The 60,948-nt window shown below is 43.0% G+C and overlaps 1 protein-coding gene across 4 annotated transcripts; it reads left to right on the forward strand.

Moving 5' to 3' along the window:
• Positions 1-13,722: 13,722 nt before the first annotated feature.
• Positions 13,723-58,572, forward strand: LOC123745419 (hydroxylysine kinase). Of its 4 annotated transcripts, none has more exons than XM_045725977.2 (7): positions 13,723-13,851; positions 22,852-23,016; positions 23,234-23,471; positions 28,379-28,518; positions 30,182-30,356; positions 39,710-39,966; positions 58,095-58,572. In XM_045725977.2, the coding sequence occupies exons 2-7, from the start codon at positions 22,858-22,860 to the stop codon at positions 58,287-58,289; spliced, it is 1,164 nt and encodes a 387-aa protein (XP_045581933.1). In that variant the 5' UTR covers positions 13,723-13,851; positions 22,852-22,857; the 3' UTR covers positions 58,290-58,572. The 4 variants fall into 4 exon arrangements, with proteins under 4 accessions (XP_045581933.1, XP_069156953.1, XP_045581930.1 ...); XM_045725974.2 differs by lacking the exon at positions 13,723-13,851 and adding an exon at positions 18,235-18,287; XM_045725975.2 differs by lacking the exon at positions 13,723-13,851 and adding an exon at positions 18,715-19,023.
• Positions 58,573-60,948: the final 2,376 nt, after the last annotated feature.

The following is a 60,948-nucleotide window of genomic DNA, read 5'->3' on the forward strand; positions in this document are numbered from 1 at the left end:
CTTGCTGGTGCAAAATGGGAGAATCTTTTATGAACAGTATCTATTTTACAACACTGTCCTTTTTTAGATGGACTTCCTTTTCTCAATAAACTTAATTGAACTTGAACTTGGTGTAGAGTTATGGTAATCTTCTCGGATCTTAGTCCGACTTCAATCATGTCGGCATCGTTTTTCGTTTACTAAACAGTGTATGAGCTCCTGAGAGATACGAGGTTGTCTATAAATATAATAACATTAGGTTGCGAATTTCCGGAGCTCATAAACGGCTTTTTTAATATAAACTAAACCGCCGTGGATGAGGAAGGATGTGACCGCCGTGGATGAGGAAGGATGTGAAGCTTTCGAAAGTGGACACCCAAGAGTTTGATGGATTCTGGACTGTGTTATTTATTTATTTATTTATTTATTTATTTATTTATTTATTTATTTATTTATTTATTTATTTATTTATTTATTTATTTATTGATATATTGATTTATTTATATACAAGAAGGTACATTGGGTTTGTGAGAATACATAGTATAGTATTTATAATCTTGTAAAGCCACTAGTACGCGCAGCGTTTCGGGCAGGTCCTTAATCTAACAGATAATTTTAAGTAGGTAAATTCTAACAGAATTAATAAAATGATAACAAATACATTGTAAGAAAAAAATGAAATGAGAGAGATTAATAAGTATATTAAAGCACATTGGTATATTAAAGCTTTGATTGATGAAGAATTAGAACTCGGTAAGCGTAAGTGGGGTACAGAATATGTGCCACACATATAAAAGTATACTACGACACTCTTAAGATCACTACTAATATCACTCAACACCTCATCTGCAACGGTCCAGAGCAGGGGAGGAGGGAGTTGGTGGTGGGATGATCACTTACATGCGGGACTTCCTTATTGACCAACCCGTTCTCGCAAATTTAATAAGTCAATATTGACTTATTAAATATGTGCATAGGTGACATACTTAACATAATAGATACCCTTAAAAAGATTCATAGAAAACACCGACCTTACCTAACCTACTTAGAATGTTAAGATAAGCATCTTATTGCTTCGTAATTACAATTATTACCTAACCTATAATAGGTATAGGTTAAGTAATAATTGTAATTACGAAGCAATAAGATGCTTATCTTAAGATACTAACAAGGTTAGGTAAGGTCGGTGTTTTCTATGAATCTTGTTAAGGGTATCTATTATGTTTAGTATATCACCTATGCACGTAGTTAATAAGTCAATATTGACTTTACGAATTTGCGAGAACGGGTTGTATTGACACACCAACCCAGCTGTCTAGACGCTGCCAGGGTTCAAAGCCCTGCTTAATATAACTATATTATATAGTCGTACTATTTAGCCTATAGTTAGTTTTATAGTTTAGTTCATTTATTATGCACCCTATACCCATCTTGTGGGCGGTAGTGGAAAGGGTTACAGAGGCACATAATGGGCTCAGGGACTGAACCCCACAATTCATTTAGCTAAGCAAGTTACAATCTTGATGAGCTAGTTACGAAATTCAATATAAGTCGTCACATCAACAATGGGTTCGAGATCGACCTCAAGTACAGTTTCTAAATTAAGCAACTGACATATGTGGAGAGCTAGTGTCAAAATTTATATGTTTGTCCTGCACACCGCCCCCCATCCAGTGGGCAGCGGTGGATAGGTTACAGTCACTTAGTTAATACCTACAGTTTGCAAACTGGTGATATTTGGCTAAAATTTCTGGCAGCAGATCATTTTGAATGAAATATTTACACATCGTTGGAACATTGGTTATAGAATTGTCTCTAAATTCACGTATCTTTTTTGCACTTCATCACATAGTGACGGAGGGTGTGCGAATAATTTTGTTGACACAGTTTACATTTGGTCAGATCTACATCGGCAGATAATGAGAATTCCCAGAGATACTTGTAACCGAGTCTAAACCGAGCAGTAGTAACATCCAGAAGTCTGCTGATTTTATTGGATGAACCATAGATGTGTGGCTCCTCTTGCATGATAGTATGATGATAGATGGAATTACTTGTGTCAATTTCACTTTGCCTCAGATCTACAAGATATATATATATATATATATATATATATATATATATATATATATATATACATATATATATATATATATATATATATATATATATATATATATATATATATATATATATATATTATTAAATATGACCGAAAAAGTAAGATTAATAATTCTAACACGAATTTTCTCAATCTTTCGTACATTTCTTTTCACTGTTGGAGGTAAATCAAAAATCAATTCTCCAAAATTCATTTTTATTTCTAGTCTGACGCGACACGAGCGCGTTTCGTAAAACTTATTACATTTTCAAAGACTTTAGTTTACAAATACACAACTGAATAGAACTTACGCATCTCCGATTTTATATCTACATTTGAGTGAGGTGGATGGGGTGAGGTGGCATTAATAGGGTATTAATTTCATCAACACAAGACAGAACAAGAGGTGGTATTAATAGGGTATTAATTTCATCAACACAAGACAGAACACGAAACAATGGGTATTGAATCGAAGTGTTTGTAGAAAGCCTATTGGTCCATATTTCTTGATGCTTCTATATTGGAGCGGAGTCTTGAGGTGGGTAGAATATAGTTGTGCATTAATTGGCTGTTGATTGCTGGTGTTGACTTCTTGATGTGTAGTGCCTCGCAAACGTCAAGCCGCCTGCTATCGCTGTATCTATCGATGATTTCTGTGTTGTTTACTAGGATTTCTCTGGCGATGGTTTGGTTGTGGGAAGAGATTATATGTTCCTTAATGGAGCCCTGTTGCTTATGCATCGTTAAACGCCTAGAAAGAGATGTTGTTGTCTTGCCTATATACTGGGTTTTTTGGAGCTTACAGTCCCCAAGAGGGCATTTGAAGGCATAGACGACGTTAGTCTCTTTTAAAGCGTTCTGTTTTGTGTCTGGAGAGTTCCTCATGAGTAGGCTGGCCGTTTTTCTGGTTTTATAGTAAATCGTCAGTTGTATCCTCTGATTTTTGTCTGTAGGGATAACGTTTCTATTAACAATATCTTTCAGGACCCTTTCCTCCGTTTTATGAGCTGTGGAAAAGAAGTTCCTGTAAAATAGTCTAATAGGGGGTATAGGTGTTGTGTTAGTTGTCTCTTCAGAGGTTGCATGGCGTTTCACTTTCCTTCTTATGATGTCTTCGACGAAACCATTGGAGAAGCCGTTGTTGACTAGGACCTGCCTTACCCTACAGAGTTCTTCGTCGACTTGCTGTGAGCTGTGGCTGAGAGCAAATTCGGAGATGCGTAAGTTCTATTCAGTTGTGTATTTGTAAACTAAAGTCTTTGAAAATGTAATAAGTTTTACGAAACGCGCTCGTGTCGCGTCAGACTAGAAATAAAAATGAATTTTGGAGAATTGATTTTTGATTTACCTCCAACAGTGAAAAGAAATGTACGAAAGATTGAGAAAATTCATGTTAGAATTATTAATCTTACTTTTTCGGTCATATTTAATAATATATGTCTACAGGAAAGACTGCTACCAAAATATACTAATATATATATATATATATATATATATATATATATATATATATATATATATATATATATATATATATATATATATATATATATATATATATATATATATTATTAAATATGACCGAAAAAGTAAGATTAATAATTCTAACACGAATTTTCTCAATCTTTCGTACATTACGCTTCACTGTTGGAGGTAAATCAAAAATCACTTCTCCAAAATTCATTTTTATTTCTAGTCTGACGCGACACGGGCGCGTTTCGTAAAACTTATTACATTTTCAAAGACTTCACAAATACACAACTGATTAGAACTTGCGTTTCCCTGATTTTATATCTACATTTGAGTGAGGTGGGAAGGGTGATGTGGCATTACATTTGAGTGAGGTGGGAAGGGTGATGTGGCATTAACACAAGACAGAACACTAGGGGATATTAATAGGGTATTAAAAGTATCAACACAAGACAGAACAGAAACAATGGGTATTGAATAGAAGTGTTTGTAGAAAGCCTATTGGTCCATATTTCTTGATGCTTCTATATTGGAGCGGAGTCTTGAGGTGGGTAGAATATAGTTGTGCAATAATTGGCTGTTGATTGCTGGTGTTGACTTCTTGATGTGTAGTGCCTCGCAAACGTCAAGCCACCTGCTATCGCTGTATCTATCGATGATTTCTGTGTTGTTTACTAGGATTTCTCTGGCGATGGTTTGGTTATGGGAAGAGATTATATGTTCCTTAATGGAGCCCTGTTGTTTATGCATCGTTAAACGCCTAGAAAGAGATGTTGTTGTCTTGCCTATATACTGGGTTTTTTGGAGCTTACAGTCCCCAAGTGGGCATTTGAAGGCATAGACGACGTTAGTCTCTTTTAAAGCGTTCTGTTTTGTGTCTGGAGAGTTTCTCATGAGTAGGCTGGCCGTTTTTCTGGTTTTATAGTAAATCGTCAGTTGTATCCTCTGATTTTTGTCTGTAGGGATAACGTTTCTATTAACAATATCTTTCAGGACCCTTTCCTCTGTTTTATGAGCTGTGGAAAAGAAGTTCCTGTAAAATAGTCTAATAGGGGGTATAGGTGTTGTGTTAGTTGTCTCTTCGGAGGTTGCATGGCTTTTCACTTTCCTTCTTATGATGTCTAGAAGACATCATAACATTTACTATAAAACCAGAAAAACGGCCAGCCTACTCATGAGAAACTCTCCAGACACAAAACAGAACGCTTTAAAAGAGACTAACGTCGTCTATGCCTTCAAATGCCCACTTGGGGACTGTAAGCTCCAAAAAACCCAGTATATAGGCAAGACAACAACATCTCTTTCTAGGCGTTTAACGATGCATAAACAACAGGGCTCCATTAAGGAACATATAATCTCTTCCCATAACCAAACCATCGCCAGAGAAATCCTAGTAAACAACACAGAAATCATCGATAGATACAGCGATAGCAGGCGGCTTGACGTTTGCGAGGCACTACACATCAAGAAGTCAACACCAGCAATCAACAGCCAATTATTGCACAACTATATTCTACCCACCTCAAGACTCCGCTCCAATATAGAAGCATCAAGAAATATGGACCAATAGGCTTTCTACAAACACTTCTATTCAATACCCATTGTTTCTGTTCTGTCTTGTGTTGATACTTTTAATACCCTATTAATATCCCCTAGTGTTCTTGTTACACCTGATATGAGTGGGACTCTATGGGGTACTGGTACTATTAAGGGGTATAGGTAGTTAGAAGACAGGAGTATCAAATATGGGAGAGCTAAAAGGCCCGGCCCCCAAAATAAACTATCCACAGTAGTAATAACTTGCTACAAGACCAAATATGTTAGTCTAAGGGTTGATCACTGCGCTCCCACCTTGGAAGAAGAGATACTCTGTAATTCATGTACTTATTTATTAACCCGTTAACAACCCCCCATATACACTCACACCAATAACAATAATAATAATAACTTTACCACACTATCTTACGTTAAAAGCCTTGGTCCACGTAGGCAGGATACAAGGTTTACACTAATAACAAGCTAGGGTAAAGTACTACTGGATAAGCACTGAAGCTGGATGCAGCTTAGGGTAGTGAAACCACGTGGGACCCTAATACAAAACACAACACTTAGGGGTACCCAAACACTGGCAAAATACTATCCCCAGGTCTCCCCAATCGTTACTACCAGAGTAGGCACACTCACTAATGCCCCGTACTTAGCTTAAGGATACAGGAACTTCAGGTAAGGGAAATAAGTAAGAGGAGAAGGAAGGAGAGTAGGGATACAGCCACAGAGTAGGTCTTAACCTCACGCCACCAGCCAAGAGAAGACCGAGCTAGCCACCAGCTGCCTCCCTCATCTCTTGGTGCCGGGAGGAGCCTAATTGATCGTGCAGCTAAGCACATTAAAGATCTTCCCCTATGCAACGTATTGTTACTTTATGAATGATTAGAAAGTATTAGTAAGCAAAGTTGGTGCCTATGTTATTATTTAATAATCAACCCCCAGCTCAGTCTTTAAATGCTCTTTGAGAAACAATAATAGTCTTACGTCTGGCAGGGAAGATACAAACAATTGACATTCTAGATGCCCAACTGTGCTACCAGGAAGTTTAATAGCTCAATTTTGACCTCTGGTTTCCACTGGAGAACCCAGGGTCGTAACACTCCTCCCCCCTTCAGAGAAAAAAAAATGTGACTACTAGAATAGTAGTCATATTTTTTTGTAAGAGTATACAGAGAACAAAAAGAAAAACATATGACAAAAACAAAAAATAAATCAAAAGCAATTTCTCTGCAAAAAAAAAAATACAAAGGAGTTCTCTGAAAGAAAAAAAAAAAAAAAACATACACAAAAAAAATAAAAGAACAGGGAAGTAAATAAATTGGACACGGAATATTTAATGTCACAGGAGAACCTAAAAAAAATTAACTAAAGCATGACAGTTGGTAAATGGCTTTCTGTGGCTCAGATGAATGTTATTCAGGCAACCGGGACAGAGCGTCGGCTATCACGTTGAGTCTGCCCGGTAGGCGGGTAATGGAAAGATTGAAGTCCTGTAGGTACAATGCCCACCTGAGGATGCGTTTATTCTTACCCTTCATCTGAGTCAGGAAGACTAGTGGGTTATGGTCCGTGTACACTTCCACTATATTACCTGTGAGGTAAACTTCGAACTTTTTACATGTTAACACTAGCGCCAACGCCTCTTTTTCTACCACTGAATAATTGCGTTGCGCCTTGTCGAATTTCATAGAGTAATAATATACTGGGTGTTCCACCTGATCATCCCCAGTTTGCAACAACACTGCACCAGCACCCGAGTCAGACGCGTCAACATGAATTTTAAACGGTCGGTCGAACCTTGGACTAGCAAGCACTGGGGCGGAAGCTAAGATCAATTTCAAATTTTTAAATGCCTCTGCACAGTCTGATGACCACTTAAATTTAACGGCTTTCCGCAACAAGTCTGTGAGAGGAGTGGCAACACTGGAAAAGTTCTGACAAAAACGTCGATAGTACGCACACATACCGATAAATCTTTGAACGTCCTTTTTAGACTTTAGTACTGATACTCCAGAATGACATTGATTTTATCTTGCCAAGGTAACACTTTTCCTTGGCCCACTTCATAACCGAGGTACGTCACTGTGCCTTGGCCAAAATGACACTTTTTAGCATTTAAGGTAAGATTTGCCCTTTTCAAGATGGCAAACAACTGGCGTAACCTAGCTATGTGGTCAGCCCAATTACTGTCAAACAGCACGATATCATCTAAATACGCCCGACAATTTGGCACCTTAGCGAGTAGAGAGTTCATGAGTCTCTGGAATGTGGCCGGAGCATTACGCAAGCCGAACGGTAACACTTGATACTCAAAAACACCCTCGGGTGTCACGAACGCAGTGAGCTGTTTAGCACGTTCAGTGAGTGGGATTTGATAATACCCCCTCGAGAGGTCGAATTTCGAAACGTACTTGGCATTTCCCAACTCGTCGATGCAGTCCTCGAGGAGGGGCAGCGGATAGGCATCCACAATGGTCACCTTGTTGAGCTGCCGATAGTCGGTGCATAATCGCCAGGAGCCGTCTGGTTTGGGGACCAAAAGGCAGGGCGAGCACCAAGAGCCCTGGCTCGGCCGGATGAGGCCGTGCTGGAGCAAGAAGTCGACCTCCTTCCGTACGATGGCCTTCTTTTCTGGACTCATCCGATAGGGTTGAAGGCGAATGGGAGTGTAGTCCGTCAATTCGACATCATGGCAAATGGCATCAGTCTGGGTCGGGACATCCCCGAACAGACTGGAGAATTCAGCAACCAACGACTGCACCTCTTCACGTTGGGCCATCTGCAAATGGGACAGTTCCTCCACAGCATTCACAGAACTAGAATTATTGAAAATGAGATTAGTTGGGTCCCCAGAACAATCATCCCCTCTCTCACTGGAAATGGAAACATTGGTTAGTGCAATGGGCCTGGGGCCCTGGAACTTCTTCAGTCGATTTACATGTATGAGCATTACCTGGTTACGTTTGTCAGAGTGCCTCACTTTGTACGTGAGGTCCCCAGTCTTTTCTGTCACAATGTAGGGGCCTTCGTACTTGTGGGACATAGTGTTCCCTAGTCGAGGCTTTAATACCAGGACAGGGTCGCCAGGCTGAAATACCCGTAACTTAGATTTAGCATCGTTACGTTCTTTCATCTTTTCTTGGGCCTTGCCAAGATACTTTAATGCAGCCGCCTTGCAGTCCTTGAGTCTCTGGTGGTGTTGCGCAAAGAAAGCCGAACCTTCGGATAACGTTACGTTCCCTAATAGATTCTCCTGTAACATTTGCAAGGGTCCACGAACTTTATGGCCAAAGACTAACTCAAAAGGAGAACAGCCCAGTGAACTTTGTAATCCCTCTCTAGCCGCAAACAAAACATACGGTAAATTCTCATCCCAGAAGGTGTGGGAACTCTCGCACGATGTCTTCAACATCTGCTTCAGAGTTAGATGGAAACGTTCAATTACCCCCTGACTCTGTGGATGGTATGGGCTGGAAACCTTATGAGTTATTCCATGTTCCTTACAAAATTGCTCGAAAACATCAGACTTAAAATTAGTACCATTGTCAGTTTGCACGACCCGAGGCAGTCCAAAAGTGGAAAAAAATTGCAACATACGAGCAACAACAGTTTTTGCTCGGATGTTCCTTACAGCAAAAGCCTCTGGGTAACGAGTAGTGATACACATCATCGTGATTAGGTAAATATTACCAGACTTAGTTCTAGGTAATGGTCCAACACAGTCCATTACCACATGAGAAAATGGTTCCTCTGGCACGACAATAGGCCTTAGAGGAGCTTTAGGTGGAGTCTGGTTTGGTTTCCCAACCAGTTGACAAACAATACACGCATTACAAAATTTTGCCACGTCGCTTTTCAGCTTGGGCCAGAAAAAATACTTTAAAATTTTGTGATACGTAATATTAATACCTTGATGTCCCCCCATAGGATCATCATGAGCAGCTGCCAAAACTCTTTCTCTATAGCAGGTCGGCAACATAACCTGGTGGACTACCTCCCACTCATTTGACAAGGGAGCACTCTGTGGTCTCCATTTTCTCATCAAAATCCGATCATTGTAGTAGTACCCAGTTGCTGCTTCTACAATTTCCTCCATAGAGACGGCTGTTTCATGACAATCTGCAAGAGTGGGGTCAGCTTTCTGTAACTCACTCAAGGAGCCATCTAGGCCTTGGTCAGATGCCATTGGCCGAGGCTCAACAGTGTTCTCCACCTCCCCACTACTCTCGGTAGATGGCGGTGGCAGGCTCTCCACAATGTCCTCGGCCACGTCATCGAGTCGGGCCATGAATGTGTCCGCGAGGTCCACTTGGTTTTCACCACTCGGAAAGCTCCTCGTGACCTCGGGATTTACCACCTTGGCAAGCACAGGGCTGCCCTTACATTTAAGTCCCATAGACCTGGTCACCGCGCACGCAGGGTACACAACATTATCCTCTGCGGCGGGTGGATCCAGGCAAACCTTAGGGGTAGACAACATAATAGGCAGTCTGGAGTCCCCTACCTTATCCCCTGCTAAATCATTACCAACTATTACATCAACATTAGGGAAAGGTAGGTATGAAGTGACTCCGACTGTACAAACACCCTTGTGGAAATCAGATTCCAGGGTAACCTTATGGAGGGGTACTGCCCGAGTATCACTAGTGACCCCCTCGACCAGCACCACCTCTCCAGTGTCGAGAGTGTTGGCACCTTGCAATGCACTCTCTAAAATTAAAGTCTGGATGGCACCGGTGTCTCGGAAGATCACCACGTCCTTCCAGGAAGAACCCTCAGACAAAAGTAGTCTCCCTTTCGATAAGAATGGGGTAAGCAAGTCCAACCACTGTGGGTTGGAGGTCTTACTCCCTAACCCTTCTGAAAGCCTCAAGCCCTGTGTCACAACTAGAGCATTGGGTCTTTTTTCAGGGTGCAGTTGCCAACAACGGCTAATAGTGTGGTTTGGACGATTACAGTGACCACAAAAACGTCGGGGAGAAGAGACATTACTAACAGAATTACCCTTCGGTTCACCTTTAGGTGCCGTTGGGCTAGACACTTTAACAGGGTTAGTTATGTCTGAAACAGAAGGTGCATTAGGTAAAGGGTTAGAATGAGCTGGTCTGGACTGGCTGTGGGTATAAGGTTTGCTACTCTGTGGGGTATAATTATTTTTATTGGGCCTTTTGCCCGCCAATTGGTAGTTTTCTGCCAACTTGGCCAAATCCCCTATTTTAGAATTTAACTCTATCCTTCCTCTAATATACTGTGAAACATTCTCTGGCATCATATTTATAAAATGCTCCATTAAAATTAAGTTCCTGAGAGCCTCGTATGTTTCGGCTTTCGCCGAGCGAATCCATCTATCAAATAATCGAATTTGATCATTCACAAATTCAGTGAGCGGTTGGTTGTGAGTAGGCCTAAGGTTACGATAAACTTGGCGGTGAGCTTCAGGAGTAATTTCATATGCCCGCAAAATACATTCCTTGACTTTATCATATTCGAAACACTCGTCGTCAGGCATGTTTATAAAAATATCTTGTGCTTTACCCCTAAGTCTTCCCTGTAGGATTTTCACCCACTCTTCCTTTGGCCAGTTCATGGACGTGGCCACTCTCTGAAAATGGTTGAAAAACCTTTCAGGGTCAGACTCGGAAAATTCAGGCAAATTATGCTTTTTCTCATAATGCCTGGGGTTTGAATCCCCGGCAGGTGGAGGTCCAGTGGCATTCGCTCTAATTCTAGCCTCCTCGGTTTTGAGTTTTTGCTCCTCTAATTTTATTTTTGCTAACTCTAAAGCTAATTCACTTTCCCTATGAGTTGCACTTTCTGCTTGGCTAGGCTGGCATAAAGGTGTATCACTTGCCAATAGTTGTTCATCAATACAATGTTGTAATATTTCATTCACCAAATTCCACTTTTTATCTGCAACATTTAATTCTAGGCCAAATTCCTGGCCTAACAATACTAAATTAGACTTTTTAAGTTTCTTTATCTCTACCACTGAAGGCTCCCTTGCCAGTTTCTGCATTTCAGAAGACATCACTAATAATTTTAGCTCCCAGCCAAAGAAAAAATTAAAAAATAAAAATTGGAAAAAAAACAAAAATTTGCACGGCCCCTAACACAAGGCCACACTAACCTTAATCGTGAAGGGATCCAGCTAGGTGTCCAGTCAGTGCAAGAATGTCCTTTGCTAGATGAGCTGGACCCTAGGCTAGCACACAACCGTTCTGCGGAAATAAAAAATTTTAATTTTGGCACTCAAGAATCTAATTTTTTACACTTATAATGTTCATCCCGGACAGGCCCCCACTTGTTATAAACTGATATGAGTGGGACTCTATGGGGTACTGGTACTATTAAGGGGTATAGGTAGTTAGAAGACAGGAGTATCAAATATGGGAGAGCTAAAAGGCCCGGCCCCCAAAATAAACTATCCACAGTAGTAATAACTTGCTACAAGACCAAATATGTTAGTCTAAGGGTTGATCACTGCGCTCCCACCTTGGAAGAAGAGATACTCTGTAATTCATGTACTTATTTATTAACCCGTTAACAACCCCCCATATACACTCACACCAATAACAATAATAATAATAACTTTACCACACTATCTTACGTTAAAAGCCTTGGTCCACGTAGGCAGGATACAAGGTTTACACTAATAACAAGCTAGGGTAAAGTACTACTGGATAAGCACTGAAGCTGGATGCAGCTTAGGGTAGTGAAACCACGTGGGACCCTAATACAAAACACAACACTTAGGGGTACCCAAACACTGGCAAAATACTATCCCCAGGTCTCCCCAATCGTTACTACCAGAGTAGGCACACTCACTAATGCCCCGTACTTAGCTTAAGGATACAGGAACTTCAGGTAAGGGAAATAAGTAAGAGGAGAAGGAAGGAGAGTAGGGATACAGCCACAGAGTAGGTCTTAACCTCACGCCACCAGCCAAGAGAAGACCGAGCTAGCCACCAGCTGCCTCCCTCATCTCTTGGTGCCGGGAGGAGCCTAATTGATCGTGCAGCTAAGCACATTAAAGATCTTCCCCTATGCAACGTATTGTTACTTTATGAATGATTAGAAAGTATTAGTAAGCAAAGTTGGTGCCTATGTTATTATTTAATAATCAACCCCCAGCTCAGTCTTTAAATGCTCTTTGAGAAACAATAATAGTCTTACGTCTGGCAGGGAAGATACAAACAATTGACATTCTAGATGCCCAACTGTGCTACCAGGAAGTTTAATAGCTCAATTTTGACCTCTGGTTTCCACTGGAGAACCCAGGGTCGTAACAGTTCTGTCTTGTGTTAATGCCACATCACCCTTCCCACCTCACTCAAATGTAATGCCACATCACCCTTCCCACCTCACTCAAATGTAGATATAAAATCAGGGAAACGCAAGTTCTAATCAGTTGTGTATTTGTGAAGTCTTTGAAAATGTAATAAGTTTTACGAAACGCGCCCGTGTCGCGTCAGACTAGAAATAAAAATGAATTTTGGAGAAGTGATTTTTGATTTACCTCCAACAGTGAAGCGTAATGTACGAAAGATTGAGAAAATTCGTGTTAGAATTATTAATCTTACTTTTTCGGTCATATTTAATAATATATGTCTACAGGAAAGACTGCTACCAAAATATACTAATATATATATATATATATATATATATATATATATATATATATATATATATATATATATATATATATATATATATATATATATATATATATAACCATGCTAACTTAACGCCTTCTCCCAAATGATAGATGAATTCAGAGACAATTCTATAGCAAATGTTCAAGAATGTCTAAATATTTAATTTAAAATGATCTTCTCCCAGAAGTCTTGGCCAAATATCCGCAGTTTGCTAACTGTAGGTAGTAACTAAGTGATTGTAACCGATCCACAGCTACCCACTGGATGGGGGGGCGGTGTGCAGGACAAACATTTCAATTGTAACACTAGTTCTCATGTCAGTTGCTTAATTTAGAAAATACTTGTGGTCGATCTCGAGCCCATTGTTGATGTGACGATGTGCATCGAATTTTGTAACTATCTCATCAAGACTGTAACTTGCTTAGCTAAATGAATTGTGGAGTTCAGTCCCTGAGCCCATTATGTGTCTCTGAAACCCTTTCAACTACCGCCTACAAGATGGGTATGGGGTGCATAATAAAAGAAGTAAACTAAACAACCGATAATCACCATACATTCATGTTTAATATTTAGGTTTGATACACTGCCTATTAAACCATGGGTTGCCCTCGTGCCCTGGTTTCGTATCACTGTGTTGGGGGCAGTTTCAACTATCTGCCTCTTAATATTTTTTTTCTCTTGTATTCCATCACATTATGAACTGATCTTTCTGAATTGACTCCCTTTAAGTAGGCTCTCCACTTTTCTCTTAATCCCTCCTTCGATAAATCACCTAGAATTATGTAATACAAAATGACACTATTTATTATATAAATTGAACATAAGTGTAGAATGCTGGCAAGTGGCCTTGAGAAAATATTCTTATCAGATTCGTAAGATTAGGCTATGAAATAGTTGTTAAAAAATATGTTTACAATTAGACTACTACCTCGACTACAAACACACATACTAAAAACCTATTCATCTCAACAGATATATTAATATTACTTGACTGTGCTTATGAGTTGGTCCAAGGACAGTGTGTACGTCCGCCAGCGCAGCAGCCTACACTGGTGAAGTGTTATCTTCCCAGTCTCTCTCTCACTCGGCAAGGATAAGGTTGGTATCGCGCCTTGTACTACACATAATACATTATATTTATGTAATATATATATATAAGATATTTGTGTATATGTTAATCACAATCTGCGAAGTTTCATAATGACAACACTGGCCTTTTGTGAAAAATTAGACAAGCCTTTTGATTAGTGCTCAATATGTATATAAATAAATAAATAAATATGGTTTTGAAAAACAGAGCTATAAATATTAATATTTCTGAGGTCGAGCGAAACACAACATGAAGAAAAAATAAATAGTTAACATTAAGAAAGTAGCAGTTATAAAGAAATAAGCAAGATGTGAGTTAGTTTAGTTCATTTATTATGCACCCCATACCCATCTTGTGGGCGGTAGTGGAAAGGGTTACAGAGGCACATAATGGGCTCAGGGACTGAACCCCACAATTCATTTAGCTAAGCAAGTTACAATCTTGATGAGCTAGTTACAAAATTCAGTATCGTCACATTAACTTAGATATACACAGCAATGTGCTGCCACCCTATCTATATGAAAGATTACACAGTGTAGATAAAAAACTAGCTATAAGTTCATCTGATATTCTCATCTCACAGGATGGTTAGTCATACATGGAATTATGGGAGAAAATACCTGCCTCGATACAAAAACAAATCAACTCTAACATTGTACAGTATATTATTTAATCAACAATTTATAGTAATTCCAATTTAATTTCCATCACTTTCAATATATTAATAAATTAAATTTTAAATAAAAAATCCCTATCACGGGGTTTCGCTCACACCTCCGAACCCCAGTTATATAGTACTTAAGAGGTAAAATTTACTTGCGTTATGATCAACAGACAAATTACTCAAGATGATCTCAAGCACTTCTGTCATTTGTTTCACTCCATTACATATCACCCTTAATATGTGATTTCTTTTACATATTTACTAACCTTCTAAAAGAACTGCCAGAAACGCTTTGCGTAATAGTGGCTTTAGACATTGTATGTACCAGCTCTATCTATAAATTCATCAATATTTGTATCACACCCTGTATGTATGTACTTTACCTGAATAAACATTTGAATTTGAACTAACAGGATCTCTCCTTTCATTATACTACGCGCTAATCTATCTCTATCTGTGCATGGGGTTCAACCACTGCAAATTACCTCAAGCCCATCATCACTCAGCAAATATCTGCTATCAGAACTATGATAAACTCTGTCTTCAGACAGCACACACACAGCCCCTCTGTTTAAGTCCCTTAACATGCTAAACATACACTCACTCCACACATTCTCGTGTGCCATCTACATGTACAAATTCCAAAATGCTAATCTTGATCTGAAACTTTTCATTGACAGGTGTAATAGAACCCATGAGCACAACACCAGAAATAAACATATCTTTGATATCCCTAGCGTCAAACTAAATCTGTGTAAACACTCCATGCAAATAAAAGGACCCAATCTTTGGATCTTGCTCAATGATGAATTAAAAAATTGTCCAGCCCATGCCCTATTGAAAAGTAAAACCAAAAGGTACCTAATTTCATCCTCATAGTTTCCTACCTTGTGCTTCAAACTTCCACCGTAACTTGTACTACCTACTTCCCCAAGACATATTTTTACCAGTGTAAGCGCCTCTGGCAATTTATTTTGTAGTTATTTGTTGATATAAAACCTGTACCTTTTCCCGATACGTTTCGGGACTTACCTGAAACGCTATATACGTGTTAGTGGCTTTGCAAGAATGTAAAAATATCACTCTAACGTAACCTCACCAACCAATTGTACCTTCTCGTAAATAAAATATTTAGGTCTCTTAATTCAATTTCTTTCTTTATTATGCACCCCATACCCATCCCGTGGGCGGTAGTGTAAAGGATTACAGAGGCACATAACAGTTCAGAAACTGAGCCCTCTAGTTCGTTTAGCTAAGCAAATAACAATCTTTTGACGCTAGTTACAAAATTATTAATGTTATATATACATGTACACATACTCATGCATACATGTACATATACATACGTATACATATATACATACGTATACATATATACATACGTATACATATATACATACGTATACATATATACATACACATATATATTTAATCACCCACACAAATACACACATCAATTATCTTTTGTGTCACAAGTGATTCAACAAGAGGCTCACAACAGTCACTATACAAGGCACTTTACATCTATAGTGAGTCACACAGTTACTAGTCTTGCTGCACACCCACCCAACTGGGCGGCAAAAGCGAAATTCAGTAAGCAAATTTTGGATACTTCGCTAAGATTTCGGGCAGCACATCATTATGAATGAGGTACTTACACATTTCTTGGACACTATTGATGGTGTTATCTCTAAATTCCGCGATTTTTTTCACATTCCATTATATAATGACGCAAAGTATGCGAATAGTTCTGCTGACAGAGTTTACATTTAGTCAAATCTACATCAGCAGATGTTACAAATTCCCAGAGGTACTTGTAGCCGAGCCTAAGCCCAGCAGTGGTAACATCTAGAAGTCTGCTAACATTATTGAATGACCCATAGACGTGAGGTATTTCTTGCACAATAGAATGATGATAGATGGAGTAACTGGTGTGAATTTCGCTTTGCCTCAAGTCTCCGAAATTTAGTTTATGTTTCCGGAATATTACTACCCTCAAGCTGCTCAAAGGCAGTCCAAGTTGGTAATCAATTCCCTCTTTACGAGCAAAACTCTTGGCCACCTCATCAGTTCTATCATACATTCGGAGACCAATATGGTAAGGAATTCACAGGAGACAGACTCTGACTCCATCATTTATTTTTTCATTATATATGTGCCTAGCTTCAGAGATAAGCACGTCACAGTTATGCCTTCGGGAGCTGAGAGCAGTCAAGGATGACAAGGAGTCACAATTAGCGTGTCAACTTTGAATTCATATACGCGCTCGAGTGCAAGGATTATGGCAACCAATTCTGTTTGAGGAGTGGAGGCCCAGTTACTTAGACGCGCTCCACACTCATGGGAGAAGGAACCATTTCTCCCTGTCACAACAACTGCACTTCCAGCTGCACCATAGGACTGATGCAAGGATCCATCAGTGTAAATAATCTGGGAATCAGGTCTTTTAAGCCGAGTCGTGTGTGGGCAGACCTCCATACATCTTCCCTCGACTGTATTGTGAAAGTCAGTTCTTGGAGCACTAGAAAATCTAACTTGCAAAATAAATAGTAGGAATATCATAATATCAACAGTAAATAATATACTGATGTACAGAACAAGTGTTTCAGACTCTTCTGAGTAGAAGAGTGTTGTTGTTGTTGTTGAACATTATTATATTGTATTATATTATGATGGGCGACGACACCCGAGGGATCGGGTGCGTCCTGGCTGCCAGATACTGGGAAATAGCGAAGAGTGATGGAGTTCCTATTTCTTCAGGCCACTGACGTGTCCAATAAAGTGAAAAGTATGGCGATGAAACTCAGAGGATAATGTTTTTTTTATATTTATTTGGTATAGTCGGTTATAGCAATCGGTTTCTTGGAGATGTAATGACGTGTTGTGATAAGGCTTAGAGCAGGGCAGAGAGCTGAATGAGGCTGGTGGTAAAGAGCTGTGAATGCGGGACGAGAGCATGGAAGCTCTATCCGGGCGGAGTCGAGGAGCTGGAGTGCGGGACGACAGCTAGTGTGTAAGCTCGGTGCGGCCGGAGTCTGGCTGTTTGCTCTGTGTCGAGGCTGAAGCGTCTTGTGAGGGAAGGAACTGACACGTCGAGTGTTAAATTGTTGTTGGTGAAAGTTGAAGATGTGTGGTATCTCAATTGTCTGTAATGAACCACCACTCTTTGGAGTTAGACTCGTGATAATTCTGTTGTTGTTGTTGCTGTAGATTCAGCTACTCAGAATAAAAAGTTCCAAGTAGTATGGGCTATGGTGAGCCCTTGGGTGGAGGCTCTATGGAGCCATTATCTGTATAAATAGCTGATACTGGAGAAAACTTTAACAGTTATGGAGCTGGTGGGTTAGTGTTGACCTCTAGGTTTTCAGTTTTTTCTTTGGCTGAGCTGTGCTGTCGTTGGAATTTGGTGAGGTGGCCTCTATGAGGTCTTGTACCGAATAGTTTCTTAGTTTAGTTGATTTATTATGCACCCCATACCCATCTTGTGGGCGGTAGTGGAAAGGGTTACAGAGGTACATAATGGGCTCAGGGACTGAACCCCACAATTCATTTAGCTGTACCGAATAGGTGTCGTATTTGTGCTGCGGCGGTGGAGCTCCTACTAAGATTTCCTCGTCTGAGGAGTCCGCAACATCCGAAGTTGTTGATTTTGTTTGTCTTTCGTCTCGCTGCTTGAGGTAGGCTCAGGTTTCGTGGATTAGTGGTAGAAACTACAGTATTTCAAGAGCGTTGGTGGTGCTGTTAGCATTTGTTGACAGCATGTCTGCTGAGATGGTGATGGTAGGAGTGTTGGGAGCTGCAGAGGGAAATACCTCTGTTTGTGCCGCCCGAATCTTGGGTGATTCTGGAGTCTGTGTTGAGATCGACCTCGTGGTTGTCCTGGTGGTAGTCTTCGGAGTGGTAGTGGAGGCAGTGAGACTTGCGCCTGGGGCGAAGATGTAGTCTAGCAAGCCGTTGGCTAGGAACAGCTCGAAACGTAAGGCGAGCAAGATTGTGAAACAGTTCCCGGGCAGGCAAGAATGATCAGGGGAGAGTTTCTTCGCCTGCCAGAATGAGAAGTGTTTAATGTTTATGTATAACAGTCTCCTTGGTGTAGTGGTAAGACACTCGCCTGGCGTTCCGCGAGCGCTATGTCATGGGTTCGTATCCTGGCCGGGGAGGATTTACTGGGCGCTGTAACAACTCTTGTATATATCTCAAAAAAAAAAAAAAAAAAGTGAACAAAGAAAGCAGTCGCCGAGTAGCAGTGTCCCCACCTACTCCTGTGGGAGGGTCTGTGAGGGCACACACAGACACCCACTCACTCCCGTGGGAGGTCTGTGAGGCCAGACACCACTGGAATGGGAGGAGGTGCCACGTGCGTTTGTTTATTTACATCCAGCAGGCACGTAGTGGGGTGTCAGTCACTCATGCCTCGATGGGTGCATCCAATCCTGGGATCGTCGTCGCCCCTCAACCACCACCACCACCACTCGTGCCTCAGGAATGCCCCTAACAATGGGGCAAGATATGTGCAGTAAGTTTCATTACTTCCATTTTTCTCACCTATTATGGTTATTGGGCAGGCAATTGCTTTTATGAAATATTTTAATTTTGATGTTTACCTGAATTAACTTAAGGGGCCACTAACACTCTAGTGGCCTCAACGAGGACAGGAAGTCAGTGGTTTGTCAAAGGCATCCCCATTTGTCTTGATTTAAAGTTCAGCATTAAAGCCACTATGTGTTTATCAGCTTATATGTGTGTAGTGGCTTAAATGCATTGTATTTTGCTGTAAAGTATATCCCTACCACCACTACCCAAATTATGAGTAACTTATGGGGAACATAATATATACATAAAGTTTAATCAAGGAATATGTTTACAAATCACTTTTTTAATAAAGTGTCATTGAAAGATTTGTTGTACTATTTTTGAAGCAGGCCCTATTGAAAAAATGCAGTAAGTTAAGCAAAATTTAAGAAGTGTCAGAATTCTGAACCCTGACATAACATTAGGATTGTGGATTTTTAAGATAAAAGCCTAAGAGGTGCAATTTACATGAATACTGGCCCAAAGAGTGCAGTGGGACTTGCATAAAGATACGAAACTGTTATTGATGCCTTGCTTGTACATTTCCAGTTATGATATTTCAATTTATATGGTATCTAAAAGTACAACACCTCTTGGGCCTGTATTCAACAAACTCGCTATCCTTATGCAGACGAAGAGTCACAATAACGTGGCTGAAATATGTTCACCAAACCACAAACTAGAAAGTGAAGGGACAACGACGTTTCGGTCCGTCCTGGACCATTCTCAAGTCGATTGTGTGACATACAATCGACTTGAGAATGGTCCAGGACGGACCGAAACGTTGTCATCCCTACACTTTCTAGTGTGTGGTTTGGTCAACTCACAATCCTTAGGCTAGGTCCAAGATAAATATTTACATTATTCTCCAGTTCTCAAATAGTGGTGTTTTGAGTTTTCAAATTTGCATGCTTTTCAAATATTCGTTTTCAAAACGGAATGGAACATATCAACTGGAAAAACTCAAATGGTACCACCTTCATATTACCCAAAAGCACCTAAAGAAAATTATCCAAATTAATGTAAACTTGGTGAACAATGTACAGTATAATGATTGTGAATACATTGGATAATAAGGCACAGCACTATGTCCATATCCAGGCCATAGGGCGTGATTCAAATTGTATAAAAGCTCTTTTTTTTTCTCTCTGCTCTTTCTTTCCTCTGGAGTTCTTAAATTTTGTTTCTTTAGCCTATTCTTGTATCAAAATCTTCTTATTTTAGGTATTAATTTTGTTGCAAACCTCAGTTCAAGTTAGTATTTGAGCTTCAAGAGGTGCAGAACTCAAATCCCATGCGAGTGCTGCGTCTTCTAGTCCTGGTCTGATGTAGACTAAATTTTCTACTGTACCTAAGCACAGAAATTTCACCTTCAGAAAAGCATCACACTGTGTGTGTGTAAGTATCCACTAGGAAAATAAAACAAAAATTCTGAACATTTTCATGTTTCAACACATCATCCTGTATTCCTTGATAATGTTTTGAAACAGTAAACCTTGGAATTTTTGTTTAATTTTCCTAGTGGGTACTTGTCATAACCAAATCACATTTTTTTTTTTTTTTGTGATTATTCTTATAGTACTGTATTTGCTTTTGAAAAAGTTCAATGCAGAGTAACTAAAATCATTCCATAAATAAATCATTCCAGAACTAATAAAAGGAAATATTAAGGGGCTTTAGACTGTCAACACTACAAATTATACATGATATTGAGACCTTTAAAATACTGAACAAATTGGAAGATAATAATTGAGACTTCTGTAACTCTCACAAGGGGCAACAGTTTCAAGCTCTACAAGTCACAATTCATGACAGATAAGAGGAAATGCTTTTTCACACAATGAATCATTTTCCTGCGATAGCTGTTTTGGTGAACGCCAAGACAGCACTACAGTTCAATATTCATTTGCGATTTATATTCAATATTCCTGCGATTTACCTGCGATAGCTGTAAACGCCAAGACAGCACTACAGTTCAATATTCAGCCGGAAAAATCCTCATGAATAATGAGGCGACCATTAACAAACCTGAGGCCACTAAAGATGGTGGCCCTCAGGCAAATTCATAAACTGTATGTAAATGCCATTCTTATGTTTGCCAGCCTTCCATATGCTGTAGATGTTATCTGGGTTATATGTGCTTTCTGTAGTTGGGCTTAGTGCTGGAGTTATTTACACTCTCAAGTAATTTTCTCTATGATTCCTTAAGTTACCTGCCCCATATATAAGGTAGTTTTCTTCTGGTTCCCCTTTTACATTTTCCAATCATTACCTTTGACTTGGTGGTACTGTTCTTTGACAGGAACAGATGACTGCTAATGCTTGTTAGCAGGCTGAGAGCTTTTCCTTCCCATAGCTCATGGGAAAGGGAAGCCTTACTCACTAGTTTCCCTAGAATATGACCCACCAATTGTTTAACAACCAGGTACACAATCACTGCTGAGTAAACAGAAGCATACAGTTGTGGATCACCACCTAGTCAATCCTCCCAGGCCAGAATATAAACCTAGGCCAAATCACTCAGGAAGTGCAGGGCGAGTGTGTTACCACTGCACCACTAAGGACTGAACAATAACAGCTATAAATGTCATATTCAGTTATTCTTCTTATTTATTTATATATATACAAGAAGGTACATTGGGATTGTGAGGATACATAGCATAGTACAGTATTTACATTCTTTTAAAGCCACTAGTACGCGCAACGTTTCGGGCAGGTCCTTATTCTAAGAAAATTTTAAGTAGGTAAATACTTGTAAAAATGATAAGTTACATAGCATGAAAAAAAATAAAAGATGAGAGAAAATTGTAGGTATATTATATTAAAGCACATAGGTAGCTCAGATTGATTGCAATGACCGCTTGAATGGTAGTTTAATAAAAATTAGTAGGCACAATGCAGCATGTGGCTAGCACATAAAAGAAGACAGCAATGAACACAATGATAAAGTCGTTTGAATTAAGTACATAAAGATTGGGAGATTGGGTAACACTAGATACAGAGCAAATTTAAAGCTCAGTGTAGGAAACTACGAAGATGAAATTAGGTAATTTTTGTTTTTGTTTTTAAATGAGGCAAAAGTTTGACAGCTTTTCAATTCACTAGGGAGTGAGTTCCATAGATTAGGTCCCTTAATTTGCATAGTGTTTTTACACAGATTAAGTTTGACCCTGGGGATATCAAAGAGGTATTTATTTCTGGTTAACCAACTGGCTGTTACTCAAATGAGGGAGGCAAGCCTAGAGGAAAGGAGATAATTTAGGGTTTCGGTGTAATAACTTAGGAAAAGTTCCAGTTTAGTAAATGATAGTTAAGGTGGATTACCATGTTAAATTAAGACTAAATTTTGATATGTTATGATTATAAACTTACATAGGACAGCCAAGATGAAAAGGCAATTCAATGATTTATGAATTTATATATTTTAGTTTCAAGCTTTCTTTTCAATTTAGTTTTTGTTTAACATTTCACACTTGTTTAGTATAAAAGTTCAGTACAGGGGGTGTATATGTAGGGTCCAGTACCACAGTGGTCAGCACAGTGGGCTCACAACCAAAAGGTTCAATTCCCACAATCAGACAGAAATGTATGGGCACATGTTTATTCACCTTATGCCTTTACTCACCTAGCAGTAAATAGTTACCTGGGAATTAAGCCGCTGTTGTGGGCTGCATCCTGGAAATGGTCAGTAGTTGACCTTGTGAGACCTGAATAAACCTAACAGGTTTCCTGCCCCTGATGTTAGAAAACCATTACATGATATTTTTCCCAGGTCAAGATGTCTGCTTCGTACAAAGGAATGTTACAACCCGGTCAAATAATTCGGCCATTAGTGAAACAGAGTGACATTCCACAATTAGTAAACAGGATCTTCGGCCTTACCACTGTATCTGTCAAGGAACTCAACAGCTATGATGACAAAAACTTTCATATAAAGGTATAGTAAGTAGGTATTGTGCCTTTGGTATCTTAGGTTGTTGTATAAGATTAATACAGATACAGTACTGTACTGTATTTTATAAATCTTGTTAAAAATTAAACTTGCACAGTAACAGGTTTATGATACTAATTATTTTAATTTGTTAATTTATCATTTACTAACTAAATTTACAAAATCATAAACTTAATTATTTATTCTAATGTATACTGGACAGGTTGAGTCAACAATAAACAATCCACATATTAAGGAGATATTTCCAAATGGATATGTGTTGAAGATTCTTAACTCTATGGACAGTATGAATGAAAAGCTTGTCGATGCTCAGAATGAAGCAATGTTGTTCCTTCACTCCCGTGGCTTCAATGTTCCAGAACCTCAAAAGAACATTCATGGAACTTTCAAGACATTAGAGAGGTTCAGTATGTCTTCTGACGAGTTAGTTAAAAATAATGGTAAGTATCGTAGTGCATATTTCTTAATTTAATAATAATATTTGTTTGTACTGATGATGCATTACAGTACACTACATTTCATTTTTAAACTTGGAAAGTTCTTGATATCTCATTTAAGAAATTTTTTATTGATATACAATGGTAGTGTATTTAGTAGTAATGATTTGTAAATAACTGTGTCACATATATTCTAGTAAGAAATTTTGTTTACCTGAATTTACTTAAGAGCCACCATCTTTCGAGTGTCCTTGATGAGGACAGGAAGCGGGTGACTTGCCAATGATCCCCCCTCCCCATTTGTCCTAATGATTTTATCCAGCTGGATTTTGAATTGCAGAAATGATAGGCAATTGCATAGGTTTATAGTGTATGGGCAAAAAAGCATTGTTTTCTGTTCTACATTGTGGTTTGACTAACTTGAAGCTGTTTCTGCTTGTATGTGTTGCATCTGACCTTGCAGGCTCGATCAGTATCCTTCAAATTAATGGAGTTCTTAAGTAATCATCAATCCTTAAGCAGATTCATGAAGAAAAGTACCTTGGAGTCGAAATCCACCACTCACTGAAAGTTGCACAACAGGTAGGAGCAGCAGTCAAAAATGCTAACCAAACACTTGGAAAAATAAAGTGTACCTATGACTTTAAGGAAAGGAAGCATTGTTTTCTGTTCTACATTATGGTTTGACTAACTTGAAGTCGGTGATTCAATTGTTGTGAAGTCGGTGAAGGAAGGTAGTGATTCAATTGTATAAATCTCTGTTGTGACCCCCATTTGGATTGCTGTTTACAAGCTTCGAGATTCCATCTTCAGGAGGACATAGCTGCTCTGGAAAAAGTGCAACAAAAAATAATTCCAAAGCCAAGCCATCTCTTGTATCAGGAATGGTTGAAGGCCACAGGGCTAACTACACTGCAAACCTGGCATGACAGTGCAAATCCCATTTAAACTTTTAAAATATTAAACAATTTTGGTGGCTGTTGATCCAGAAAATTTCTTCAAAAGGTCAAATATAACACAAACTGCAAGCAACAGCCTAGTGGACCAAACTCTCACAAGTCAAGCCTGGCCTCAGGCCAGGCTTGGGGAGTAGAAGAACTCCCAGAACCCCATCAACCAGGTATCAACCATATTCTCGAGGTTTAGCTAGCCATGCGGTTCATGTCCGGGGTGTGTCCTGTGTCCTGGCGGACAGCTTGTCTCTGTTCATTCCTCTGTTCGCAGATTGGCCGGTCGTCGCCGACTTGTTTTGTTGGCTCTGCCGGACATATGGGCTCCTGGTCATGGACATCTTTGCGTCGACATGGTCTCGGCGTCTCCCATTCTATATGGCGCCCTTACCCGCCTGCGAGGTGTTCACGGTGGATGCCTTTCGGCAGGACTGGTCGAGGTGGGGGTACCTGTTCCTCTTCTCCCGGTCCAGCTCTTGCTTTGGGTTCTGGCTCGGTTGGAGTCTATTTCCTAGGAGAGTAGTCCTCGTGGTCCCTTGGTGGCCGGCCCAGCATTATTTTCAGACGCTGCTTGATAAGTGTCCGAACCCAGGGCATTTTCCACGGCTCCTACTCTTTCGACAGGTCGGACCGGTCCTGTACGGGACTGGTTTGGCCTTCTCCTTGGCTCTTCGCGTCTGGTATTTTGACGTGGGTGTATCACTATCTCTATGGTAATCAGATAGCCTTGTTGTTGCTGTCCCACCTGCGAGCTTCGTGTCGGTGACAGTATGACGTTCTTGGTGTTTCTATTCGCTATTTTCTTGCTCTTAGTAGGTTGTCTTCTCTTCGCATCGGGTTGTCTTGTCCTTTCTTGCGTTTTCAGGACTGCTCTTTGATGACTTACATTTGGCATTCGATACAAGGCAACTTACTGTTGCCTTGTATCGTGCGGAGCTGGCGGAGCCGCTCCAGCTTGCGTTCGGGGTGGACGTCACATCCACCCCGTTCTGTACGCTTTCTTGTGATTTTTCACCTCCGGCCTGCTCATGTGTCGCCTGAGCCGTCCTGGTTCTTGATCAGGGTGCCCTCTTATCGTTCTTCTCCTCAGTTTGTGGTATCCCCTTCAGTTCAAGATTATTTTTCATAGGCCATATTTTGTTGGCATGGGCCTCTGCGGGTTGGGTCGGGGAGCTTCTGGCTCTCTTCCAGTGCAGGGGTTTCTGCTCTTTTGGTACTGATGGTAGGTTTATACGTTCACAGCCTTTCTTCGTCCTTCTGGTGACGATTGAGACGGCTGCTTTCCGGAGGGGTCCTTGGGTTATTGATGCTTGGTTGGTTCGGCCGGGGGTGCGTCATGTGTTGTCCTGTTGCGACTCTGCCATTACCTGCGTACCGTGACTGGGGATGCACTTTGGGTTGATCCAGTTCCCCTCGTTCCCTGTTTCAGGGCTGTTGTCTCTCATGCTGTCCGCAGAGTTTTTAAATGTACCAGCATGCAGTTTATCCTAGAGCCCGTGCCGTTCGGATGTTTGCAGCTTTCGCTGCCGTGTTGGTGACGTCTAGGGGCTCATTTCAGGCACAAGGATTTGGGGGTCGCACAGGTTCCTGGCCGCTCGTTCTTTGTGCGCGTGTCTGCTCCTGTGTGTTCTTGTGTTGCCTTGGGTCACAGGTTGCAGCCTGTTGTCTCGGCTTTGTGTTGCGGAATTTGTGGCGGCCGCCTCTCGGGTCAACCCTTTCTTTCCCTTCTCTTTGGGTATGAAGCTCCAGGGAGCCGTAGGGGCTCCCCACAGAAAACCCAGCGTTGAATGTAATGAAATGCCATTTTCTGGGTGAGCCCCGGAGGCTCCCTGACAACCCTCCCTCCCACCGGTCGACGTTTTTTTCGCATTGGTTGAAGCTTAGCTTCTAAACTGATGCTAAGCAGCCATCGTGGTGTGGTCCAGGCTCCCCCTTCCCCTCACGGGGCAGGGAGGGCATTACGAACGATCAGCGCGGCAGTAAATTGTGATGTTTGCTTGTTTCCTTGGGATTGTAGGGAGTTTCTACCTCTCTGTTCAGTTTTTGTTTTAGTTTTCTGGGGGGAGCCCCTACGGCTCCCTGGAGCTTATCGAGCTAATGTATGTTATATTAGACCGGGACATTAGCTAAGGAGTTCAGACGTACCAGGGACCAGCGCCAGAACCTGGCCCCTTCAGAGAGGCTTCAGGGAGCAATGGGACTGGAAAACCCTCTTGTGGTTGGGCTTTTCCTTATTTGCCATCGACCGGGGTTAGGCACCCAGAAAGGTAGGCATGACAAAACAAACCCCACATGGTAAAAAACTAAAACAAAAAAGCGAACAGAGGTAGAAACTCCCTACACTCCCAAGGAAACAAGCAAACATCACACTTTACTGCCGCGCTAATCGTCCGCGCAGCCCTCCCCGCCCCGAGAGGGGGAGGGGGGAGCTCCGGACCTACCGCGCCGGCTGCCAAGCTTCAGTTCGTAATCTAATGTCAACTGGGATAGACGCGTCTCTGGCCTCAGTTTCCTAGGCGGTGTTTGCCTTGTGTGGCGTTCACTGCCGTGTGTTGTGTTGTGCGGTGGCCAGGAGTACCTCATCAGTGCCGGGGCTGCATGCGCTTAGTGGCTGACTTCCTTAAGCGCCCTGTGAGTACTGCCCTTGCGTAACAGGGTTATCTTCCCTGGGGCATTCGGGAACCATTCCCGTAGAGGTTCTTGCTGCTCGGCATTTGCCTCGCCCTTGGGTCCAGCTGGGGCTTGGGGCCCTTGTATGGCCCTGGGTAGGGACTGGTATTGTGCTGGTTAGGGCGTAAATTTGTTGCACAGCCTGCTACGAAAGCGGCAACCGGTTCCTTTTGCCTCTGGAGACAGCGTACTTTTGCGGGGTTTTTCTTTTGTTTTTATTTTCAATTGCCTGGTGGGGGTCTGCCCAGTGTGCTATAGTTCCACTGGTAGTGTTTGGCGGCCCTCTGCTAGGCCCCCGTGATTGTACACGTCACAGGGGTTTTCAGTGCTATCCCCAACCGGTTTAGCAACACCTTGCCCGGGCTTCCCGTAGCAGTCAGCCTACGGGCCCTGGAAACCCCTGTCTGGGCTTGGGGGACCATTGAATGTGTCTTCCAGGTTCCAACCTGTCTTGTATGGGATCGTTGGTTGCTGTGCCCTTGTCTCCGGGTGACAGTCGCCACTTTTACCTCCATCATGCTGCCTCTTGGGTCACTTGACACCTTGACCCGGAGTCTTGCGAGAGATTTTCTCTGCTTGTTCTCCAGTACTCTCCTGATGTTATTACTGTTCAAAGTACAGGCGGCATCCATGTTGCAAGCTAGGTTAGGTTGCTGCAACATGCTAGGTTGGTTTCCCACTCGGATGCCCCGAGACCGCCCCGTTTTGGTTAGGTGCTGTTCGCCCCTTTCCCTCCCTGTTCCCGGCTCCGGATCGTCTGCGGGTTTCAGGGTCGGGGCAGGGTTTAGTTGGGGCAGAGACTCTGGCGTTGTTCATTTTCTGACAAATGAACAAACAAAGCATTAGACAATTGGCCATGTCTTACAGAGTATTTATGTTGCGATATTCTACATTTTAAATCTTTAGATGTTTGCCCGACATAGAACTTATTACATTCCTTACAAGGTATTTTATAAATGACGCAATTATAACTACAATATCAGATGGGCCATCTATCTGTATCAGATGGGCCATTGGGCTACATCGGATGGGCCAATTGGGTGCATCTGATGGGCCAATGGGCCGTCTGCGTTGTCCAAGTATTGTACCTCACCTCACTTCACCACTCTCTCCTGCCTATTTATACCCATCACTCGATCTGTAAAATCATTCCTTCTGAAGATGTATTTAATATACGAAAGTACCTAAGGAAATTTCCTGTTTCATTTTCCTCCGCGGTCTGACATTGTCATATATATATATATATATATATATATATATATATATATATATAAAACTTACTCTTTCCAGTTAATGAGCAGCTATGTGGTCTTCACATTGTAAGGTTATTGACATTCATTGAAGGGAAGATCCTACACCAAGTTCCATACACTGCAGAACTGTCCTTTGAGTGTGGAGCATACATTGCAAAATTAGATAATGAGCTCAAGGTATGTGTAACTGTTTAGGCTGTTACTTTCTTATCTGCAAAACTTTTGTATTTGCTTATAATTCTTACTAAGTTTAAAATTAATATCGTTCATATGAAGAATATAAAACGGTTACATCTAGATCACTAATCATACCTCTGCTCATTTCCTTTTATAGTTCCTACATATTATTTATGTTCTGCTCTCACTGCCTTTAATTTTGTTTTGAATTGTTTTGATAAGGATATATAGGCCAAGGCCTAAACATTGTCAGCTTTGGCTGACCGATTAGGTGAAATTTTCAGTTCTTCTCACTCCCGTTAAATGAGACCCCCCCATTTTCAGATTATTTATTTTCACTATAAATCTTAAATAACTGGAAAATTATTCTTGACTTATATTACCTTGCACTATATACCTTGCACATCTTAAAGCCACAGCATTTCTAGCAAGGATAAAAAGAACAATTAGAGCTAACACAATGTACATGATGTATGGTAACCATAATACAACAGATGCAATGACAAGATATTTGGGACAGTATCAGAATTTTGTCCAGTTATGAACCATTATTGTATTGAGAGAACATAACAGAAGATCAAAGGTACACATGTACTGCATCAGGCATGAGCATGGGAAAATAGGCAAATAGATTCCTGAAAATAGGAAATGTCAACATTGGGGAGAAAGGTGAAGAGCAGGGGTGCCATAGGCACAATTAGAGAGAACTGTATAAACATCAGAGGTCCACTGTTGTTCAACATACTACCAGCGAGCATAAGAAATATTGCTGGAACAACAGTGGACATCTTCAAGAGGAAACTAGATAGTTTCCTCCAAGGAGTGCTGGACCAACCGGGCTGCGGTGGGTATGTGGGCCTGCGGGCCGCTGCACGCAACAGCCTAGTGGACCAAACTCACACAAGTCATGCCTGGCTTCGGGCCGGGCTTGAGGAGTAGAAGAACTCCCAGAACCCCATCAACCAGGTATCAACCAGGTAAAAGCCTGACAGACGACTTAAACTTTATCAATGTACAGTTATAAATCATATCAGATTACCATCATGATTTAACAAACCATAAGTTGTAAAACATCACACGTAATCTCATTGAAGCTAACATAAGACTTAAATGGTAATCATAAATGCTCATCAAGACCTGTGCTGGAATATAGTGAAAATAAATGATCTGAAAATGGGGTCTCATTTAAGGGGAGTGAGTAGAACTAAAAATTGCACCTAATCAGTCAGCCAGAACTGACAATGTAGCTATGAAGGAGTGATGATTAATTGCAATGATTAGCTTTGTAAGTAAATAACTGAATGTACATATTGAATTCTGCAGCATATTTTCAAAGTGCTGTTTTTAAAATCTTAAATACTTTGTAATTAAGACTGTCCCTAAGGCCATCCTGTCACCTCCAGGAAGGTTTTAAATCTAGCCTACCAGCACAGTACTTGTTATTTTCACATCAAGCATGTGAACAATGATCTCAGAATTGGAGTAGCTTTGATGTTTGATCTATGATGATACACTTTAGATTTACCAAGAAAATAGTTGTTTAATGGTGAAGCAAACTAGTCTATTAAAACAAATCATTGTTTAAATTGAGTCTTTGTTTTGAAGAAGTTTTATTTATTGTAAATTTAGACAAACAATATATCATAACAGTTATCATTTTCAGGATTTTCCTAATGAGGACTTAAAGTTAAGAAAATTTCTTTGGATGCTGGACAGCATCCCAGAATTGTCTAAATATGTTTATGCTGTAAAGGACGAGAAGTGCATTCAGCTGGTCCAGGAAATCTTAGAGGCATGGAAACTGAACGTAATGCCAGAAATTCCAGGGCTTGAGAAAGGTGAGGTTTATCTTGAGATAGAGAGAGAGATATATTCACAATTTAGGACTCATTATTTGCCTGGCATTACTGTTTTGATTGAATTGAGCCCTGGGGACATCACCGTGATACATGTTACTTGAATAGTGTCTGTGAGTTCTGTTGCTAAAACAAAGTCTATGATTTTACATATTTCAGGTAATAAAGGGAGCATCTGTCTGGTAGTCATGTTGTGCCTCACTCTTTAGTAGTTTATTATTGAAGGAGGGAATTGTAGAAAGGCTAAGTGAGAGCGGTGCATACTGTGATATTAGGAAATAGAGTACACAGACCAACCATATTTCTTCTGTGTTAAAGAAACTGGATGTACTGCATGGGGTCAAGTACATTATTCTCTTAAGTTTTGTTCAACAACTTGATAAGACTGTAAATAGAAATCCATTTTTAGTGGTGAGTTCTCCATGATAGAGCTATGTCATGTGCAACACTCCTCGGATATGCAAGTTTCTATGGAGAGCCCTTCAGCTCCCGGGAGCTGAAGGGCTCTCAACAATTAAGAAAATGTGTTCAGCATGGGAAGAATTGCAAACCTTTGCTGAAATGACTCGCTCAAATCAAGCTGCAGTAGGTCATTGCCTTAACCTATTCAATGACACTGTGATGCATCATTACAGACAAATGTTAAAATGAAGGGAAAAACAAATGTCTCTTGACAAATTTATAGTGAGACAAACACGCACTGAACCACAACCAGGTCCTAGTGGTATTCAGGCAAAATGTAGGAGAGAGAGTACCCCAGAGAAAACATCACTGCCTGATGTGATAATGGAAGGGGACTCCCCTTCCAAACAGTAACAACTCTCCTCCTCCCCCCTCATCACCATCTTCCATACGCCATCAAGAACCCTCCATAATGGTAAGTGAAACTTTGGTACTGTAATGTAGTTAGAAAAAACATTGTATTCAGTATAAATTATATTTGTATGTTAATATTTTGGAAGGTGGGGAACAGATTAATTCAAATCCCTTTATTTCTTTTGGGAAAAATCGCTTCGACTTACGATATTTCGACTTACGATCTGTCTCTGGGAACGGATTAGCATCGTAAGTTGAGGCCCCAGTGTAATTACCTAAGTGAATTACCTAAGTGTAGTTACAGGATGAGAGCTACGCTCGTGGTGTCCCATCTTCCCAGCACTCTTTGTCATATAACGCTTTGAAACTACTGACGGTCTTGGCCTCCACCACCTTCTCCCCTAACTTGTTCCAACCGTCTACCACTCTGTTTGCGAAAGTGAATTTTCTTATATTTCTTCGGCATCTGTGTTTAGCTAGTTTATATCTATGACCTCTTGTTCTTAAAGTTCCAGGTCTCAGGAAATCTTCCCTATCGATTTTATCAATTCCTGTTACTATTTTGTATGTAGTGATCATATCACCTCTTTTTCTCTTGTCTTCTAGTTTTGGCATATTTAATGCCTCTAACCTCTCCTCGTAACTCTTGCCCTTCAGTTCTGGGAGCCACTTAGGAGCATGTCTTTGCACCTTTTCCAGTTTGTTGATGTGCTTCTTAAGATTTGGGCACCACACAACTGCTGCATATTCTAGCTTTGGCCTCACAAAAGTCGTGAACAATTTCTTTAGTATATCGCCATCTATGTATTTAAAAGCAATTCTGAAGTTAGAAAGCGTGGCATAGGCTCCTCGCACAATATTCTTTATGTGGTCCTCAGGTGATAGTTTTCTATCTAGAACCACCCCTAGATCTCTTTCTTTATCAGAATTCTTTAAAAGATTTCTCACATAATATATAGGTTGTGTGGGGTCTATGTTCTCCTATTCCACATTCCATAACATGGCATTTATTAACATTAAATTCCATTTGCCAAGTGGTGCTCCATGTACTTATTTTGTCCAGGTCTTCTTGAAGGGCATGACAATCATCTAAGTTTCTTATCCTTCTTATTATCTTAGCATCATCAGCAAACATGTTCATATAATTCTGTATACCAACTGGTAGATCATTTATGTAGACAATAAACATCACTGGTGCAAGAACTGAACCCTGTGATACTCCACTTGTGACATTTCTCCTGTCCGATACATTGCCTCTGATCACAGCCCTCATTTTTCTAACAGTCAGAAAATTTTTCATCCATGTTAGAAGCGTACCTGTCACTCCTCCAATATTTTCCAGTTTCCAGAACAACCTCTTATGTGGAACTCTGTCGAAAGCCTTTTTTTAGGTCCAGATAGATGCAGTCAACCCAACCATCTCTTTCCTGTAATATCTCTGTTGCTCGATCATAGAAACTGAGTAAATTCGATACACAGGATCTTCCAGATCGAAAACCATACTATCTGTCTGATATTATATGATTTCTCTCCAGGTGTTCTACCCATTTAGATTTAATTATTTTTTCCAATATTTTGACTATTACACTTGTCAATGATACCGGTCTATAATTAAGGGGGTCTTCCCTGCTTCCACTTTTGTAGACTGGGGGGTTCAGGGGCTGACGGGGTGGGCTTCTTCCCCTGCGCTTCCTCATGTCATTTTAGTGGGAGCGTTGGACATGGTCGATCAGCCCCCATCCTTCTGGGGTTCCCGTCTGCTCTATGCAGACACGGGCCTGGCGAATCTGCAGTTCTTCTGGACTTCTTCAGTCTGTGCCCTGGATTCTATGCCCTCATCGGAGGACTGTTGTCTCCGGTCCAGCTTCTGATTGGGCCGGGTGCCTGGATAGTGGCCCTGGACCTCCAGGTCAATTCTTGGCACGTTCTTCTCTAGTTTTCCGGTACTGGCACAGTTGGTGGTGGGGTTTCAGGCTTGCCGCTTTTGATTGCCTTCCCTAGTTTGTAATTGGCACTTACTGTATTTACGCATCCTTACCGGATCTTGGTGCCCTGTCTGAGTCTGCATGGGATTCGGTGTCTGGCCTACCTCAACGACTGGCTGGTGTGGGCTCCCAGTCAGTCCGCCTGTCTGCTCGCCAGGTGTGTGGTTCTTTCCAGATCGCCGGGTTTGGTTTCCTGGTGATCTGGAGGTCATTGCATCTGTTTCTGTCCCGGGTTCGGATCTGGCTAGGTCTTGTTTAGGGCTCTTGGGCTGCTCCTTGTCCTTCCATCCGGAAGTGTTGCTGCGGCTGTAGTCCCGCCTTCAGCTGTTCATGAGGGGGTCCCGGGCTGCTCGGTGGTTGCTCAAGCAGTTGTACGGGAGTCTGAACTTCGACGTGCGGGTCTGCCCGCAGGATCGGGTTTGGCTTCGGCGTCTGTTTGATTCCTTTGCAGACTTCCCTTCCGCCTCTCTTGCAATTGTTGGGTTTGTTCCTCCGGGGATCTTGTGTTGGTGTTGCGTCACCAGCTCCTCTTTGGGGTTTTTGGGGTTCTGTGCCTTGGCACCTCCCCGAGCCTTCGCTCGATGTGTTCAAGGATGGGTCATCTCTCGGCTGGGGCTTTGTGACCAGTGCTCACCAGGTCGGCCGGGGATGGTGGGGTCTGTCCGTCCGTCGGGCTCACAGCACGGTTCGGGAGTTCGTGGCTGTCTGGTTTGCGCTTCAGAGGGTTCGGGTCACTCGGTGCTCTACCATTCAGCTCCATTCGGACTGTTCTCTGGCGGTTCTTTGCCGGAGTCATGGGGTTTCTCTTAGGTGTTTGCCTTTGTGGTTGGTCTCTTCGAGTGGGTCATTTACTGGATTCTCGGGGTTTGGCTAACCGTGAGGTTCATGTTCGGGGTGTGTCCTACGTCCTGGCGGACAACCTGTCTTGGTTCATTCCTCTGTTAGTGGATTGGCGTTTCGTTGGCTCTGCCAGACGTATGGACTCCTGGCCATGGACGTCTTCGAGTCGGTGTGGTCTAGGCGTTGCCCATTCTATGTGGCGCCCTTACCCGCCTGCGAGGCGTTCACGGTGGATGCCTTTCAGCAGGACTGGTCGAGGTGGGGGTACCTGTTCCTCTTCTCCCGGTTCAGTTGTTGCTTCGGGTTCTGGCTCGGTTAGAGCCCATTCCCAAGAGAATAGTTCTCATGGTCCCTTGGTGGCCGTCCCAGCTTTTTCAGACGATGCTTGATAGGTGTCCGAACCCGGGGCGCTTTCCCGCGGCTCCGTCTCTTTCGGCAGGTCGGACCGGTCCTGTACGTGACTGGTTCTGTCTTCTCCTCGGCTCTTCGCATCTGGTATTTTGACATGGGTATCACCATCTCTGTGGTGATCAGGTGGCTTTGTTGATGGTGTCCCAGCTGCGAGCTTCGTCTTGGCGACAGTATGATGTTCCTGGTGTTTCTATGCACCTTTTTCTTGCTCTTCGTAGGTCGTCTTCTCTTTCGCATCGGGTTGTCTTGTCCTTTCTTGGGTTTTCAGGATTACAGTTATTTGATGTTTCTTACTGTCACCTCGCTTTGTGCGGTGCTGGCGGAGCCGCTCCGGCTTGCGTTCGGGGTGGACGTCACATCTGCCCCGTTCCGTTCGCTTTCTCGTGTTTTGTTTCACCTCCAGCCAGCTCATGTGTCGCCTAAGCCGTCCTGGTCCTTGATCAGGGTGCCCTCTTATCTTCTCCTCAGTTTGTGGTAGCCCTTTCGGTTCAGGTTTCTGCTTTTTGGTATTGGTACTATATACTGGTACTGGCTTGTACGTTTGCAGCCTTCTCCGTTCTTCTGGCGACGGTCGAGATGGCTACTTACTGGGGGGGGGGGTCCTTGGGTTATTGATTCTTGATTGGTTCGGCCTGGGGTGCGTCCTGTGTTGTCCGGTTGCGCTTTTTTGCCGTTACCTGCGTACCGTGTCTGGGGATGTGCTTTGGGTTGATATGGTTCTCCTCGTTCCCATTTTCAGGGCTCAAGTCTGCCAGGTTGTTCGCAGAGTTTTTAGGTTTTCCAGCATGCGGTCTATCCTTGCGCCCGTGCTGTTCGAACGTTTGCAGCTTTCACTGCTGTGTTGGTGACATCTAGGGCTCATTTTAGGCGCGTGGATTTGAGGGTCGCACAGGTTCCTGGCCGCCCATTCTTTATGCACGCGTCTGCTCCTGTGCGTTCTTGTTGCCTTGGGTCGCAAGTTGCAGCCTGTTGTCTTGGCTTCGCGTTGCGGAGTTTGTGGTGGCCGCCTCCCGGGTCAGCCCTTTCTTTTCCTTCTCTTTGGGTATGAAGCTCCAGGGAGCCATAGGGGCTCCCCACAGAAAACCAGCATTGAATGTAATGAAACGCCATTTTCTGGGTGAGCCCCGGAGGCTCCCTGGCAACCCTCCCTCCCACCGGTCGGCGGTTTTTTCGCGTTGGTTGAAGCTTAGCTTCCGAAGTGAAGCTTGGTACCCGGCGCGTTAGGTCCGGTGCTCCCCCCTTCCCTTCTCGGGGCGGGGAGGGCTGCGCGGACGATCAGCGCGGCAGTAAAGTGTGATGTTTGCTTGTTTCCTTGGGATTGTAGGGAGTTTCTACCTCTGTTCGTTTTTTTGTTTTAATTTTTTACTATGTGGGGTTTGTTTTCTTATGCCTACCTTTCTGGGTGCCTGACCCCGGTCGATGGCAGATAAGGAAAACCCCAACCACAAAGGGGTTTTCCAGGGCCATTGCTCCCTGAAACCTCTCTGAAGGGGCCAGGTTCTGGCGCTGGTCCCTGGTAGGTCTGAACTCCTGAGCTAATGTCCTGGTCTAATATAACACACATTAGCCCGATAAGCTCCAGGGAGCCTCCGGGGCTCACCCAGAAAATGGCGTTTCATTACATTCAACGCTGGTTTTTTGTTTCTTGGGAAGGGTAGGTTGGGCAGACTTGAACATGGGAGGTGGTCTGTTCTTGGGATGTGACTGAGCATTTTGTATAAATCGATGTGTTCGATGAAAGGATTGAGGTACTGGGTAAGACTGACTAATGAGCCTTAAAAATTAGGTTTGCTTGGCTCTTCCCTCTATTGTTTAAAACATTATAAGTTTTCAAGTGACTTTGGTGGTGGCATTAACTGCAGAGCTATTAGACTTTAGGTTACAACAGGGTCTGGCACCTGATTAAAATATGGTGGTCTGCCTATTACATTTTGGCTATTGTTACAGTATTTTTTATTTCTATGCCAGTTACTCCTTGGATGATGATAATAATAGTTGCTACTACTTGCTGCTGTGTAGGGCTGCATATATTGAATGCTAAGATCTCATACATACTAAATTTAAATTTAGCATACTAAAACTATTTTGCTTTTAATCCCGACTGCAAGTGCATGCAGCATCACCAATGTGCATATGACAGACGCTTCACAAAGCTGTCGGATTCCAGCAGAGAAAATATGGGAGCAAGCGTACAGGGCCTGGGAGCACGGTCGAGAAAGAGTCCTTGATGGTCTCCTCTCAGACTAGCCTCGCCAGGTCCTGATACACGTTGGTTGTCGGAATCTCCTCAATGCTTGAAATGCTTTAAGGGACTCCTAGGATCCTCTATCACATTTATAGATTAGTGAATAATAGGCAACTCGGTATTGAAGACACCTGGGGCTTAAGGCTTAAGTAATTGCTGGCAGTATTCAGAAATGATTCAACCTAAACACTGCATAATGCTTAACAGTAGTTATTTACAAACTTAACCACTAATACAATGGGTACTTGATTTACTCTAGATTGGCATCAGCAATGCTATGGTCACATTAGCGATACTGGTGACGTCTGATTAATCGATTCCAATCCACTCGTGGACAAAACCCAACTTAACACGATTGACAGCCAATCACTAACACGGCATACCTAAAGTGCCGATGTGCAAAGGGTCACGGGATTTCCAAAAAGGATACTCGGGTAATAATCATGCACAATAATCAACAATGGGACAGACAATAATCATGCACAACTTATGTTACACAATAACTAAATGTGTGGTATATGTGAAGCTCACATTCACAGACGAGTGTAATGTTGTGATACAGCCCGTCCTCCAAAAATGGGGAGGTAAATGTAAGAGCCCCATAAGTACAATTATGTACTATGTATGGAAGTCAGGAATTGTACTTACTTACACTTAGTATTAAATCGTACTGTCAAATATATTGTGAATATTTGAGTTTACCTGAAAAGCTGAATAAAAAACCACAACCTCACCTAACCGTCTTAGTTTTTGAAGATAAGCATTTTATTGCTTCTTAATTACAATTACTATTTAACCTATAGCTATATTGATATTACAGTTTTATAAAACAAATAAAACAAAACTAAAATATTTCAGTAAATTGTAAAGTAACTCAGGATATTTTCAAATTTTGTATAAAATCTCTATTGTACTGGTATAATAAAACTGAAAATGAAATTGCTGATATTTAAAACTTGTGTATAGCAAACTGAACTTCATTCTAAAATTCTGAGTGTCTTAACAGAAAACGAGGAGAATTAAATTCCGCGCGTTCCGCGAGCGCTTTGTCATGGGTTCGTATCCTGGCCGGGGAGGATTTACTCGGCGCAAATCCTTAACTGTAGCCTCTGTTTAACTCAACAGTAAAATGGGTACTTGGTTGTAACAACAATTCTTCGTGGGGGTTGTATTCCAGGGACCTGCCCGAAACGCTACGCGTACTAGTGGCTGTACAAGAGTTTAGTTTAGTTCATTTATTATGCACCCCATACCCATCTTGTGGGCAGTAGTGGAAAGGGTTACAGAGGCACATAATGGGCTCAGGGACTAAATCCCACAATTCATTTAGCTAAGCAAGTTACAATCTTGATGAGCTAGTTACAAAATTCAATATTGTATTGAATATTGGCTGTACAAGAATGTAACAACTCTTGTATATATCTAAAAAAAAATGCAAAAAATAAATAAAAAAATGGGGAGGTAAATGTAACAGCCCCATAAATGCAATTATGTACTATGTATGATAGTCATGAAATGTACTTATTACACTTAGTATTAAAACGTACTGTCAATTTGGAGGATGGGTTGTGTGATACCCCACAGATAAACACACACATGCCATCAGGTGTCTCGGTCTCCACCTATACCTGTGTCAGGTGTGGAGACGGTGAGAACTGTGGTTGACCACTAAGATCTACACACAGAAAGACACTTAATAGAGAAACAAGATCTTGTACTTACAGGTAAGCTACCTCTCATATTCACTCACTCATGCTCATTCATGCAAGACCTCGTAGATGGCCTGACAGCTGGTCTCGCTCGTTATGACGTAAGAACACTACAGGATGACAGGCTTTCCCGACACTACCTTACGTGACATGGCGGGGTACTCGCAGGAGGGCATGCTGAATGTCTATAACAGACACAAATGCCTCTGATTGCACTGGCATGTAAGTAAGAGTGTTACAAGTAGTGACATCACGTAGTACAGTAGTACAGTGAGCAGAACAAGTGGCAGCTGACAACGGCTGGCTACGTGCTCTGGACTGAGTGGCAGCAGCAGCTACGGTTATATTGTACCATGCAGGTACACTGTAGTAAAGTCACACACAGATTACTTAGGCGGCGGAAGTTAGTTCGCTCTAGACCACTGAGTTACTCACAGACCATCTCGATCTCACAGATGTCGCCTGATACCTGTCTGTTTCACTCTGGTGATTCACAAACTTCTGTCACTCTCAAAAGATCCTAAACAATATAGTCATGGACACGATTCTGGCCGAGTTCTGGTATATTAAGCAGAACACAGAGTTTAACTTGACAGTGAGGGACAGGTGGTGTGTTCTACTGGCTGATAGATTAGTATCACACGTCTACCACGTACAACGTCCCCAACAAGAATAATGTTGCAAGGGTTTGCACACTTCCTCAGGGCACATCCTACAGGCCTACAAACTGACCAATGGTGTTGAAAAGCAGGTGCCGGAACCAATGATATTGATCTTTACATAATGGGTAGAAGAGTAACGTCACGACTATGTCACTGTTCTTCATAACGACAGTTGAGGCTGACCCCAGAGATCATGCTTATCTCTTGCCTCTCTGGCGTCCCCTGCTCTTTCCATGCCTGCACCTTCAAGCTGTGTACTTCCTGACTCACATTTGCTATGGTGCAATTGCTTAATTTTCCTTTATCTACTTTCTGCCTAGACATACAGTGGCCTCCGTATGATTGACGTATTCCTGAATATGTGGGCATCCTAATGACATTCCCCATGATAGTTTTCCATCCAGGGGTAAGAGAGATAGGATTTGTGCACTGTGCACTGCAATGAGCCATTCAAGTCAGCTGTTGGAGAATCTTGAGAGACCATATTCTCACAGTATTATTCATTATAATATGTGCTTATCATAGCTTTTATTTGATTTGCAAGTACTGTACAGTCATAGATAATGCATATAATTAAATTATAATTAAATATTACTACTTTATTTGAGAATGCTAATAAAAACAAAGGATATTCATAGAATACTGATGTGATTCTTTTTATTACTAGGTGTTCTCCACGGAGACTTCAATGAACAAAACATTATTGTAAATGCAAAGCCTTGTGAACCCATCACCTTCCATATTGATGGTCTTCTTGACTTTGGAGACATGCAATACTCATGTTATTTATTTGAGATTGCCATTGGTATCATGTACCAAATGGTTGATGTCAAATGCATGCCACCAAGTGATGCAGGAGGATATATGTTGGCTGGTTATCTTACACAGAGAAGTCTGTCTGAGACTGAATGGAATATTTTGAAGGTAAGCTATCTTGTCAGTACTTTCATGCTTTTGTATAAATGTATTCTTACCATGAACTTACATCCATCTTAAATTAAAACACACCACCATCATGGTAAAAGGCTTTTACCTGAATTTACCTGAACCCGCATCCAACAGCCTGGTTGATCAGTCCAGCAACCAGGAGGCCTGGTCGACGACCGGGCCGCGGGGACGCTAAGCCCCGGAAGCACCTCAAGGTAACCTCAAGGTAACCTCAAGGCAAGGCTACCACCATGAGGACAGGAAGCCAGTGGTTTGTCAAAGGTCCTGCCATGTACAAAGATAATTTTATCCAGCTGGATCTTGAATTGAAGCAATGTTTCGACAATTGAAAATCCTCCTCTGTCCTACATTGTGGCTTGTTGAGCTTGAAGCCAATGCTCCATGTATGTGTTACATCTAACCTTTTAAAGTAGTGGTCTGGATTAGTATCCTCCAAATTGTTAAGTAATTTAAAAGTGTCATTGAGATCAGCCTTGTCATGCCTAGTTTTTAATGTTGTTAACACCTGCTCTGAATCTTCTCCTTGAGAGGACACCTTCTTGTCACGGAAGGTGACAGATATGCATTGGAAACGCCTGCGGAACTCAGACCATGATGGGCCCAGCCTCTTTTGAGTATAAGTCTGTGTCTGCTTATTTGTTGCAGTATGAGGTCTCGGGTTTATCCTGACTGACTGACAACCCTCTCTTTCTTGGGGGTTTGGCAGAGGTTCAGTCGGACCACACACACGAGTGGTCGGGGATAAGTTTCATCTTTCAGGTGTTCCTGGGTGATGCTTCTTGTGCTCCACTCGTGAACTACATGTTTGCTCTGGCACTCCCCAATGATGTGGGAAAGTGGCATGAGCAGCAGTCTGCACTATCCAGGACCATTACTGTGGAGGATCACAGGGCTCATTCACACTTGGCAGCAGTCTTAATGTTTGTATCTTTATGGAGAAGCACTCTGAACAACTCCATGAGGATGTAGCCTCACTGGGTTTTGCTCCAGGTGTGGACGCCTTCGCAGACTTTCTCAAGATGCAAGCCCCTCTCCTTTGGGAAGCGGTGGCAGCATTTTATTCGACCCACCTTGCATGACAACAGGCCATGTTGGCTCATTCACACGATTCGGATTGGTCTCTTACCCTTTTGTCTGCCTTCCCTATTCATCTCTCCTCTTTCCTGAGGATGTTGTTGCACAGGTTTTATCTACAGTGGCTTTCTCTTTGTTGCTCTATTGATCATGTATTGTGTTGTATTGGTTCTGTCCCCATTTAGAGATGGTTGGGTATGATTGGGTATCTTCAGGTAGGTTTGGTTCTTTGACCATTGCACTTCCTGAGGTGGTTTCCTCCTCTGCTCGTGTCACAAACACACATCGCAGAAGCATGGTTCTGGCCATGGTTCTTATCGACTTGCTATCCAGGCTGGTATGTATATCGTTAGACTTTGGCATCAGTCAGTGTGAATGGCGTTCTAGGCCTATCGGGGACCATGGCCAGAACCTGGCCCTCCTCAGAGAGGCACGAGGAGCAATGGCCTATCGAAATGCACATGTGATTTGGAGTATTCTATATCTGCCATCGACCAGGACAGGGGCCCAGAATGGTAAGCGCCTCAAAACAAGCCCCTATTCTGGTTAAAACGACTAAAATAGACAAACTAGTTAACAGAACTCCCCAAATGAAAACGAGCAAACAAGCATGGCATCACACGAGTCGTGCCACATGTCTGCGCAGCTTTCCCCTCCCCGGAAAGTGGAAGGGGGAGCTCCCAGACCCCTATGCTAGCGATCCACCCACCAATTCTTCGGTTGATGTGCTTGGCCATGGTCGTGTGGCTCCAGACTCTGGGGGTCCCTAGGTGGGTTCTTTCCGGAGGGGTCGTGCCAGGGCTCGGGGGTTCTGCTCGTCAGGGTACGCCACAGGTGCCAGTTTCAGAACCGGCACCGCCTTCAGAACTGTCTGCGGGGTGTTCGCTCTGTGCGCTGGTCGGGTTCTCTTAAGGGGTGTTGGCCCTTTGGTGGTTCACTTCATTAACGGGGTATTGGGGAGGTAGAGGCTTGCTCTGTTCACTCACACCTGGTCTCATGATTCGTGGGCTTTTCGGGTCGTTTATTGTAGTCTGCGGTGATGTTGGGTGGCTTCTCCAACCTCTTATCACGATGGCCCCATGGTGGCCATGCCAGCCCTGAACCCCCACTGGCGGGGCAGGCCTCTTTTCCTGTGCTCTGTCGGGTCATCTTAGAGTGGGTGCGCTTGAGCGTGGTCGAAACGATGCCATCTCTCAGGTGGGTTTCCTGCCTGTTTCCAGTTCCGAAATGGGATTGTGCGGCATTGTGGTTCATTCTGGATTTGTCCCATCTGATCCCCTGGGTTTCTTGCCCCTCCTTTCGGATGACCACTCTGTCCCGGGTTCGGCTTCTGTTGGAGCTGGGCGCTAGGATGGTGACCCTGGACCTCAAGGACACTTATTGGCACGTCCTGATTCATCTGGGGTTCAGGGACTGGCTCGGTTTTGTTGTGGGGTGTCAGAGTTGCCGCTTTCCTTGTCTCCCTCTCAGGTTGAACCTGGCACCTCGCATGTTCACACGCTTTTCCAGCCATAGTGGCCCATCTGCATCTTTTAGGTGTTCGGGTGTTGGCTTACCTCAACGACTGCCTGGTCTGGGCTCCCAGTTGGTCCGCTTGTCTGCTTGTCAGGGGTTTGGTGCTTTCCCAGCTAGCCGGTTTCAGGTTCCTGGTGAACTGGCGGAAGTCCCATCTGGTCCCCATCCCAGGTTCGCAACTGGCCGGGTCTTGTGTGTGACTCTCTGACTGCTTCCTTGTCTCTCCGTCCGGAGTCTCTCCATCGGCTGCGGTCCCACATGTGCTTGTTTCTGGGGGGCTCCCAAGTCACCCGGCAGTTGCTTGAGAGTTTGTGCGAGAGCCTGAACTTTTTGATTATGGTCTACCCGCCGGGTTGGGTTTGGCTTCGTCGGCTGTTCTTGACGATGACAAAATGTAACATAAGGCATGACGACAAAATGTCCTACCTAATATTTTGAATGTGATCACAAACAAAAAGGGTAAAATGGACTAATTATTTTCCAATACTGGTGTCTGTAAAATGATGAAGCTGTTATGGCCTTCTAGCGTCCGTATCAGCACGGATGACACATTGATGAGGCGGTAATTCAACAGATTTCCAGACACTATCTCTGAGAAGAATGGCGCTCCTCTTTGAGAGTTCTTTCCTTTCCACTTGCTGGTACATGCACAATAGCATGGAGTGTGGGAACGGAGTAAAAATCTATAATTTGCTCAACTATCCGAGATAATAGAGACAAGATTTATCATAAAGGAGATAACATCAATTAAATTCTCGCTATGTAAAAATTAATATGGAACGAAGTTCAGATAGACGAAAATGCATAAGGGAAAATTCATTCCTCCATGAATGCCCTGTAATAACAGTTTGTAACTGTTAATAAATAAATAAATAATGTATAAAGTGATCTCAGCAATAATGCTATATTGCTTGATCAATGGTGAATGTATTATCAGCTAATAATTCTTGTTAAAGAATGCTGAAATAAAGGAGAATTTAACTCTGTTCGTGTAAATGTAGATTCTTTTCCCCCAGTCGTGTGGGCTGACACAACACGGCCATAAATACTGGGAAACTTTTAGTATACTTACTACTCGGTATAATATGAATTAATGTTATTACACTACTGGTTAGTAGTATTAGTAAAATATAATGGTTAGTACAAGAATGGCTTCTTAAAGTACTAAGTGTTAATAATTAAGTATTAGATGATTATGGCACCTAGTACAGGAAATACAAGCTATTGCACTAGGGATTAGTAATTAAGTGTTGGAAATTTTCAACACCACTTGTGGGCTTCGTCTTGGTGGCAGTATGATGTTTCCTAGCAGTCCTTTCGTTTCTCTCTGTCTCTTCATCGCTTTCTGTTCAGATCATTTTATCCTTTCTCTCCTGGCTATTTCAGGACTGTCATCTTATGCCAAATACTGTCACCTCGTATCGTGCGCCATTGGGAGAGCCGCTGCAGCTTACTTTCGGTATTGATGTTACGTTGGCACCGTTTCACAAGCTGTCTCAAGCTTTGTTTCACCTCCAGCCTGCTCATGCGCCACCTGAGCAGTCCTGGTCTTTGGACAGAGTGCTCTCGTATTTGTCTTCGCCTCAGTTTGTGGTGGCCCCTTCGGTTCAGGATTGTTTTTCCAACGCTCTTTTCTTGTTGGCCTTGGCCTCTGGGAGTCAGGTTGGGGAGCTTCATGCTCTCCTCCGATTCAGGGGTTTTTACTCTTTTGGTGATGGCGATAGGCTTGTTTGTTTGCAGCCGTCTCCTTTTCTGGCTAAGAATAAGACTGCTTGAATGCTTTTCAGAGGAGTCCTAGGGGATTGATGCTTGGTTTGTCAAGCCGGGAGGTGCATCATGTGTTGTGTCCGGTTGCGGCTCTCCGCCGTTATTTGTGCGCTATGGCCTCTGTGGCCAGGGATGCACTTTGGATTGATCCGGTCTTCCTTCTTCCCTGTTCATGGATTCGGGTCTCTCAGGTCGTCCACAGGGTTATTCGGTCCAATCAGCCTGCAGTCTATCCCCATGCTCATGACGTTCGTAAGCTTGCTGCGCTTGCTGCCGTCTTTGGTAACACGTCCTGAGCTGACATTCGGGCGTGGGGTTTTTGGCGGTCAAACAGGGTCCTGACTGTACACTACCTCGTTAATGTTCCTGGGCCTAGTAGGACCTGTGTCGCTTTGGGTTGGCGGTTGTAGCCTGTTGTCTCGACTTCGAGTTGAGGTGCAAGCACCGACTGCCTCCCTGGTAAGTCTATATAGTTTTTATCTTTGGTGAAGGAGCTCCGGTTCGTTTCTCGCAGCCTGCGGTGATGTTGGGTGGCTCCTCCTTCTGGGGGTTCGGGGCTGGCAGGGCAGGCCTCTTCTGTGAAGGGGCTCCCCCCCCCCCCAGAAAACCAGCATTGAATGTAATGAAATGCCATTTTCTGGATGAGTCCCAGAAGCTCCCCGGCAACCCTCCCTCCCTCCGGTCGGTGTTTTTTTCCGTGTTTTTGACATTCCAGTCTCAGAACTGGTGGGGGTGGATCACTGCCAAGGGGGTCTGGGGCTCCCTCTTCCCCCTCCCGGGGAGGGGGGAGCTGCGCAGACATGCGGCGCGGCTCATGTGTCATCATGCTCGTTTGCTCGTTTTTCTTTTGGGGAGTTCTGTCCACTCGTTTGTTGATTTTTGTTGTTAACCAGAATAGGGGTTTGTTTTGTGGCGCTTACCTTTCTGGGTGCCTGTCCCGGTCGATGGTAGATATAGAATGCTCCAAATCACATGTGCATTTCTATAGGCCATTGCTCCTCGTACCTTTCTGAGGGGGGCCAGGTTCTGGCCATGGACCCCGGTAGGCCTAGAACTCCATTCACACTGATGCCAAAGTATAATGATATACATATCAGCCGTTTCCTGTAGCCTAAGGTGGAGCTGGTAAGTCCCTCCCCCTTTCTTGGGGTCAGGCCTTGTAGGTCAGGCGTCCTTTTCACTGCTTTGGGTCATTGTGGGTTAGTTTATTGAAAATATTTATTATAATCCATTGTCACACACCTCCCCAATTTCCTAATCAGAATCTCCTTAAAGTCTTCTCTATTCTTACTCTATGCAAACTTCCATTTACCCTGAGTTAAATTTGTTATCACATATCTACAATAACCAGCACATTGATCATCACCATTGCAGTTACTACACTGCAAACCTTGCAAAAAACAAACTCCAAAATAACATTAACCTTTCAGTATTCAAGCAAAATGTCAGATCACTTGGTACACATTTTGATGACATCACTGCACTACTTGAAGCACTGGGCTATAAACTATCTTTCATTATCTTAAGAGAAACACGACTAAGTAAAGACCTTACTCAACTTTACAACTTAGCCGAATATAAAGCCACTCAGAACTGCAGGCCTGACAAACAAGGAGATGGTACATCTATCTATTATCAAGATAACTTTAATTGCACAAGTGTTATTAGCAATAGAGATGACTGCTGTCAATATACCATTACTCAGTTCTCGGTCAAATCCCTTAAATCGTCAATAACTATTGGAGCTATTTATAGATTTCCCAGTACTGTACTAATACAACTACATTCTCGGATAATATAAGGAACCTAATCATAAACAACAAAGTCAACAAAAATCACATCATTGTAGGAGGCGGCTTCAACAGTGACCTCTGTCAACAAAATAGCCCCTAAGTAGAATACTTCCTAAATAGCACGAACTCCTGTATGCTATTTCCCACAATCACCAAGCCCATATGAATTACTCAAACATCTGCTACAACCCTGGATCACATATGGACTACTATAACAGCCCCCCCCCTCCCCTTGTCGCTGGTATAATCACTGACAGAACAACCGATCACTATTCTACCTTCCTCTCAGCAAACATGGACATATTACCCTTGGTTACCAATTAACTTAGCTTTAGACTACAAAGCAAACCAGCAATAAGGAACCTCAAAAATGCACTTCACAATATAAACTGGGAACCTGAACTCAACAATACACAGGATATAAATTCAATAGCCAACATCTTTCTCTCCAAAACTCTAAGCCTCAGCAACACACACTGTCCTCTCCTCATTAAGCAAATAACTACCAAAAGATTAAACAACCCCTGGGTCACAAGTGGCATACTTAAAGCAATTAACAAGAAACACGAATGTGAAAAAAACATAGGATTGGTCTAATTACAAAAGAAGAAGTTAAGAGATACACATCAATATTTACCAATATAATACGAAGAGCCAAAACTTCCTTTTCTGGGTGAGTCCCGGAGGCTCCCCGGAGCTATCCAGGCTGAATGGATATGTATAACTTTCTGGCATCAGTCAAAGTGCTAGGAGTTCTTGCCTACCGGGGACCACGAGCCAGAACCTGGCCCCCTCAGAGACGCATGAGGAGCAATGGCCTATAGAAACCCCCTTGTGATTGGGAGCATTCTATGTCTGCCATCGACCGAGACAGGCACCCAGAAAGGTAGGCGCCCCAAAACAAATCCCTATTCTGGTGAAATTATTGCTACCGAAAGCCGAACAAGTGAACAGAACTCCCCAAACAAAATTATCAAACTAGCTCCTCGTGCCTCTCTGAGGGGGCCAGGTTCTGGCTCGTGGTCCCCGGTAGGCAAGAACTCCTAGCACTTTGACTGATGCCAGAAAGTTATACATATCCATTCAGCCTGGATAGCTCCGGGGAGCCTCCGGGACTCGCCCAGAAAATGGCGTTTCATTACATTCAACGCTGGTTTTATGAGAATAGATTTAAAGAAACAAAAGGAAATATGAAAAGTACATGGAAAGTGATCTCTAACATCCTAGGGTCTAAACAACAATCACATAACAAGCAGATAAACTCTCAAATAATGTTACTCACTTGCAACAGACTTAGATATTGCAACTGAATTCAATAGCTTCTTTTCATCACTTGGTGATAACCTTGTCAGAAAAATCCCAGAGAATCAGACACATGTTACTACATATCTCATAGGCAGCTATCCTAACTCTCTACTCCTTTTACTAGTCAGCCTGACAGACATTATATCCATAATTCAATCACTTTAAACCCAAGCTGGGAACATTGATGAAATACCATCTATGATGAGTACGACTTAGTCAAACTAGAAATGCTTTACAAATCAAGGGACCTTGAATGTGGAATGACCTTCCCAATTATGTTAAAGACTGTACCTCTCCCAACCAGTTTAAGATAAAAACTAAGTACTACCTAATTAACTCAATGTAACCTACCTCACCCCCAAAATGTCAACCCATGTCTACTATTTTAAACAATGCTGTTTGTTGACCAAATTGTATTTTTGTTTTTTTTCTGCCATGTTCCCCCCCCCCCCTTTTCATTTTGTTTTCTTATTTTCTTTAAACACAATTTATACTTTAATCTCAATTAGTATTAAGTTTTAGTCTTAGTGTCTTTCCTTCCTGAAACGCTTTGCGTAATAGTGGCTTTAGGCCTTGTATGTACTAGCTCTATCTATAAATCCATCAACTTTTGTATCTCACCTTGTATGTATGTACTTTACTTTAATAAATTTTGTATTTTTTTTTTTGTTTTGTATTTGTATATATAAGAGTGCTGCCCCTGCTCTTGCACTACCCATAGCTCTGCTATTCAACAAATCTCAGGAGTGTCATACTTTTCCTGATATCTTTTAAAAAATCAAGCCAGTTCATAAATTAGGCGAGACAGCTGACGTAACTGTCAGCTGTCTGTTACAGACCAGTAGCAATTCTACCTATACTTTCAAAAATATTTTTAAAATGATTTACAAACAGCTCTATTCCTACTTTGTAAAACTCAACATATTAAGTCCCTGCTAGTTTGGCTTCCATTCCCAAAAGAGTACCAATGATGCCATTATTATTCTGTTTTATATAATCTACAGAGTCCTTGACAAAAATGAGTTCCCAATTGGCCTCTTCATTGACCTGAAAAAGTCCTTTGATACTGTAAACCATAACTACCTCTTAGTTAAACTTCACCACTATGGTATTTGAGGCCTTGCTTTGGACTATATTCGTTCCTCTCTTAGTGACACCAATATGTAGCCATCAATAGCCTAACCTTCCCCACTATATCATTGACAGTGAAGGTTCCACAGGGCAGAATCTTGGGACCTCTCCTATTTCTTATATACATCAATGATTTGCCAAATGTTTCTAACATACTTAAACCTATACTATTTGCTGACGATACTACCTTTGTCTATTCTGACCTCACTCCCCCCTACACTCTAAATAATATTGTCAACAGTGAATTAAAAACGTCCACTTGTGGATGTCAACTAACAAACTTACGCTAAACACAGAAAAAACTTTCTACACTTTAGTTGGTAGTAAATCATCAAATCAGATTCAACTTCAAATAGACAATGTTAACATTACTAATAACAATGAGGGGAAAGTTCCTTGGCCTATACATAAACAAGGGACTGAATTTCAGCACCCACATACACATAGCCAAAAAAAAAGTCTCAAGAATGGTCGGTATACTGTACTGTACTTTCTAAAATCAGATATTTTGTTCCTCACTCTGCTCTCCTGTCATTATACTATATATTAATCTATCCCTATCTAACATACAGTGTCTGTGCATTGGGTTCAACCACTGCAAATTACCTCAAGTATATCATCTCCTCAGCAAAAATCTGGTATCAGGACTACAACAAACTCTGTCTTCAGACAACACACAGCTCCTCTATTTAAGTCCCTTAACATGATAAACATACATTCACTCCACACATTCTCATGTGCTATCTACATGTACAAAACCGTGTTCCTAAATGCTGCTCTTGATCTGAAACTTTTCCTTGATAAGTGTAATAGAAACCATGAGCACCACACCAGAAATAAATACCTCTTTAATATCCCCAGAGTCAGACTAAATCTGTGCAAACACTCCATGCAAATAAAAGGGCCCAGTCTTTGGAACTCACTTCCTGATAAATTAAAAAATTGTCCAACCCATGGCCTGTTTAAAAGTAAAACCAAAAAATACCTCATTTCATCCTCATAGTTACCTACCCTGTGCTTCAAATTCACACTGTATCTTGTATTACCCACTTTCCCAATATTAGAACTTAAAACATATATCCTTACCAGTGTAATCACCTCTGTCAACTTATGTTGTAGTTATTTGTTGATATAAAAACATTGCTACAATGTACTCTTTCATCTTACCTGATATATTAGATTAAGGACCTGCCTGAAACACTATGCATGTTAGTGGCTTTGCATGAATGTAAAAATACCAATCTTATGTAATCTCACCAACCCATTGTACCTTCTTGCAAATAAATTATTATTATTATAGTTGGACTTGGGTTTGGGCGAGGTGACTCCGTCCCTTTGGTGGGTATCTTGGCTGTTCCCGGCCCAGAAGCAGGACTTGGCAGACCTCTACTACATCTTTGATCTATTGTGATTGAACTACTTCATTCACTTCAGTTCTGCATCTCCAATTTGGCTCAGGTTCTCCTCCTGTTTCAGGCTGGAGCTTGGATGGTGTGGCTCAGGGCATTGTATCAGTTTTTCTGGTTCTGCCTTTTTCACCACTCCTGGGACCAGCAGTCCCACCTACCCTACAGAGACTCTTGCTTTACTGTCTTCCTCTTCAAACACTTTGAAGTTCAGTTTCATGGTGCCATCTTCCCATGTTGCTTGATGTTTCACAGATACCTCATCTCTGGGTTGAAGCTTCTGGGACCAGCGCTCACCTGGCTGCCCAGGGTTAATGACCAAGCCCATTTCTTTAGGCACATAGCACAGTGTGTGAGTTTATGGCTGTATGGCATATCCTAAGGAAAATTCTGCTTCCTCCAGGCTCCTTGCTCCAGCTTCACTCCAACTGCTTCCCCTGTGGTTCATCTCCTTTTACTATTCCAAGGGATAGGGGCTGCCTCAGTTCATTGTCCTATGGATTGTTCCAGTCCATTGACCTATGGAGTCGGACACTTCAGTTAGCTTTGATTCTCCACGAGATTCACATGTGGGATGTGTCCAACATCCATGCAGATGGATTATCTCGCTTCTGTCCCTTTTCCATAAAGTGGACCATTCACGATGCTGCCTTCCGTTTACTCAGCAAGACATTCAATCACCCCGAGCTAGACCTCTTAATGTTGGTTTGGAACTGGCACCTTCCCGCCTATGTGGCTCCATATCCCAATCATGAAACTCTCACGGTGGATGCCTTTCAACTGGAGTGGTTGAGGTGGAGGTGCATAATTGTGCAGTGTAGATTATGTGTAGAATTCCAGGGAGGTGGGAATTCCAGGGTATTTAACCAACCAGGTATCACACCTCTCCAGGCAATGAGACAGTGAGGGATCCCTCGCGTTTTTCATCAAGCCCTGTTATATGGGAGAACTCGGTACTAATGCTTAATGCACAGACTTGCTTATAAACCACAAGTTTGAGGTATAGAACTTTTAGACACCCACACCCACCAGGGGACTCGAACACTGGCCATCAAGATGGCAGGTACGCACTTGTATCCACTACACCATACTTCAGAGCCCTAAAAGAGGTGGGAGTTCCAGGGTATTTAACCAACCAGACATCCCATCCTCTCCAGGCAATGAGACAGTGAGGGATCTCTCGCGCTTTTCATCAAGCCCTGTTATATGGGAGAACTCGGTGCCCATACTTAATGCACAGACTTGCTTATTAACCACGATTTGTGGGGCTTTTCGGTCGTGTCATCTGACCTGCATTGGGCGACTCGTCCTCCTTTGGGAGGTTCGGGGCTAACAGGGCAGGTTTCTTCTCCTGCGCTTCGTCAAGTCGTCTTCGAGTGGGTGCGCTTGGGTGTGGTCGAAACGACTACGTCCCTCAGGTGGGTTTCCCGTCTGTTTCCAGTACTGAAACGGGACTGTGCAGATCTGCGGTTCATTCTGGACTTGTCCCGTCTGAACCCCTGGATTCCTTGCCCCTCTTTTCGGATGACTACTCTGTCTCAGGTCTGCTTCCTGTTGGAACCAGGTGCCTGGATGGTGTCCCTGGACCTCAAGGACGTTATTGGCACGTTCCTATTCATCTGGGGTTCAGGGACTGGGTAGGTTTCGTGGTGGGGCATCACGCTCACCATTTTCAATGCCTACCTTTTGGCTTGAATCAGGCACCTCGCGTTTTCACGCGTCTGACCCGGGTTGTGGTGACCCGTCTGTGTCTTCTAGGGATTCGGGTTTTGGCCTACCTCGACGACTGGCTGGTGTGGGCTCCCAGTTGGTCAGCTTGTCTGCTTGCCAGGGATATGGTTCTTTCCCAGCTTGCCAGGTTCGGGTTCCTGGTGAACTGGAGGAAGTCCCATCTGGTTCCGTCCCAGGTTCGGACCTGGCTGGGTCTTGTTTGGGATTCTCGGACCACTTCCTTGTCTCTCCCTCCAGAGGCATTGTTGTGGCTGTGGGACCGCCGTCGGCTGTTTCTGAGGGGGTCCCGGGTCACTTGGCGGTTGCTCGAGCGGTTGTGCGGGAGTCTAAACTTCGCCGTGCTAGTCTACCCACCTGGTCGGGTTTGGCTTCGGCGTCTGTTTTGGTTCCTTCGGGGGCGTCCCTTTCGCCTCTCGCGATCGTTGGGTTCGTCCTCCGGGGGCCTTGTGTCGGTTGCTGCATCACCGGCTTCCTCTTCGGGGTTTTTGGGGTTCGGTGCCTTGGCGCCTTCCCGAGCCCTCACTCGATGTGTTCACGGACGCGTCATCTCTCGGCTGGGACTTTGTGACCAGTGCTCACCAGGCAGGCCAGGGACGGTGGGGTCCGTCCATCCGCCGGGCTCACAGCACGGTTCGGGAGTTCGCGGCAGTCTGGTTCGCGCTTTGGATGGTTCGGGTCGCTCAGGGAGCGACCATTCGCCTCTATTCGGACTGTTCTCCAGTGATTCATTGCCTGAACCGCTGGGGTTATCTTCGGTCCTTGGCTCTTTGGGGTTGGTCTCTTCGAGTGGTTCGTCTGCTGGATTCTCGGGGTTCGGCTCTCTGTGCGGTTCATGTCCGGGGAGTGTCCAACGTTCTGGCGGACGGTCTGTCACGCTTCCATCCCCTGTCCACGGAGTGGACGGTCGACGATGACTCGTTTCGTTGGATCTGCCAGACGTACGGTCTCCCAGATGTGGACCTCTTCGCGTCGGCATGGTCTCAGCATCTCCCAATCTATGTGACGCCCTTCCCCGACTGCGAGGTGTTCGCTGTGGATGCCTTTCGGCAGGACTGATCGAGGTGAGGTTACCTGTATCTCTTTCCCCCGGTCCAGCTGTTGCTTCGGGTTCTGGTTCAGTTGGAGACATTCCCAGGGAGAGTAGTCCTTGTGGCCCCTTGGTGGCCGGCCCAGCCTTGGTTTCCGATGCTATTGGCTCGGTGCCCGAACCTGGGATGTTTCCTGCGGCTCCGCCTCTTTCAGGATGTCGGCCCGGTCCAGTACAGGGCTGGTTTGATTTTCTCCTTTGCCCTTCGCGTGTGGTCTTTTTGACATGGGTGTATCACCATTTCTGTGGTGATCAGGTGGCTTCGTTGATGGTGTCCCACCTGAGAGCTTCGTCTCGGCGACAGTATGAAGTTTCCTGCCGTTCTTTTCGCCATTTTCTGACTCTTCGTAGGTTGTCTTTTCTTTCGGATCAGGTTGTTTTGTCCTTTAATTCTTGACTTTTTCATGACCGTCATTTGATGCCTAATACTGTCGCCTCGTATCGTGCGGCGCTGGCAGAGCCGCTTAATCCTTCAATTGCGCATTGCATCATATGATGCTTTGCCCGACTTGCAGTAAATTGCGCATCGCATCATATGATGCACGGGCATGCCGAGCATGATTTGAAAGGCCCGCGGGGTAGAGGGGGTCCCCATATGCTGCCCAGGGGCTATAGTAAACAGCCACCATTTTGAAAAAAAATCCAGCTCACGCTACCATCGCTTGGGAGGCCTCAGTTACCCAGCAGCCACCATGTTGAGCGCACGGCCGAATGCTTCCCGGGCACGCCCCACGCAATCACTCACCCAAGAGCAAATAACCAGTGAATTATTTTCCGATGGTGAGGAAAGTGACTTTGATGACTCTTATATTGATAAAGACTACACACAATTGACCAATGTTGATAGCACGGACAGTGAGTATGAGATACAGCCGCCTCCCATGGCGAGGCCTATATGCTCACCCATGCCGCCTCGCCCAGTGTCTACCCCAATTCTCCCTCGGCCACACAGTTCCTGTGATTATTTAGAGTCTGAGGATATTTTCTGTGACGAGTTAGAGGAAGGTGACTCTTTTTCTGGTTTTAGTGAAGTGGAATCAGAACATAGTGTTACCGAGCCTGGTGCCAGTACCAGTGGTGTTACTGGGCGAGATTTTGTCGCGTCAGCAGCGTCTCGGCCAGCCAAGTGCCACCGCATGGAACAACATGTGGCACCAAGAGCCTCATGTTCACGTGCCTCTACCTCACGTGCACGTGCCTCTACCTCACGTGCACGTGCCTCTACCTCATGTGCTCGTGCCTCTACCTCACATGCACGTAGCGGCTGTACTGTGCGTAGACGGGCTTCAGCTCCTGGTCCACGGGGTGCATCACTTCCTCGCCGTAGTGCCTCTGCTGCGTCCTCTGGGACTCGCAGGACACCAGGTGTACTAGTGTGGAGTGATGGTGCTGGTTTTATTCCCTGAATTCCTGCCTTTGACAATAAAGACGTTGGGATTACAGATCTTTTCCCTGATAATGGTGATGATATGAGTGAATGTGATTATTTTACCGCATTCTATGATGAGCTGCTCATGGAATATATTGTACACCAAACGAACCTTCATGCGGCTCATCTCATTAGAAAAGAGATAACAGAATTTTCACACTTGCAACGTTGGAAAAACACCAATATAGGTGAAATGTATGTGTTTCTTGCAATATGTATGTTGAAACACTGTGTCAAACACGCTCTCACAGATTACTGGAGCAAAGATCTGACTATTCCAACACCTTTCTTCGGGAAATATATGTCCAGAGAAAGATTTCAGATACTCCTTAGGTGTGTGCATTTTGCAACTAATGAGGACCAGACTGAGGAGGATAGACTTTGGCGAGTGAGGCACTATATGAATGAGGTGATTGGAAAATTCAGAGATTTTTACGTACCAGCACAGAAGCTGGTGATTGACGAATCCCTTATACTATTCAAAGGACGTGTTTCATTCAAACAGTATATTCCCTCAAAACGAAACAGATTTGGCTTGAAATTCTTTGTACTGTGTGACTGTGAAACAGGATACGTGTTACACATGATTCTGTATTCAGCTAGCGATGTAGACATTCCCGGTAACGACGAACATGGTTTCTCTGGTAGTGTGGTGAAGTCACTGATGGCACCATGGATGAACAAGGGCCACATCCTATACACAGATAATTACTATACAAGTCCATTTCTAGCTAAGTTCTTGATTGAAAATAGAACCGGGTTGGTTGGCACAGTAATGCCACGAAGAAGGGATGCCAGTGTTTGTCGGTGGACTTGCAGTTGGTGAGTGCCAGGTACGGAAATGTGATGAAATTCTCTCAGTACGGTGGAAAGACAAGAGAGAAGTGAACCTGCTGACAACCGTTCATGAGGGTACAATGTTGAATAGGGCAAGGTGCACCGTGTAACGAGAGAACCAGTATATAAGCCAGATTGTGTTCTTGACTACAATATCAACATGCGTTTGATTGATAAGGCTGACATGATGATTGGCACTATCGAGTGTGTGCAGAAAACATTGAGGTGGACGAAAAAGTGTTTTTCCATCTTGTTGACATGAGCATGTTGAACTGCTATAATTTGTACCTGGTGAAAACTGGACGTAAACCTATTTTCCGTTCATTTGCTTTTACACTTGCAACACAGTTATTAGCAAAGTTTGGTCAAGAAGTCCCTGGCATACAAAGACCAATCATGAGCCCAGTGTTGCAGCATGCTGCAACACCCAGGCTCACTCACATGGATGCCTTTCAGCAACACAGACTAAAGAATTTGCCAGCAGGTGGAAAGCGTGCAATAGGCCAACGTGCTTGCCTAGTATGTAAAACAACAAAACGAAGAGAGCAAAAACGTAAAATGGTGCAAACATGGTGTGAAGGGTGTAGAGTTGTCGACTGCTTCAACGACTACCACTCACTCCAAGACTTCTAAATGTGCAATAATAGTGTACATAGTGCGTGCTAGTGTGTACATATAAAATAATGAACATTGTGATTACTGTACATAATATAATGCCATAATGGAAAACGTTTGTGTGCGCATGTGTATACTCGATGTGTGCAACATATATTGTCAATAACTGTCAAGTGACATTATGTGCAACATAATTAGTAACTAATATTGCAAAGAATACACGCGTAAACACTGTAAATAATGACACGAAAATAAATTCGTGGCAACTGTGGCTGCTTGAAGACCGAGCGCGACGCCTCCGGGACGCACCGTACATGAGCGAACATGCAAACTGTGAGTCATCATCCATCTTCTCGGCTCAATTACATCGCTGGTAAGTACAATTGAATTTTATTTTTTATTTTTCCCGTGATCAGGGAACACGACTTAACAGGTTAGGAAGAAAAAAATATTTTTTTTTTTTGTTTTGTTCGTGCCTGTGGGTATCAATCAGTATATAGCCATGCGCCATTTAAGGGTTAAGCTAGCGTTCGGGGTGGACGTCACATCCGCCCTGTTTCGTAAGCTTTTCCCGTGCTATGTTTCACCTCTGGCCTGCTCATGCGCCTCCTGAGTCGTCCTGGTCCTTGGACAAGGTGCTCTCATATCTTTCCTCTCCTCGGTTTGTGGTGGCCCCTTCTGTTCCGGATTGTTTTTGGTGGCATTGGCCTCTGGGGGCCGGGTAGGGGAGCTTCATGTTCTCCTCCGGCACAGGGGTTTCTGCTCTTTTGGTCCTGGGGGGTAGGTTTGTCCGTTTGCAGCCTTCTCCATCTTTTCTGGCGAAGAACGAGACGGCTGCTTTCCGGAGGGATCCGTGGGTCATTGATGCTTGGTTGGTTCGGCCAGGGGTGCATCATGTGTTGTGTCCGATTGCAGCACTTCGCCGTTACCTGCGCGCTTCAGCTGGGGTGGTTGGGGATGCGCTTTGGGTTGATCCGGTTTCCCTCGTTCCCTGATCCAAGGCTCGGGTCTCCCAGGTTGTCCGCAGGGTTATTAAGTCTAGCCAGCCTGTGGTCTATCCTCGCGCCCATGACGTTCGGAAGTTTGCAGTGTTGGCTGCCGTGTTTGGTAACATGTCTTGGGCTCATATTCGGGCGTGTGGATTTTGGAAGTCGAACAGGGTCCTGGCCACCTGTTATTTGGTAAACATCCCTGCTCCTCAGTGTTCTTGTGTTTCTGTGGGTCGCAGGTTGCAGTCAGTTGTCTTAACTTCGCGTTGAGTACGGTAGTTTGTGGCCGGCACCTCCCGGGTAAGTCCCTAATTCCTTCTCTTTGGGTCTGTAGCTCCAGGGAGCCGTAGGGGCTCCCCACAGAAAACCAGCGTTGAATGTAATGAAATGCCATTTTCTGGGTGAGCCCCGGAGGCTCCCTGGCTACTCTCCCTCCCATCCGGTCGGCGGGGTTTTTCGCGTTGGTTGAAGCCTAGTTTCCAAATTGAAGGCAGCCAGCGCAGTGAGGTCCGGGCCCCCCCCCTCCCCCTCCAGGGGAGGGAAGGGCTGAGAGGTGGAATTCCCACCTCTTTTATTGCTCTGAAGTATGGTGTAGTGGATACAAGTATGTACCTGCCATCTTGATGGTCAGTGTTCGAGTCCCCTGGTGGGTGTCTAAAAGTTCTATACCTCAAACTTGTGGTTTATAAGCAAGTCTGTGCATTAAGCATGGGCAACAAGTTCTCCCATATAACAGGGCTTGATGAAAAATGTGAGAGATCCCTCACTGTCTCATTGCCTGGAGAGGATGGGATGTCTGGTTGGTTATGACATGTGTCTGTTTTTCAAATTTGTTAATTTTTTTTATTTTATTTTATTGTTAAGAAATATGGAGCAGCCTACCTGACAAACACTGAACGAACCATTTTGACATTTGTTCTTTTTTCAAATTTTTTTATTTTTTATTTTTTTAATAAACATGGAGCAGCCTACCTGACATACATTGAACAAATCTTTTGCTATAAACAAATGAAAAAATACAAAAAAGTGAACAAATTTGAAAAATGGACAAATGTCACAAAAGTTTGTTCAGTGTATGACAGGTAGGCTGCTCCATTGTTTAAATAATCGAATATCATATTGATGGTTTACAGTGGTGGAATGGATTAATTTTATTTACATTATTTTAAATGGAGAAATTTGTTTCGAAAGACAAGCGTTTCACATGACGAGCTCGGTGCTGGAACGGATTAAATTCATTAATCGAGGCTCCACTGTAGTTACAAAATGTACAATCTAAACCAGGAGGATAGGTCGTATTGTTACATTACATGAACATTTAAAATTCATTAGAGTACAGTAATAAGAGTTTAATGTTGATATTATAATACTGTATCCATAAACCATATTATCTTGAGAACTTTCCAATAACTTCTTAATTTTCAGGAGTGTGTTGCTGCCCGATTTGCTCAGAGTTTAGTCATGGGTGCGTACAGCTACGACCAGGATCCTGGGAATGAGTACCTGCTCATTACAGCTGCTAAAGGCTGGGACATACTCTTTCACTTCTGGAATACACCAAAAGAAGATATTATTAGTCACTGGAAAAAAATTATTAAGTCATACAAAAATAAGAATTAATGTCACTTGTTTATACAGTATCTAAAGTAAACCAAAATTACACTTGCCCCTGCTGCCACTTTTCAGACACTGCCTTGTGCTTTCAGTGACTTAATCTGGGACTGGTTCTTGTATCTACTGGTTATACCTTAATACTTGTACTCAAATAATTATTAAAATTAAGAGTAAGAGCTATGCCCAAAAGGCTGTATAGCACCACAAAGTACTGGAGAGCCATGTATAGATATAAATTAGGTAGTCGAAAAACAATTAATTCATGAAAACTTGGCTTATTAGGCAAATCGGGCCTTGCATAGTAGGCTGAGAAGTGCGTTCTGGCTACTAGGTACGACATATATATATATAATATATGCGAACAAGCCTGAATGGTCCCCAGGACAATATGCAACTGAAAACTCAGTTGCATATTGCAAAAGTTGCACCTCAGTTGCAAACTCAGGTGTGAGTTTTCAGTTATATATAATATATATATAATATATATATTATATATATATTATATATATATATATATATTATATATATATATATATATATATTATATATATATATATATATTATATATATATATATATATTATATTATGCGAACAAGCCTGAATGGTCCCCAGGACATATGCAACTGAAAACTCACACCCCAGAAGTGACTCGAACCCATACTCCCAGAAGCAACGCAACTGGTATGTACAAGACGCCTTAATCCACTTGACCATCACGACCGGACAAAATGAGGTGATAGCCGAGGCTATTTGAACCACCCCACTGCCGGCACTCGGATAGTTATCTTGGGCATAGCATTTTACCAAATCACCTCATTCTTTGGGGCAACACGTGAGGAACACAAATGCGAACAAGAATTTTGTTCGCATTTGTGTTCCTCACGTGTTGCCCCAAAGAATGAGGTGATTTGGTAAAATGCTATGCCCAAGATAACTATCCGAGTGCCGGCGGTGGGGTGGTTCAAATAGCCTCGGCTATCACCTCATTTTGTCCGGTAGTGATGGTCAAGTGGATTAAGGCGTCTTGTACATACCAGTTGCGTTGCTTCTGGGAGTATGGGTTCGAGTCACTTCTGGGGTGTGAGTTTTCAGTTATATATTATATTATATATATATATATATATATATATATATATATATATATATATATATATATATATATATATATATATATATACAGTGGTGCCTCGATTAACGAATTTAATGCGTTCTGGCACTGAGCTTGTCATGTGGAAAACTCGTCCTGCGAAATAACAAAACTGTCGTCGGAGGTGTCCGAGAACCAGCGGGAACGCTCGTTAATTGAACGAAAGCTCGTCAGTTGAGACATATTTTCTGCATGTGGCTTGCTCATTACTCGAAATGCTCGTAACTGGTCCACTCGTCACTCAAGGTTCCACTGTGTGTGTGTGTGTGTGTATGTGTGTGTATATATATATATATATATATATATATATATATATATATATATATATATATATATATATATATATATATATATATATATATAGATATATATATATATAATGAGAGAAAGGATACAAGATTGTGCAAGCCATAAACCCATAAATCACTAAGAACTTTAAATAACCCGGCCAGGCCCCCTCCGTGTCCGGTCCGTTGTTGCCGTGAGGAGGCTTGGTGGGCGGCTGCCATAGTGTGATGCTCCATGGGACAGTCCTCTGTCCTTTTGTGGCCTTATGCTCCTGCTGCTGTCCTAACGAATTCTGCTGGACGGCTTTTCCTTATGTTTAGTTTTTCTCTTCCCCCGCCCCCTCTTCTCCTTTCCAATTGTCATTTCCTGCCGACCTTTTGCCTGTTTTTATTATTCTTTCGGCCTTCTTTTGGTTTGACGTTCGAGTGTTTGAGGAGGCATACTCTTGCACCTGTAGAACTGTAGTACCCAACGTCTCGAGCGAGGGGGACCCTTTTATTGTCAATCCTCCTCTTGTCACTGAAAGGAGGATCCTTTCAGTGACGAAAGGAGGATCCTTTCAGTGACGAAAGGAGGATTGATCCTCAGTTGTTCCCTCCTCCCCCTCCTCGGACCCTGCTCGTCCGCCTTTGGTCTGGCCTCCTGCTCCCTTCTCTCCATCCTTACTCAGTTTACCCATGCCCCCTAACCCTGACTTCGCTGATCCTGATCCTGTTCTTCTTTAACGTGCTGTGTTCCTTTTTCCCCTTTGTTTCTTCATTGTCCTCTGTTGCTGTCCTTTCTCTTCTTGTCAATGCCTATTCTTCAATGGAATATTCATGGATATTATGCTAATTTCCATGAACTCCAACTTCTGATTTTGCGGTTTTCGCCCCCATTGTGTCTGCCTCCAGGAACCGATGCTTGGTGCTCATCCTGGTCGCTTCCGTGGCTATTCCTTTCTCTCCTCCCACCCCCCCACCCCCTTCCTTGGCTTTTGCTGGGGCCCGTTCCTTCCCTGCTCTCGATTTGTTCTAATGTTCCCTTCGTCCCCCTACTTTTTCCGTCGCCTCTCCAATGTTCTGCTGCACGTGTCTTTGTGTGTAATTAGTACACGGTTTGTTCCATTTACCTTTCCCCAAATGTTCCACTTTCTCTTCCCAATCTAAAATACCTATTGAACTCCTTGCCAGTGCCTGTGCTCCTGCTGGGTGATTTCAATTGTCGACATACCCTCTGGGGGTGATGTT

The sequence above is a fragment of the Procambarus clarkii genome, chromosome 44, assembly GCF_040958095.1.
Source record: "Procambarus clarkii isolate CNS0578487 chromosome 44, FALCON_Pclarkii_2.0, whole genome shotgun sequence".
Taxonomy (NCBI): Eukaryota; Metazoa; Arthropoda; class Malacostraca; order Decapoda; family Cambaridae; genus Procambarus; species Procambarus clarkii.

Bases quoted from the DNA above. Each gene is read 5' to 3' on its own strand.
- LOC123745419 (XM_045725974.2), top strand. From the start codon at position 18,267: ATGTCTGCTGAGATGGTGATG. The intron at 28,519-30,181 runs GTATGTGTAACT...TATCATTTTCAG, and splicing joins AATTAGATAATGAGCTCAAG to GATTTTCCTAATGAGGACTT. The intron at 30,357-39,709 runs GTGAGGTTTATC...TTTTATTACTAG, and splicing joins AATTCCAGGGCTTGAGAAAG to GTGTTCTCCACGGAGACTTC.